Raw genomic sequence first — 72,089 nt, 5'->3', positions numbered from 1 at the left:
TTGATGATGGTATTCAAACCACAGCTCAAGTCCACCCCTTTGTGCATACAAATAAATCAGTGCGCCAAAGCATTTCAAACTTTTGCCTCCTGCGTTTTCAGTGAATCACCCACACCCACTCTTACATTGGCACTCAAGGATGTGACAAGTTCTTGCCAAGCTCTTCTTCATCAAAGTTTAAATAAAGTCTCTGAAACAAAAACATAAACAGCAACAAAAAACACTTGGTTATGCTAATGAAGTAAGAAAGTGTGTGTTTAAAGTCTTTCTCATTGGCATTTGACAGGAATAATTACGGGAGGAACTCTTGGGAGACATCAGGCAAGGAATTGCTCAGAATGTACTTGCTCCTAGCTAGATAAAGTTGTTTCTTACTAGTTTTCTACTGCTAAAATGCATTCCTCTCAGAAAATTGACCTTTTGTCCTTTCAATACAAGATAGGGTCCCCTATTCGTAAGCTTCAGGGATCAGAAGCATACCTAGAGCTACAGTATCATACAGAACAATAAAAAATGTCTGTAAGCTTCGATCATTCTTTATATAACAAAACTAGATGCATAGTAATTTTCTTCAAATGCTTCAAATGTTGGCTCTTCAGTGAAATTGCATTGTAACCCTCTACTGCCCTGTAACACTAGTAAGTCACCTTGGATAAAGGGATAAATAATAATAATAATAATAATAATAATAATAATAATAATAATAATAATAATGTCTCTTCAGTTCCCTTGATTCCAAAATTAACACTGTTGTCACTCCGGCTTCTCAGGATGCAAGTTTTTGATGCCTTATAACTTTTTGATAACTAGAGATTTTTCTTTGTATGTTTATGAGTATGACCTCATATTGTAGGTTAACAGCTAAATTGGAAGAGTGTGTCATGTATATTTGTCTATGCAAAGGAAATTAGTAAGCAGCTCTAGTCCCACATTTCTATCTGCACCATGAAACCAGTCTGTAATCTAATTTAATATTGTTCCAGTATCAAACTGCAAACTGCAATCGACAATCCAATCTGCTACTGTACAATCCAATCTGCTACTGTACTCAAAAGTCAAACATGACTTTCACATATCATATTTTTCTATAATTTATATTTATAAATCAATTCACCAACCTCCAAAATCTCTGATAGTATACTATAATATTTTCACAGCCCTCATGTTCTGCCTATGAATTCTTTCCACAGTTTGTGATTTCAAACCTTCTTCTTGTGTTCTTTGCATCGACTGCTCGTTGAGTACTTTCCATCAATGAGAGATCGAGTTCTTCCAGCTTGCTAACTTAACTAGAGGTGAAAATTGAAATAGAATTTATGTAATTCTGCTGGTGATGGACAGTCAGACCTAGTGAGAGGTGGAAACGTAGCATTTGTATATCAAAGATAAAACAGTGAGAATGAAATTTTTTCATGTAGTCGAGAATTTGAGAAATATTTTAAGGACTGGTAGACAAGAAATTTGCAACCTGATACAGTCATTATAGTCATCCCCACAGAACCACAAATTGTAGCCAGTTGTATAACTCTGCACTGTCATTGCACGTGTGTGCATGGTTCAGGAAGCTTAATTGGATGTATTTAGCTTTTGTATTTAGCTTTTGTTTAATTGATTCCTTTCAGAATTGTTTGTAGAATACGAAACAACTAAGGCCCAGGCTAGTCTGTTCTTGCAGAACCAGTGGGGGTCGCTGAAGCATGATTAGGTGGACTATCTCCAATCAATCTTTTCCCCAATGCCACAGATTACAAAGGCCCAAGCCGCAACTGTGGATCTCGAACCTTGATCACATGGCTCACCATGGACTCCATGTTGTAGTGCTTTTTTACAAGGTAAGTCATTGGGTACCCCCCCCCCCCCCCCCCAAAAAAAAAAAAAAAAAAAAGCTTTTAATTATATAAATAATTTGATAGTCAGGAAGCCAGATCTTATAAATAAAAAAAAAAAAAATAGACTATTAGTGTTTTCTTCCTAGCACAGCATTATACAGTAGAGATGTAAAACTAAAAATAGAAATGTTACCAATTTTACCTCTGTCCACTAGAGGGACTCACTGCAACTGCAATATTTTTGAAAGCGAAATACTGTACAGCAGGAGTCAACAGCAGGAATGATGGGTGCTGGTTAAGTGCTCAAAGCTAAGAAATCAAACATTATAAAGCTCATAGGAGCAGGAATTATTTAGTCCCTAAAAACGACTTGTAAAAGATTGTTCAAATAATTTATTGGACACTTATTGCAATGTTGGGTATCATAATACGAATACAGTACATTTGAAAATATATACTTTATTACATTTTTTTCACTGCGTGAGGCACAGAACATTCTGGAATCTCACCCAATTTTGCTTGTAAATAGCCTGTAATAGCAACTTATCCTCATGTTTTACACAGGCGCACATGTCTCTCGTTCTTCTGTAATATAACTGAATTTCCTATTTTGTATTTATTTATTTTTTTACCTCACCAAACAATGCATCTTTTTCCTGTTGACAGGAAGCTTACTTCCCTTAACCATGAGAATGATATCTGTGATCCACAGTTCACTATAGCACCATAGAATATTACAATATGCTGTCAAATATTATATTACATTTACATTACAGGGTGATGCTGTAGCAAAGCTATAGAATAAAAAAAAAATGTAATATGAAATTTATCAACTGTATACTTATACTACATCATTTGTATGACAACATAACAGTCTTCCAAATATAAGAGCTAGGGAGACTGTTGTTTCTAAACTCATCCTATCAGATGTTATTAAAATGATTTAGTAAATACTAAATACTTCCTTCAGATCAACCAAGCTTTTGTATACATTACAATAGAATGCAATACAATGCATTACAATTCCTGTAGGTTAAACTCTTCTGAAGGTGTATTACTTCCCACGTCAGTATGGGGACACTATACCCTAAAAAAAATAAGTGCATGCATGTATGAATAAATAGGGTTAAAATAAATGGTCTAAATGCGCCTCCCGGGCAGCTCTGGAAAAACAACTGGTGTAAAATCAACAGGGTCTAAGTCAGTAAGGTGTTAGACTAGATTTAGCATTGGAAGCAACACTGACAGGAATTGGGACAGGGGGTAAGGGTTTATAGCTTTTAATAGCATAGAACAAATATTAAACAGACAGTACATTCTATACTGATTTAAAGCATTCTAAGGTCTCTAAACCCAGTTTGCATATATTTGGAGTCTTCGTTGCCCCTGAATACCTTTCACGATTTTACCCTCACACAACTCCAGAAAGGCATCATGCCATCTACCACAGCTACTCCACCCTCATATCCTCTAATTTAGTATAATGACTGAATTCACAATGCACTTATTTACCCAAAAGTTTAAGAAAATGATGTTTGGAGTATAGTGCATAAGCGGCATAAACCCAGCATGCTGTTAAGCAATCTGGCAGTGTAACCATATTGTGTGCTGTTAACATATTTTGAACAATGATACCCAGCAAAGGATACATTTTGGTCAGGCGGTTGAAATGTAAAAACATACGATGTAAACAACATCTGCATTCATGTTGCCTTGTGGTTGGCCCTTAACAACAGCAGAGCAGTAGTTGTCATCATAACTCTGTGTAGATGTGTTGACAAAACTACATATCACCACCCCGATGGTCTCAATGATTCTTATCAAATGTGTAATTAAGTCAAATTATTGTCTTTGTTTGGGCAATCATTTTATTTTGACTGTGCATATTGTTCCCATAGACATTACAATTTCCTGCAGAGACTGCTGTTCAGCAGTATGAGTTTTAATCATATGCTAGGGCATTGCAATCTCTAGTGTGCATTGCTTTTTTTCTGGTGGAAGCTAAGAAGACAGTATGTCATTGAGGTAAGGTTTAGTGTAGGACTAGGTGGTTATGCTATCTGTGATGTAGGTAGGGTCAAAAGAATTCGACAGTGAGATTTTGGTATGATGACCAACCCTTTCACATACAGCAGTGTTTAAGTTCTGGACATACCCTTTAATAAAAGATAAAGCCCAGTACACTACACTCCAACATTCATTGTTATAAAGACCTGTCAGACTTTTTATCATGTTGACACTGTTTTTAAATTTAGCATTTTGATAAATATGTCAACTCCCTGAACAACAACGTTATTTAATAGATCCTTAGTTGTTTTTGCTCATAAAATAAGCAGTTTGTTTTTTGTTTCACAAAAAGAAAAAACAAGGTGCAATCTTAAAGTGGTAAAAGCTGTATCATTTTAATTTACACAAGTGAATGCATTTTACTGGTCTGAAAACAAATACACTGCAACCAAATCGGAAGCAGTGGATAAAGAGCGACCTTGTCGTGAACATTGCAGCAATGTGTTAGAAAAACATCAACATCCCAAGCCCCTGCCAAATTCAATAGAGAGGGATGTGTAAAGCAGCATTTTCCAAAGGGGAAACGTCAGGCATGGTCAACGATTTTACAAGATGAAATGAAGAGGCACACTGAAGAAATATGATCGTAATAAATAAAACCTGCACTCCTTTTTGAGGCCTAATTATCTAGAATCTTTTTAAAAGTCTTAGTTTTAGCTTTAGTGGTTGCTGTGTCTGTCTGGAGTTGAATCAAAAGGTCTAAGCATTATCCTTTCTTAAATAATCTTCCAAATGGAAAAGGAAAGCTTTAATAAAAAATAACTGCAAGAAGGCTGGCTAGACTATCTTAACTATCTATATACTATATGTACAGCATGTACTGTATTCACATGACCTAAGCACCACGTTACTAATGCATATTTCTGACTCCATCTTGTTTTTGCTGTATGCACACAATGAGATCCAGAGAGTTCATAAAGACATTCAGTTGGCCAAGAAAGAATGCAGCTGACAAAGTTTAACAGTTGGTGGCTATTTTGAATACAACTATCATTAGTTTAGTAAGATTAATTGACTTGTTGCCTCTATTTCTGTCCAGGTGAGAGGTACTGACATTTACTGAAGCCCAAAATATGAAAGCTTTTAAAAGAGGTTTACCACTGTGGGGCCTGCAGGACTATTGTGAAGTGGTACAATACAGTTTACAGTGATACAAGTGAAGTGCTGTCCGGGGTTTGTGCTGGCCTCTGGCAACAGCTCCGGAACGTGTTAGCAGTCTGGTGATTTACAAACACAGACGATTACTAACAGACACAAACATACGAAACACTCATGAATATTCTTAAAGCACGGCTTTATTTCAGCAGGGGGTTATTGCATCTCTCACGGTCCTTCAGGTTCAAGTTCACAAACCAAGTGAAGGAACTGATTAGGAGTCTCCGCCCCCTTACATGCTGACACGCATGGCCCCTTGGTAAACGAATGCAGCTGCCTTTACAATCTGCAGCTGCTACATTGTTTCCCTTCTAGGTCGATATGTTCTTGCAACGGAGTCTCGCCTTTTTCCAGACTGACTGACTTCCCAGGGAAAAAACTGCCAAATCAGCTCGTCCAAAGAACTCTGCCCTTGTTTAGCACCCCCACAGATCTGGAGGGAGATTTACAACCAAGGTTCATTACATTTATATCACACACCCTGATTCTGTTAATCATTTATCATTAATAAGGAGATACTGTATTTCTATGAAATTTCACAAGGATTTACAGCATGCTTGGTATTTATGATTTAAAATGATACAATCTTGTTCAACCATGTTTTTAAAATGTGGGGGGTTCATTTGAGTGTTGAAATTGAACCTGATCAAGTAGTTTCTCATTTCGTAATATTGGGCTTTTGCAGTGATGGTGGCCCATGGCCAAAAGAAACAAATGGGGAGGCAGAAAAAAAAAGTAGAGGGCTAGGAGTCCCCTTGAGCCCCCAGCAGCAGTGGAATCGTATTATTGTATCCTGACTGACACTTTCCATTTTTTCTTAACATTTTTTAACAATTCAAAGCTGTTAAATACGTTTTCTCCTCTAACCAGTAGAGAGTAAAAAACTTCACAATATATTTTAATAAATGTAAGTGTTACAAACTGCCAACATATATTTAAAAATGCACTGTATGCAACAAAGTTCTTAAGGCAGGGGAAAGGAAGACAAAAATCAAGCTCAACCTATTGACTTAATTTGTAAAATGTAATAAATGACCAAGACAATAATTATATACCGTTCTGTACATATGAAACATATCTATTTATTAAAAACTAATTTTAGTTCTGGAGAAAGGTATATTACCCAGTTGTATTTCTTGAAGCAGTACTCTTAATTATCATTTTTTTAAATGTATTAAAATTTAAATGAATCAATCTATAGGTATTCCCTACATCCTCCTTAACCGCACTTTGTTTCTTTCCCTCTCTTCAGTATTAGCATTCGACAGCATCAAAGTGGAAGGGCACACGTCTGGTGATTAGCTCAAATAGATAAAAGGGGAGAAGAGACATGCCACCCTTGCTTATTTTTTATTCATCTTTAATCAACATTCCATGCAAGCCATCTGAAGGAATGGAAGAATATGATTGGTTAACAGACCGCCTAATCATAACTACACAGGAGACAAGAGGGAGTCTGCCTCCTCCGAACCAGGCTTCCCAGACTAGGGGGAACCCACATTTGTAGGGGGTGGAAAAGCCAACGGGAGGAAAATAGAGGGAAATGTTGCATGGGTGGAACGTGCGGGAAATATTTTTCAAATCGGGTGCTTCAGTCAAAAATGCAGGATTTTATGTCCTCTGTAGTTAACTCCTTAGTACTTTCCCCCAAGTGTTTGCATGGTCTTTAAAAAATATTAACCCTGCTTTCTGACAGTGATGGCCTACACGTGCCTTTTACCATAAGTCCCATCTTACACTTGACTATTCCCCTATCCACACACACACACTCCTCCACTGCATTGAATATAGTAGATAGGTAACATTTTGTATGGCTCGTGATTTTCAGAGGAATTCTGTTGCACGTTATGTATTATTATTATTATTATTATTATTATTATTATTATTATTATTATTATGTCTGGTAAGAAAATCTTGAGAATCCTCTGAATCAGAAGACAGATGCTGTAAGTTTTCAATTTTGCTCGATAGAATTTGAAATCCACTTAGGTTTACATCGAAAAATGAAAAGACACAAAACGCATTCTTATCTGACCTCAGAACTGATGTCCTTGTAGACTTTGAAAAAAGCAAGCATCTAACTTTCCTTAGAAGACTATTATTTCAAAGCACCTTCACACCAGCTACAAATGATAAAGTCTACCCTTCCTTATTTTCTTGTTTATATTTCTCTCAGCTGCTTGATTATAAAGATTCTAGGTTTTTCTGTGGTTGTAAAGGTTCTTTTTGTGATGTATACCTTGTACACATTGTGGTGTGACGTAAAAGATCAGCAATTAACACATCCTGTTTTACATCCATGGGGCTTATTAAGGAAAAGTGATTGTCACACCTATAACAATTTAAACAATGGATACTTAATGTTTTGTCTCTTGACAGTCATTGTTACATGATGTCCTGAATGTAAACATGCTGGTTCTTCAGATATAACAGATCCAGCAAATCTTTCCTTTTAAGGATTATTAGGCAGATTTAATTAAAGTGTATAGGGATGAGACTGAATCCAACATAAACATGTCATTGTTTTTTTTGTCCATATCCGTGAAGAGCTTTACCTCCCTTTGTTTTACATATTTTTCTGAACAACTGTTCTCTGTTTTACAAATTCAGCGGGGTACTGTTCAATAATTTTTCTTTCTGAATGTGACTGAAAGTGTATTCTAACACAATATGGCCAATTTGACAATTAGAAAAGCGTAATGAATATCAAATTAATGTCACTCTTATACAAGAGGCGATACAGATTTGGATGAACCTTCTTTGATTAAATACTGATTCAAACCCAAATCTAAGTCCGTCCATCTATCCATCCATTATCAATAACTGCTTAATCCTTTACAGGGTTGCGGTGAGCCGGAGCCTAACCTGGCACACAAAGGGCGCAAGGCAGGACTAACATCAGTCCATCGCAGGGCACCACACACACACACACACACACCGAAGGCAATTTAGAGTGATCAATCAACCTAACCAGCATGTCTTTTGACTGTGGGAGGAAACCAGAGTACCTGGCCAAACCCATGCGAACATGAGGAGAACATTCAAACTCCACACACCCCAAATCTAATTCCTCTTGAGTTAAGACCAAGTCCATTTCCAGCCTGCTCAAAAGGAGTTCAAGTTTAAACCCGTAAGTGTTGCCAAAATATTGACCAGACCTGAACTTTGAGCTGAACCCATTCATCCCTAACATAACTTTTTTTTGGTCTTTTTATTATCATTTTTACCCACCCAAAACACTGTAATTTGAGTGTTTATTGTTATTGCTGGATACATCCCATTTACTCCACATGTTTAGTGCTAAAGACACCCTGCTCTGCTGGTAAAAAGATTTACCCGTGAACTGTAATTATCCTATACATAAACAAGTTATTTTATTTAGACTGGATACCCTACTGTGCTTGTGTATCTTTTCTGTCTCTGTCCCTCCCAGTCAGTTAAGCAAAAAGAAATGAGCTTTTCAGATACAGTGGTAGTATAATTAAACACTATGTAAATTTGAGGTTTCCTGAAAAACAATATTATCAGAATGTCAACATTTCTCATGCTATGCACAAAGGACCATGCAGTCCAGTGGTTACGGCTGAAACATTTGTCTACTTGATTTTAGACAGAGAGGGTGATGTGATACCTTTTACTGGACTAACTAAACAATAATTCATCTCAAGCTTTCAAGACCTCGAAGGTGTCTTCTTCAAGTGAAAGTAGGAAAGAGAGATTGATGTTTACATTCAAAGGTGGCATCAGAACTTTAACAAAAAGAACCAACTTTTAATCACTATAATTGTAATGCAAAAAAAAACAGGAGTGGCTGCATAATAAACAATGACAATAACAAGGCCAAAATAAATAAATACATTATAAAAAATAATAATGTGCGTGTGTATATATATATATATATATATATATATATATATACACACACACACACACACACACACACACACACACACACACACACACACATTCACACACATATACTCAACAGAAATTAACTACTTGAATATAATAAAAGGAAAAAGAAGGTTAAAAGAGTAGCATTAATAATTACGAATTCAACATTATTACCCAACATTTCAAACATTATAGGACATTCAAACCTGTCAGAGCACATGTAAGGTATGCAAATATATTGATAAAGATAAAATTGAAATCACAAATAGCGAATAAAAAGTACTCAATCTTAAAAAATCCCTCATGCAAAACTGTACTATGTACTATTGTACTATTGTATATTTTGCCAAAAACTTATGTAGGTGAATATGTAGGTGAGACAGGTACAACATTATACAAACGCATACAAACACCTCTCAAGCATAAGAAACACAAAAGTAAATGAACCAGTGGTTCAACACTTTACAAAGAACAAGCATAACATGAATGACCTAAAATTCTTAGTTTTAGAAAAAATGAAATTAGACAATGTACAATATAGAAGACTAAAAGAAAATGAATGGATACATAAACTCAATACCATGATGCCTGAAGGTTTAACAGTAGAACTACTGGACATACATACATATCTAGAACTACCACAGCTGTCTTTTTTACGTTATATTTTGTAAAAGTCAAAAAAGCACAGGAGTCTAGCTGCCAAATCAGTAGAGCAAAATGCATTTAAAAAACATGATGCGCCAAAGATACCACTCAGGTAGTTTTACTGTTAAATAGAAAGGAATAGTAAAGTTAAACTTCCACTGCCTCAAAGTGGCAGAAGGGTGAAAACAGGTTCTCAAAACAAACTACAGCAGGGTCCCCTGACTGGCAGGTTCAATCGTGCTGTGAAAGCTTGAGTAACATACTGGACCAAGGAGATACTAGACTGGATCCCAGGATATATAAAGTGACCAAGAAGAAGAGCTCCAGAAAGATGATAAGATGAAATTAGGAAACATGCTGGAGCAAAGTGGATGAGGGCAGCAGCAGACAGGCTTTTGAGGAAGAATCTTGTGCCTTCATCCAGCAGTGGATTGAAAAAAGCTGAAGATGAAGATGAAGATGAAGATGATGATGAGTAGATCATTACATCATCAAACTACAGTATGTGGTGAATGACATCACAATCACCGTAATAGATTTAAATAGAAATAAATGATTGTAGTTGCCATGACATCTAAAGTATAAGTACCTCCACTGTTTGTTTTCAAACATACTTTGCTGATGGTGTGTCTGTGTAGATTCATCCTTGTCTGAAGATGTTATTTGGTTTCTCCTAGGTAGGTCCCATCGGTATAGATTATGTTTTTGGATCTGCAGGTAAACAATCCTTCTATCTCTCGTTTCCCTTGTGCAGTGAGGACAAATTTTGCATCTGTTGGTAATGTAAGGGTTTGGTTCCATTGTGTGCATTGTTTAAGTCAGTTGATAGTTTGCTCCAGATGATAAGCTGGTTCAGGTTAGATGGTTGTCTGTAGGATAGGAGAGGTGTTTTAAAGAAAATATTGTAAAGGTTGAAATCTTCAGCTAAAATTGGGTAAAATTTTTATTTTATTTTATTTATTTATATTTATTTATTTTTACTCTGTTTTCACTATTATTATTCTATATTAGTATTTACTGTTACAATTTTTTACATTTTATATTTATAATGTATTTATTTATTTTGTCTTTGTTATTGTCATTGTTTATTATGCAGCCATTTTTTTTTTCTTGCATTATAATTGTAGTGATTCAAAATGGGTTCTTTTTGTTAAAGTTCTGATGCCACCTTTAAATGTAAACATCAATCTCTCTTTCCTACTTTCACCTGAAGAAGAAACCTTTGAGTTCTTGAAAGCTTGTGATTAATTGTTTAGTTAGTCCAATATAAGGTAGCACATCTCCTTCTTTTTGTCCATCATCTCTGGACTAATATGGCTACCGTTTCATTTATTGATTTATAATTCATGTACCAAAGAATGAACTTTTGTATACAGGCCGGTCACTAAAAATGTCAGCAGTGTTTGTGAAATGTGATACCACAGTGATTGCTTTATTAAACAATGAACCTTGACAAATTAAAAAAAAAATCTTTTCTTTACCCACACAAGTTTTATTCTTGAATTAGTACTAATAATACAAATGATCTTTGTTGTCATTTTACACAAATGTAAGGGTCTTTGCTTACATGCTAAGCTATTTAACTCACAGTACATTTATAGGCATAAACACACACTTACAGTACACTCACAATAGGTTGGTACCCACCATCTGTCTACTGATTAGTCTGAGCTTTGTAGGGGAGTTACCTTCTGTCCTGCTGTCCTTCCTTTGTTCACAGCAGTGTCCTCAGCCTGTGGGTATAATCACCAACTGTGAAGAACAGAATGTCACTGCCAGCCTAGCATGGAGCACATCGGCATGGAGACACACTGTTTGGTTCTGCCAAAGGATCAAAAGCCTTAATTTAATTCTTTAACATTACAGGTAGGTATTTTGAATTCTGTCACACAGGGAAATCTACAATGATCTACTTTACCGCCATTTCTGGTAAAGCTGTTGTCTGTTGAGGATTATTAAGTGTAATCCTGAAACTATAACAGCATCCCAATGGTATTTTCAAACTTTTATTGTAAAATGTATGTAATTACAATATGACTAGAGAATGTTTGATTACACATTACAAGTAATCAGAACTGGGGGCAAGCAGCTGGATCCCCCTCTCACTATCTATCATTTCAATGTCCTCTTTTTTCACTGTACTGTATTTGGTCACAGCAGCAAACATATGAATTCTATTAATAACTTAGAGGAATACAAATGAGAAAACACTGTGAAAAGCTGTTCTGACCTGTTGCTCCCCAGGCACCAGAACTCACTCAGCAGTAGAGTTGGCCCTATTCTATTGTGCCCATGTTCAATGATGACCGGAAGATTCTACTCTTCACAGCTGGTAAGCTCACTGGCTGCACTTGTGCAGCTCCTTAATAGTGAAGACTGAATTTGATTTCTCAGAATACTGTAAGATTTATTTTTATATAGAGTAGGGTTGTTTGCTTACTTAATTTTGAAAAGCAGCTTGAAAGCAAACATTATAATGTGAAACCAAATTAGTCAATAATATCATGTATGAATTTCTATACTAGTGTCATAACATTATTTCTTTCCTACCATCTGGCACAGTTAAATTAAATACAGTACATTGACCCTTAAAGGATTTGTAATTGTAGTTGTTCATTTTGGCCTGAGCTAATGGGCTCTATCTTTTAGCACATCAGCAGCCTGGGTCAAATACTATAATTTATCTATCATGTTTACAGTGAAAAACATTTTTTATTACGGTTTAAAAACAAGGCTGAATAATTCAATATTTATTTTATCGGTGTGCACATAATGAAGAAACTTGTACTCATCAAAGCCTAATTTTAAAAAATTACCTAGATCATTGGCTTAAAAAACTCCAGGACTTTCTAATCTCAGAGACTGCATCATTTTCAAAAAATGAAAGCTTATTGAATAGAACAAATAATCACAGTGCCTGCTGCATTCACTTAACAAACCCCTCAGACAACCTTCAAAACCAATCAGTCATCTCATGTAATTCTCTCCCTGGCAGGGTGCAATTACTTAATTAAAACAGGTCAATACTGTGTTTGTTCCTATGTACATTTGGATGAAATTCACTCCCCCAAAGCAAAATTATTCTGACGGTCATAGTGACCTGATTCTTTCAGACCCATCACTGACCTCTGGATCCATTTTCAACTTCCCCCCTGACAACAGCTGAAGGATAGTGATATGCACACCTTCCGCTTTTTTCCATCATTCTCAGTGGGCCTTCTCACTTTTCAAAGACAAGTGTGTTTTCCAGACAGATCTGATATGGCAGCTTCTGCACTGGCCAGTTAATTATCAGTGTTATGAAGGAACTAAGTCGGGAGATGACGGTATCTAGGAAGGCAGATTAACAGTAGTCATCAGTTATAGTAGCTGTGCTTCCAAACACATTAGCAAAAGGTCAAGCAACAACTCTCAATTAACACACAGTCAGCCTAATTAATTTGTATCAGTCAATGCTGAGGGGGCCTATACGATCACATTATACATTTTGTTGATGGAAAATAAATACAAAGGAAAGGAAAATCAGGTTCCATTTAATACTAAAATTAAATACTTAAAAAGAAATTCTAAAAAGGATCATAGAGTGGTTAAAGACCACCATGATTTTTATTTTTTATTTAGTAGTCACCAATTAGTTTTTTGTTATTTTCTCCCCAATTTAGTAGTGTCCTATTATTTTGTTTAGCTCAGCTCACCTCTACCACCCCTGTGCTGACTCGGGAGGGTGAAGACGAACACACGTTGTCTTTCGAAGCGTGTGCCGTTAGCCGTCTGCTTTTTTACAAACTGCAGACTCACCATGCAGTCACCCAGAGCTACAGTGTCGGAGGACAATGCAGCCCTCCTGGGCAGCTTACAGGCAAGGCTCCAGGTGCCCGGCCAGACCACAGGGGTCGCTGGTGCGCGGTGAGCTGAGGATTCCCTGGCCGAGCTAACACTCACGCTCAGCCAATTGTGTGCCACCCCCTGGGAGCTCCCATCCTCGGACGGCAAAGGAAAAGCCTGGATTTGAACCAGTGACGTCCAGACTATAAGGTGCATCCTGCACTCTAAGCAAGTGCTTTCACTCAATGTGCCACTCATAAGCCCAAGACCACCCTTTATTTCATAGCCCCCAGCAATACAGAAGCATGAGTGAAAGGACTGGTCAGGTTAACATTTTTGACAGCATTCTCAGGTGAACGTTTTTAAAGTTCTGTAAATCCTGTTTTAAAACATTGGCAGTGTTAGCATTTTTTGTAATTACACTGCATTTACATATGTGATCGTGGATTTCCAATATAGTTAGCATGTAACCACAAGTAGAATTTATAGTGTAGTTAGGGACCATACATTTAAACTGCTTTATTACAGTCACTCAAGAGAAGTTTCTATGCAGGTTGTTCTTTCATACCATTGGACAGTATAGTAAATTTATATGTAATAAGTGAAAATCACTACTATTAACCTTTTATGGGATTTCACAGTCACTGTGTTAGGAGGTAGTTCTACACTATTAACACTCTGTCTGAGTGACAAGATTGGTTTCCTGTAATATCAGCGTCCACTGGATCCAAACTCACGTCTTGGAGTATTCCATAGTAGCCTATGTGACGGAACAGTTTATGGCAATAACATCATTGCTTTCTCTTCATGTTATATCTCTCTTAGATATTTTTATTTGCATTATATGGTCTCAGAACAAAGATTATTAAAACAAAAGAAAGAATATATTTTGGTTAAGAACTGTTTGCCTCAATTATTTCCTGTTTATAATTGCACCATGTTATAGTAGTCTCCCTTACCAGGTGTTACATATATACACAGGGATTCAATACATTGGTCTTTTTAAGAAAGGTTGTCTTTAATGAAGGCTTGGCTGCAAATAAAATGTATTCTTTTGTGAAATGGGCCAGGGGTTCTCAACTCAGTCAGCTCTCTATTCCTTCTACATATGATTCAGTGAAGTGTGTATGTGCACCATTTTTGGTCTTTCTGTCTGAGATTTATAGGACATCGAATCAGATTCAGCGTTCGTCCCCGAGTATTTAGAATGTAATTGTTATGGAATTACGTTAGGCAGATGCTACATACAACACAGCTCAGAAATTAGAAACAGCAGTCTGAAGATAGCTATGTTCTTCAAAGTGTTGACCATCTGTATCTGAGCTTATTCTGGTACTATACTAAGAGACTACATCATCTCTAGGTCACAGGCAGAAAAAAAACTGACAGCTGCTGATGAGAGCCCTCTTGATCTGCCATTGCCCACTTGAATGATACTCAATTTTCAAATACACACACACACACACAAGCACACACTCACATACACACACACACTGTCCAGTGAAACCATACTATACAACAGGCAAGTATGTTCATGACAGAGATCGTAACAGAATGACAGCATTTAACATTTTATTAGGGGGTGTGATAAGAAGATCCAAAGCTGGTTCTTACTCAGCCCATGAAACTTAATTTCTTGGAGGAGAGTGCTGAGGAGTTTCATTTCTCCTGTGTGTCTCCCAGTAGTAGAGAGTAGTGGTTAACACCTGTTCTTGCCTTTCAGCAAGGGATTTGGAACTAGTTTGACAGTGTTAAATTTAACCAAGATTAACACAACTAGAAGTCACTCCTTTTGCACAATATGGCTTCTCAAATAGACAGCAGAAGTGTTCTAGGAATCACTGGGTCTGTGAATAAGCAGCAAGTCAAAACCAGCCTGTTATAATTAGGGCTTATTGATTCCTAAATTATGTCCACACAAAGAACACTGTGTTCAAGCCATAATCCATATTCTCACATGGCAATAACATGATAATTATGGGAAAGACTGAAACAGACTAATGTCTTGTGCTTGTGGTTTCTTTTTTGGATGGTATTTGCCTAAAGGCAATATAAAGTTAAGAAGACACATTTTCAGTATCTAAAAATCATTTCAAGCGGATTTAAAACATCAACACCTTGAAATAAAAAAATACTTACAGAAGTTATCTGCTGAATATGATATATACAAGTTCATACATGAAGCAATCATGCTTATGACATAGCCCACAAGTGACTCGTCAAAACACGTATTGTCATTTAGCGAAATTTTCTTTCCTTACATGTTTATTTAAACCAGTTTCCTTCCATGAGTGACAAATGCGCCTTAAAGAGCAAGTAGCAGGGTTCCGAAAAATATAGTGCTACACATCCTCAAGTGTTGCTACAACTGTTTAAATAACATATCTGTAATGTTTCTTTTCATTGATAACATTCTAACAACATTTTACACTTATAACTTTAAAGTCTGTTTCAAAGCTCTTTTCAAAATGTCCACTCTAGTGTATTTGAGTTTAAGACCTGTCCTATAAATCACTGCAAGCAAAGTGATAAAAAAAAACAAGGAAAGAGGTGATCTCAAGAAATCTGGACGTAGATGAGTATTCTGCATACTGAATATTTTTTAACTGAATATTATCTGCCATATCCTGTATAATGCCATATTCTGGTATATGCCATTACTCTACAAAATGGTAAGAATAGAGTGAGCAAACTCACTGGATAATAATAAACACCTTTCATAGTGGACCACCATCACAAAGCTATTTATAGAGGTAGGCTGTGAATGGTGCATTATATGCAAAGGCACTAGTGATTTGCTCAGGGTCACACAGTGAGTCAGTCAGTGGCAGAGATGAGATTTGAACCGGTGACCATCAGTGGCAGAGGTGTGATTTAATCACTGGACCACACTGCCTCCTAAAAAGCTTCCTAAAAAGAAGTTTTCCACCTGTGCATATATATATATATATATATATATATTATATATAATATATATATATATATATTATATATATTATATATATATATATATATATTATCATATGTAGGATGAGGGGTGCAATTTTATAAGTATAATAACAGACTCCAAGATGATCTATGGTCCAAAATCTTCAGACCTGTGCTGTTTAATGTCACTTGCACATGGGTGCACACTGAAGTGTGTGCTTTGTGATGCGTTTGCACAGCCCCATTGGATTGATTGTTGGATCAATTGTCTAATTATTTAATTGTTTGATAGAAAAGTGTGGAATGTGGCCAGGTAGGAATTGAATGATTGAAGTCAATCACCCCGGGCCATACCGGAACTCTCTTAAACGACCATTGTTTATTGTTCTAAAAAGATATATAAAACATTCTATTTATTTATTTAGTATTTATTTTATTGCACGTTCTCCATGTTACGTCTGGGGTTTGTTTTTACTAAATTAGGTAAAATAATATTTGTCATTTTCACATGGTTACATTTCCCCATGGCATATCTATTGGCTTTTTATAGCATTTCTCTGAACTTCAACAAATTGGTAATTACTATCAATGAAATAGTTATTCATGAAACACACACACAAAAAAAAAAAGCTGCGATTTGTATTTCCACAATTAGAAGAAAAAAAAGAAAGTGGTATTCCACAGCTCTATATGCCTTACTTCCTGTGTTTGATACCCATTAATTGTTTAAATACCTGCACCTAACAAGTGAATTCATCTTTAGGCTTCTTATCTATTTATAATATCAAAGAATAAGGTTTAAAACAACACTGGCATACTCAAGGGCACATGTCAGTAGAGACTGCTCTACCGAAATACCCAGTTCAACCAGGGTGACTGTTATGATTAAACACTAGCATATGGGATATTACATCATTGATATTTGCCCTTCAGTGATGTCATAACAACCCACCACATGTCTCAATATTAATTAACTTAAAAAAAAAGAAAACATTATGGTCGACAACAAAACACACTGTGAAAATAAAAACAACACAGTAACTATTTAAATTGCTTGATATGCAGTATGTAATTACACAGATCATGGGAAATATATGCCTGTTTGGTCAAGGCAACACATTTGAATGTATGTCAGAAGAAATATGTGCTCTGGATTCTGATTTCAGCAACGGTCTTCATTTTCCATTTCATTATGAGCAACATTAGTTGAGAGTACACAGTTCCTCCATGAGGCTAGGCCTTGCCGCATCCCCACTGTTGAGTAACTCTTCCAGTCATGCTCTCCTCCACGGGGCTAGGCCTTGCCACATCCTCGCTGTTGAGTAGACCTCGCTGGCTGTGTAGGCAGACCCACCTTGGTGAGTCGGGCCTTGTAAACAAACAATGTGCTCTCCCCTATCTATTCTACCGCGGTTTTCTCTGTCCGCTCTGACTCTCCCACCGTGGCTTTGGCTACGCACTGACCAGGTGTGTGACCGTGTGGTTAGGGTAGGCACAATTGCATAGCTGCCCCACGGGGCTTAGGTACTGTGGCACATGCCCCTTAGTACTTCGATATCTCGGTGCGCAAGGTTCTCATTGCATAAGGCACACGGTGCCTAGCACTACAGCATCAGTGCACAGACACAGGACCACACGGTACACGGTGCACATAGTGCTCTCGGTACTTGGTGCACACAGTGCTTGGTGCCCACTGCTACAGCACTAGTGCATGAACGCACAGGGCTGCACGGTACTCGGTACGTATGGTACTCGGTACGCACTGTGCACACAGTGCTTGGTGTCCACTGCTACAGAGCTAGTTCAAGAGTGCACAGTGATGTATGGTACTCAGTTTGCATGGTGCACAATGATCGGCCAATTTCAACAGCTTCAGTGCACAAGCGCACACTGCTGCATGGTACAGGGTGCACAAAGTGCTTACGGTATCGCATGGTGCTCGGTACACACAGTGCACACGGTGTTAGGTGCTGACCGCTACGCTAGTGCACAGGCATACAGCGCTGCACGGTATGCGGTGCACACAGGTGCCAAGTGGTGGCAACAGACATCTCCAGCTTGGGTTGGTGGGCCCCGTTTGAGCCCATACACTCCAGAAAGTATCTGTCTATGAAGACAGCCTTCCTCGTGGCTATCACCTCCGCTAAGCTGGTCAGTGAGCTGCAGGCTCTCTCTGTGCACAGCTCCTGCATATGTATTTGGGAGGATGGCAGCAGGGTGTCGCTGCGCACCAACCCTGCTTTCCTTCTCAAGGTGATCACTGCCTTCCACATTAATCAGTCTGTGCAATTGGAGTCCTTCCATCCACCCCCATTTGCTTCAACGGAGGATGAAAGATTGAATTTCCTCTGCCCAGTGCAGGCACTGAGATGCTACGTGGATAGGACAAGAGCCCTGCATTAGTCTGACCAGCTCTTTGTCTGTCATGGGACACAGACCCTAGGACAGCCTCTCTCAAAGCAACGTCTGTCACATTGGATTGTTGACACAGTCTCGACTGCCTGCTGTTTTGCTGGCTTGTTCCCACCTGGGAGGGTATCCACACAAACCACTAGAGGGTGGGATACATCTTGGGCCCTATTCAGAGGGGCCTCGATGTCTGATATTTGTACTGCGGTTAGTTGGGCTACGCTGCATACTTTCTCCAGGTTCTACCATCTCAATGTGGTAGATACTCCCCTGCCTCCATTAGACACAAGGGTCCTTGAGGGTGTAAGCTCACACAGCTAACCATTGGGTTATCCAATGATGATGCATCCCTCATATGCTGCTGGTCCTTCACCCTCGCGACGGCATCGGTATATATTATCCCATACATAATGTCATTGGTGGTCATCTTCAAATTGAAAGGGAATGTTAGGTTACATACCATAACCCTGGTTCCCTGATAGAGAAGATGACCACCAACCATGAGGTCGCATTGTTGACCCTTACGGGTTTGACGGAAAAAGAGAAATGGCTTCCGCAGAACAACGATTTTAATTCCTCGGTGGGCAGGACCGAGTGCATCTTCCCAGGAAGGGGCCTATAGGCAGCTCTGGTATAGGGAGCTCAGCAATTACTTACCCAATGGGCAAGCATATCCCATACATAATATCGTTGGTGGTCATGTTCTCTTTCAGAGAACCAGGGTTACGGTAAGTAACCTAACGTTAATTGTCATTAAAATCGTGTGTAATATATATATATATAAATATATATAATATATATATATATATATATATATATATATATATATATATATATATATATATATATATATATATTATATATATATATATTTTTGGCTGATTTACTTTTGCTGTGCCAAAACTCTGAAAACATGTAAAGAAAGTGCTGGGTGGTCTGCAAGAAATTTTTCCGAAAGAAGAGGACCAGGAGGTTTTTACCTTCCTTTGGTGATTTATTTCTCTTACTGTATGACAGGTACTGACTTTCTTTTCTACATTTCATGTAAGAGTTTTGGGAACAAACAAGTTATGTATGAAACAGGGTACGATTTTTTGGGCTTACTTGGCTGATTTACTTTTGCTGTGCCAATACACTGAAAACACGTAAACTATCCATGCTGTATAGACAGTCATCATCACTGGCAGTTCTCGTGCTTCGCTGTAACTTGGGGAGAGGAACTACCGTCCCTCTCGACTGTTCGTCTCAATAAACAAAGTGCATTGCACAGCAGAACAAATGAACAGCTAACTATCAGAAAAGCAAATGGGTGGCTGAATTAATGTGAGCTAGTAACTGCGGTTTAGCCATTGTTTCCAAATAGGGAACTGAGCTTTAAATGAGACCCACTTTGTCTGTTTATATGTACCTTTCAGTCCATCATTAGACATGAAAACAGTTGGTGATACTGTACTTGAGATTGGGGTGATGGAATCTTCAGAAACCTTTCTGCTGGGAGACACTGATTGAGGGGTGGTTGAATTTCTGTGAAAATACAAAATGAAACAAAATGAAACAAAATGAACAGCGCTGTTTCTGCAAAACTAGGTTTCTTTCTCCACTAAAAAAGGAAGTATTTTCTCCTTTTTTGCTTTCATTCCTGAGTATGTATGGAGCTGTTTTTTGTTAAGAAAAACAGGTTTCTGTTTACTTGTGTTCAACATGACCTTGTATGCTGAGATAGGCATCCACATGTAACTAAATATAACAGTTAAAACTGGCTGCCTCAAATATGTCCCCCTACAATGATGTGTTTTGAGATGTAATTGCTGTCATAAATTAGAGAACTATAATCTTGTTAGCCTGTGCAGTAAATAGGATTATGCCGTTAAGTGACAGTGAAACCGCTGCTATGATTAAAGGTTTGCTTGATGTTGATTCAAGAATTGAAAATACAGGTACGTGCTGTGGGTTATTCCCTCAGCTATGGTGGCTGCTAAAATATTCACGGAAGAAGCCAAGAACGTCTAATGTAAGTCTTTAACAATGCAGTTGGTGGCTTGGTTTTGCTGTATTGAGGTGCTTGTTTTTTTGATCATGTTGGGAGGTTATTTCAAACTTTTACAAACAAATATTTTCAAGAGTCCTGTTTCTTAAATATCAGACTAATTTAAGAATAAAAGATAAAAATGAAAATATGTTGTTTGCTGCAATAGACTCTAACTATCACAGAGTGAATCACATTAAGTAAGTAATGTCAATCATTTTCCATCACACATGCAACATGCAACATTCCTAATTCCTTTTACTGGGGTAAAAATAGAATAACTTGACCAAGAAATATGTTTGGTTAGTGTGTTGTTTTTTTTTTATATATATATACATGCTCTTCATAAAGGCTTTATATATTTCCATGCTCTTTTCTTCTAAATTGTTGACTCATCATTCTGCAAATGTTCTTGTCAAGTAAGTTATTAATATACCGGGGAAGTCAGAGGCCATCAATCTACTGGTGTCTCAGCTGTGAGCACATATCCATGGGGTGGAAGGTCTGACCTGTTGTATCAACCAAGACGCCAGCATGGTGTCAGAAACACCATCTTTCATGTGAAAAGTAAAACTGGAGATGTTTCTGTGTTATATACAGTACATGAAAGTTCCGGTAGGTCTTTCTTTCCTCACCCCAGGATGAATGGGGTAGGCTTTGGAAGCACCCCCAATCCCATAGCACCTTTCATGTCAACTCTTTTCACCACTCGGATGATACCATTTTCCACAATGAAACTGTATCCTTTCTTACACAATTTTACTAAATTGTTATATGGTCCCATTCCAACTTTAACCCAGTAAGGCAACCCTCTCAGTATCTTGAGCACTGTAAAACATTTTATTTTGTTTTATTAGGATATAAATCCCATTACAACTAGACTGACTGTCTGAAGTTATGGGTGTGTCATTTACCAGTTGGGTAATCAGTAAGATACCAATAAATGTGTTTTCTAATTCCTGCAACTACAAAATAAAATAGGGATAAATTGGAATTGACATATAAGCATGTTGAATGAGCAAATGTGGATGAGATGGCAGTAATGGAGCTTTCAACCTCAACTGACCTCCAGGGGTCAGAATCCATAACACAAGCTCTTTGCATTCGCTTGGATCATTCAAGATATCCTGCTAAAAAGGATTTCTTAACTGATGTACTTCATGATGATAATACCTCTATAACATCAGCAGCTATGACACCGCATAAAACACACTTCCCAGGAACATATGCTGTTATTTATGAGTGAGAACTTGAACTGAATTCTGAAGGTCTGTTTCATCTATATCATCCCGTATAAAAAGCAAAACCTGAAATGTATGGGCCTCTTTTGCATGAAAGTCTGTGACAAAATGAATTTCATAATGTGGAAGACAATGTTTTATGAAGCCATTCAGAAAATATATTTGGAATTCCCTCTCACACATTTCTCAATAACTTGGAACCTTGCTTTATTGGTACATTTATAACTTTGTATTCATAAAGTTGTGTAGGCAGTGAGAGTTACATAAAGTTACAAGTCAGTGCAAACCAGAATACTGTGTTTTTTGGCAGACATCCAATTATTTGTACAAATCTGGGGGTGTGCTCATACATTTCCGTAACCAATCGCTGAATGGTTTTTTGAGTCTTGCTTACAGGCTCAAGCAGCTCTGTTTTTGAAAAGAACTCCTAATATCTTGCTGTCCTTGGTTAGGAGAGTGTTAATATGGGAATTTAAAAAGGAATAAAGAGTACTTGTCATCAGACCATAAAATGCTGATTAATTAATTTTTTTTTTTTTTTAAATCATTTCATGGAGGGAGTTAGTTTTAGTCACGTAAACATAAATACAGTTTTAATAATTATACTGTAATGAGCAATTTCAACTTTAGCACAAGCGTTGACACAACCCCTGGTTCAGGATTGATGGCTGCCATTGCCCAGATATCATTATTTTTTTTTAGCAGTAGGTTCAATATAAAACCTGATATTACAGATGCATACAGTTATGTATACAATATCCACCCAATGACCTGTCAATGGGGCTGTGTAATTCCACAGTGGTATATAAAGGCACAATGTAATCTGCCTTGCTTTGTATGCTGCCTTGGTTCTAATTCTTATTGGAAAGGATCAAATGTTCCTATACTGTATATATACAATATTAACTTCAAAATATATTATAATGTCTGACATATGGACATTTAAAGTGATTGAACAACATGAAAGGCTTTGATGCATTACATCCCAATGTCATTATTGTATTTGTGTAAAAGAAATTGATACTGAAGTGAATTATTGTATAATACCTATGCAATGGTGAAAGAAATATCTGAGAGGTACGTGTTAAGAAGAGTCAAATTAGGACAAATATCTTTTTGTCCAGTTCCTATTGACCAAGGTTTGAGGTGTTATCTGTTGTCTATAGTCTCTCCTCATTATTTTTCAGTAATCAAATTATTAGAATTCAGTAGATATACATTTTTTTTAAAGAAATAACAAAACAGTCTCAAATGCCAGCTTATTATTGCGAGCTGTCTCTTGAAAAAATATCAAAGTAAACATTCTTTCTGCATAATGACAGTCTGCGCTTCAAACTTTATAAACATAATCAGGAGTGATCACATGACTGGCTAAAGTGGGTGAATGTTTAATTGCTGATTGAAGGTGGCTTTTACAGTTCAGTTTAAACTTTGTAGATTTTCATTCATCTATAACTTGAAATACTAAGTCTCCTCAAATAACATTGTTAACATAGTTTTATATGTACTTCCCCTTACTTTTTTTGATGTTTGCAAGACTCCTCAGTGGTCCTGTTTGCAATTATTAAAATACTGTTTGTGTGTGTCTGTGTTTAAGGTGCTTTAACCTTTGTTCAGAAGCTGCTCTTCAGTGTTATTCGCCAGCCATAGACAATGTAACAGGTTAGACCAGCCTAAGAGTTAGTAAAAACCAACACCATCTAGTGATCAACTACTTTTGATACATTTTCTTTTTGTACTGCTGATAATACAGAGTAGGTGTTCACTAGATGACACTGAGGCTCTCTAACATAAAACTGACTTATTTAGCCTACAGTGTATAGTCACCACTCACATATTCGACCCTATAAAATTTTTTATAAAACGGTTAAAAAAATGTGGCGCATATCTGATTATTTCACTTTGACCCGTTCCAACCCTTGTCCATTTTTCAGGGAACATAAAAAATATACAAGATCAAAAATATATATCTGAAAGGACTGTGTTTTAAAATAAGTAGGCTTCCACTTAGATGTACTATAGTTGGTACAGGACTATATTTTCCACAGAAGTATTTTAATTCAGGACGATATAATTCTAAAAATGTCACTTGCCAAAAGAGACGACATGTGGACTGTAATATAGTACATACTTTAAAATCCATTACGTATTGTCGCATTATGTAAAATTCCCTGTTAAGACCCAACAGCAAAATTAAATCAAAATGTTACCCATGCACAGAACAGCGTACAACTTAAAGGTAATGCAATTTAGCAAAATACATTTTTAAAAACCCGACAGTACCAAGAATTCAGTCCAACCCAAAGTCAGTATTCAAAATTGCAGAATAGTGCTCGATAAGGCCCTAAGGTCACAGTTCACTTGCAAATGAAAATGCACAAATGCAACTAAAGATCACAGATTACAAATAAATAAATACATCACAGTATCTAAAACTGTTTAATAACTAACTGTTACATTACCATAGCTTGTCTCTTCACTTTGTTTTGGTTGTATTTTTATGCGGTGAAACTGGAGGAAGCACTGTATAACTGAACATTAAAAACTGGGATTTGGAATGCAGAGATGAAAAAAAAGAAAATGTGGGGTGTGACGGATATTCAAATAAATTGTAACATTGAAGAGATGGGCTGTGTATCAAAAATCGCGTGTATATAAATAAAACTCAACTTACGTGTATCTGTGAGACAATGTGGTTAACAGTGTGTAGGTGCAGGAATGCAGCAGTGATCAATAAACAGACAGACAATGGTAATCCAGGTGCAATGATATTTATTTTTATAATCCAAAGTCTGGTGGCAAAACGGCAATAAACAATAACAATGAGAAACAGGCAATACAGCGGTGTGTATTGCATTGTTTTAATCCACGGGTTGGTCCCAAAATAATAGTCCTGATCTTATACACCCACACATAACACAAAATGCAAACACAAGTCCACAGTGAGTGCTAAAGTGCTCGTGGTGCAAATAAAGTTATTTGTGAAACAAAGTGCAGTGCAGTCCGGGTTTGTGCTGGCCTCTGGCGACAGCTCCGGATCAGGTTAGCATTCTAAATAACAATAAACAGTATATTTAATAACGACAAACCAAACAAAAAGCTCACGATAATAACACATGTCTTTCCTTCCGGTTCAGCTTAACCATAACAAGGAACAAATCACTTCATTACACCCCCTTTTGTACTTTCAATCATGACCCATTGGTTAACTACTGTAACCGGTCCTCCAATCTGTGGCTACCACATTGTTTCCCTTCCGGGTTGATGATTTAGTGTATTGTAGCTCTGCCCCCTTTCTAGATGACCAACTTCCTTCTAACCCTGGGAATTAACTGTCTGGCCATCCAGTCCAGGGTACTCTGTTCCCTTTAGACAGCGCTCAGAGGTAGGGAGAGAGATTTATTACCAAGAATCGTTGTGTCTCTGTCACAATCTGGGTAATAGATATCTGAGTGCTGACTGTATTGCATATAGTGAAATCAGTTTCTTAACTAAGGACACATTTCAGTAAACTAGCCAGTATTCTATATTCAGAAAAAGCACAATAAAGTACAGCAATGTCTGTAATTGTCATATTTTTAACAGTTTACTATGATTTGAAAGGAAATATAAATATTTTGTTTTGTTCATTAGATTAAATAACCCAATACGATTTCAATGTAACTGGTTCAATTTTCAAATTGTTCCTGTTATTAACTAAAATTATGAAGTTATGTAATGTCATCAGAAAACTGCTGAAAGATTTAATTCTCCACAATGTGAAAAGAAACTTCCATCTATTAATGTGACTCATGTGCATGCTTATGCCAACTGACAGTGTCAATATGTTGTGATGATGTGAAAGTGCATGATAGTCCATCAACTGGCTTTTAAGTGGCAGCAGTTCCCTTAAATGGACTGTGTCATGTTGTTGAATTTAGTTTCTTTACTAGAAATCACCATCACTTATCATCATCATCATCACATAGAGCAAGTGCCTTTTTCAACATTAGGCACTAATTCTTACTAACACAGACCATTATGGTTAGTGCACTGCAATTATTTTTAAAGTAAAATACATGTTTTACTTTTACAAAATTACACGTAGGCTTAGCCTCCATAGCCTCTTATGTCAAGCTGCCACTGATTATACATACTGTATATGTATATACAGTGCCTATAGGAAGTATTCACACCCCTTGAACGTTTTCAGTTTGTTGTGTAACAACCTGAAATCTTGATGTATTTAAATGGGATTTTTTTTCCTTTGATTTACACAACCTACTCAACACTTTGAAGAGGTGTGACAGAGAGCGAATGAATCCAAATCAACAATCGACCAGTGAGGGCACTGTGCAACAGGAGCTGCGGGCTTCCTACTGAATGGTTGGGCAGTTCATCCTGGGGACAGTCGGGAGCCGGCCATTCAGGAAGAGGGCGGCGTTACGGTACCTGGAGTCATCGCCCTAGTACGGTGAGCGAAGTTTCAGTCATGAATTGGAGGAGACGTGATTGAACTAGCTATCGGAGGGGGCGGGGCTTAGGGTACTTTAGGGGGACGTGACGCTGTAATCGTCTCCTTTGTTGTGGTTAATGGGAGGAGACAAGGACAGAATCTTGAATGAAGTGTGGGTTCATTGAGAAGTGTTGTGTTTGTTTTGCCAGACGGCTGATACGAAGCTGGAGCTGCAGCGAGAAGCCCAGATCTAAACGCGCACGAGCACCAGAAATCAGAGCCCTGCACCTGCACCAGAGCACCTAGTTTGGAGACTGTGGTTATTATTTCGGGACTGCAACACCTTTGTTTTGTAGCTGGTAATACCCATTGCTGGGTAGAACCAGCTTTATTATTTTGAGTCCAGTTTTTGCTGGCGATACCCATTGCTGGGTAGAGCCAGCTTTATTATTTGAAACCCGATTTAAAGGGCATTAAAAGAAACCTGACCGGTAAACTTTGTGTTTGTCCTTTGTTGGAGCACCTCAAATCAACTATACACCGGAGCACTACAAACCACTTTGCCACAAGAGGTAAGAGAATTTTTATTATGAAACAACAGTTAATGAAAAAAAACAAAAAAAAAAACAACTGAAATGTCTTGGTTAGATAAATATTCACCCCCCTGAGTCGATACTTGGTAGAACCACCTTTGGCAGCAATTACAGCTGTGAGTCTTTTGGGGTAAGTCTCTACCAGGTTTGCACATCTGGATCATGCAATATTCACTCATTCTTCTTGGCAAAATTGTTCAAGCTCTGTCAAGTTGGATGGGGAACGTTGGTGGACTGAAATCTTCCAAGTCTTGCCACAGATTCTCAACTGGATTTAAGTCTGGGCTTTGACTGGGCCACTCTAGTACATTCACTTTCTTGTTTTTAAGCCACTCCAGTGTCGCTTTACTGTGTGCTTGGTGTCATTGTCCTGCTGAAAGGTGAATCTCCGTCCCAGTCTTAGGTCTTTTGCAGACTGAAGCAGTTTTTCCTCAAGGATTTGCCTGTATTTAGTTCCATCCATTTTGCCCTCTACCCTGACAAGCTTCACAGGCCATGCCGATGAAAAGCATCCCCATAGCATGATCCTGCCGCCACCATGCTTCACAGTAGGGAGGGTGTTACCTGGGTTATGTGCTGTGTTGGGTTTGTGCCAGACGCAATGCTTTGCATTTAGGCCAAATAGTTCAATTTTTGTTTCATCGGACCATAGAATCTTTTGCCACATCTTTTCAGAGTCTCCCACATGCCTTTTTGCAAATTCCAAGTGGGATTTTATATGGGCTTTTTTCAGAAATGTCTTCCTTCTTGCCATTCTTCCATGCAGGCCAGATTTGTGGAGTACCTCAGCTATTGTTGACACATGGACAGTTTCTCCCATCTCAGCCATGGAACACTGTAGGTCTTTCAGAGTTGTCAATGGCCTCTTGGTGGCTTCTCTGACCAATGGCCTTCTTACCCTGCTGCTCAGTTATTTCTTGCCTTTAAAATGCAAGAAATAAGGACATTTTAACCTAAACCCTAGATTCAACATTCCCATAGTGAGAGCAGTTCTGGCTCCTCAGAGGAGGCAAGTCTCTGCTACAAACTCCTATCTGCTATAACCACACACAATAGAGTACTAGCGATGGCAGATGATGTAATCTTATCCTTGGTTTTAATTGGAGGAGAAACTCAAATTCTCCCACCCCCTGCTAAAACACTGCTATACTGAGGATGCACGATTATGTTTGAAGAGGACGAAGATTTTGACCATAAAAAAAAAAGAAATCCATCATAATGCTAAGAAAATTTTAAAAACATCTGTGACAGCAGAAAAAAATAAACTGCATCACTGCTCGATAGTGTGGAAAATCCTGTTTTGTCCCAACCAAAGTTAAATGAGAAGCCAGCTTTGTTGACATGGGTGGATTAGGGGAGTTGTAGTTTTCCTCTCCAATTCTGCGGATTAGAAACCTTGTGTACTACCAGATAAACTACTGTTCTAAGAAGAAACTGCACTCCTGTATGACCACTGCATTGTGACACAGGTAATGTCAGTAAATTGAGATACATTTTCAAAGTTTCATATTATGATATCACTTCATTTCTCTGGGAACAAATATCTAGTCATTTTTTCTGTTAGTGTTTGCATATTCATATTATTTTAGCCCTTCCCCAGCAGTATTTGTTTATTTTCCCCAGTGCAGACAAAACTCATTCACTATCTGTATGGTTTATAATTATTTTGTCGTCATTTAATTAGGTTTAGCAAATTAAGTCGATAGGATGTGATTGACATGGCCTTGAAATCTAAATGCTGTATTCATGTTGTATACAGTCATTTTTAAATATACGCTGGAAGTGTGTAATAGTTAAGTTTATTAGAATAAACTATGATGGGCTACTGTTTTCTTTTCTCTGTTGGTTAGTGGAGACATGCGTTTAACAGCCGAATTGGGGTAAAACCTGTTTATACTGCACTTGCAGATCTCTTGATCAACCCCTCCTGGACTTGCCTGACCTAAGCACCATGTTACCTGATCCTTAGCTGATGCACTATCCTTGCACTATTGCACTACTAATATGTCATTGTAGATATAACTTGTTGTAATCCTAACTTGTTGCATCCTAGTTCATATTGCATTTTAGTAGTATTACTTTCACCTACTGTACACTATACTGTATATAAATATTAATCTTGCATTGTAACCCTGTACAGTACTACCCTGTAACACCTGTAAGTCACCCTGGATAAAGGGGTCTTCAAAATAAATCAAACAAACCTTGTTGACTACCAATAATAATAATAATAATAATAATATGAAAAATGTTGTCAATTGGAATACAATAAGATTGTACTGCAGCTGGATGCTCAAGGGGATCTCTGCCTTTTTTCTGACTCCCCATGTTTTTTTGCCACTGGCCGCCACTGCTGTACATAGCAAAGGTAATAGCACGAAACAGGTTAGATGTAGAGCCTTGACCTGCAGGGCAGAGTGAAGGACAGACAGTCTGACTGAATACCTGTGAAGACGTCACCTTGAAAATCTGCAAAAAGTACCAATGAAGTGGTGGCAAACTCATTCGGGCTACCTGAGCAAATATATTTAAAAAAAAAAAAAAAAAAAAAAAAAAACAAACAAACAAACAAACAAAAAAACAAAAAAACAAAAAAAACTAAAAGTAGAAACAAGTCTTGTGTTAATAGTGCAGGTTATCACAAGGCATTCACATTTCAAAAGTTGAGGTTTAATAGTACTATCATTGAGAGCTGTAGTGCCACCCCAAAAAACGTGTCTGAAGGCTAGGGGGGTGCCAAACCTATACATCATTGTTACAGGCAGTGTTTCATACTTTTACCGAATTCACTCACCTATAAGAATCTTAATCCACCTAGTGGATAATTTATACATTACACCGAACAATTCTCATTTACTTGACTGACCCCTTCTAATCAAACAGTCGCAGTGTCACAACTCCCCTCTCCCCAATATATTTCTTGTAACATTAATCAGTCAATTAATGTACATTGTATGTGTATTCCTATAAAATTATCTTAGACATAAGAAAAACGAAAACTTTTCAGATTCTTCAACTGACTCAATTCTAACAGAAGTTTATTATTATTATTATTATTATTATTATTATTATTATTATTATTATTATTATTATTATTATTTCCGGTAACACATAAATAACTAGAGTGTACACAAATTCCAGAACATCTTACCAGTAAGGTAGTACAGCATTTCTAACAAGTTCAACTCCAGTGATTGAATTAACTTCTGAAATACTAACAGGCTGACTACACCATTGCAACAATATCCTACGGTACGATCAAGCCGGCTATAATAAAAAAAAAAAAAAAAAAAACATAATAATAATACTGTATTTCAGTGTTATTATTTTGTATGAATTACACACTGCTGTGATAACGCTGTAACACTGATCCCAGCATCCCTCCCACCAAAAAACCGACGCTGCTGTAGCGATAATGCAGCGGCTGCGCATTACTGGTGCAAAAGGTCAGAAGGAGGTTTGGATTGCGTTTAGCAGACTGTGAGTTCAGTTAAATAGAAGACGGAGCACGGAGAGGCGCAGAAGGAGAGAGCAAGCTCATTCGGTAAATCAACAACAAAACCAGACCAAGTATCCCGGGCGAATGGACTCAATGGAGAAATATACAGTACAAAGAGCAGTTTGTCACTAAACCATCTGCCCAGGACTCCATTCTGTTCATGCCGGTTTAAATAGCAGCTACCCTACACGGGTCTAGCTTCACTCTCTTCTGGTTTTGCAAATTTGTTGCTTTGGGAGAGGCAAAGGTGGGGATATATGATGAAGTTCAAGCCTAACCAGACAAGGACTTACGATGGGGAGGGTTATAAGAAGCGAGCGGCATGTTTGTGTTTCAAGAACGAACGGGAGGATGAGGTAAGAATGGATTGACAAGACACACCATCAGCAGACTGGGGAAGATACTAAATGTATCGCACTAGATTCGAACTCCACGTAGCATATTTTTGAACATCTTTTAGACTGGACAGCCACAGACTGTTCAGTTAGGTGTACAGCTATGTCAATATTTTTTTTTAAAACAATAATAATAATATACATTTGATCATGTTTGCAGCTTATCAAGACACACAGTGGATTTATACGCTACTGTACTGGTGTGTGTTACCTTGTGTTCTCTGTGTCCATTTTCTAGCGCAGCAGTTATTGGCAACGTGATAAAACCACAGTAGGCTACATTTACATACGGTAGCCCTTTTTCATAAAGGATTGTAAAATCTGTGTCATACTATTGTTAGGATTTAAAATATAGTGTACGCAATATCAGCTGATTTGTGTTTCCTTCCGTGTAAATGGTGTGTGATATCCAATTTGGGCTAGATTTGAGTCAAATGATTGTGTATTTATACAAAGAAATGATGTGGCAAAAGTGGTTTACAAATCATTATTACCCCCACTGCATTGTAATACTGCATTCCGTCTGAATTTACATAGGTTACCCGACTATTTCGATGTTATAATGTTAACAAATTACGCAGATGTCTCTGTAGATAGGGCAGTATTACTGAAATATATCATATAGAGGCCATTTTGTGAGATGTGTCATGGTTTTTATTATTACTGTTATTATTAATTAGTAATGTTCTGTACAGCTTGTAAGGTACGGCTGTTTTTTTTTTTTTTTAACGATTGCACTGTTGCTGAATAAAGTTATCTTGCCGCCGCCGCCTATACTGTTAATGAAATGATGAAAGTGATTTGCCTGATGAAGATCTTTTCATCTGAGGTTTCAGTGATCCATTTACAGGTGCATTTACACATTCAACAGCACAATACGAGACACTCGCCAGCGTTAATAGTGTTACACTGAGTATGCTATAGTGCTTCATTGCGACATTTAGTTGCAGATCTAAACAAATCCATCATGAAGTTCACATTAAATTCCTCACTGTCTGGTAAAAAGAAATTTAGAATACACCCCCAGTGTCTGATGGGTAAGACATAATCTAACTTGCTTAACAAAAGTTGTAACAGTGTTGTATGACAATTCAGAAAGTTAGTGGCAGGACTTTCAGAATGATTTGTGTGTGTGTGTGTGTGTGTGTGTGTGTGTGTGGGGGGGGGGGGGGTTATCTCACGTTTTGGGATTAATGTAAAATATACACTATGAGCCTAATATTCTCTTAAAATTCCAATTACTTGTCAATCCTGTCCAAAAATAAACAAAACAAAAATAAATTTGCCAGGACACAGAAACATAATTGTAATTAATTTTTATTTATGTAGATAAGTTTCAGAAAACAAAATATTGCTATATTAAAATATTTCTATAAATAGAAATATTTTATTATTTATTTATATAAAATATTTCTCCAACAGTTTGTATATCAAATTGATTATTTGTATTGGAAATTAAAGTTTTGTAAAATAGGGTTAGTCATTCTGTGTGCTGGTTTCATTGTGCTATATTATATTATACATGTTTTTTGAAAGGTGCTGTAGATGTAAAACAGCCCTATAGGTGCTTGCTGTAGTTTAGTCCAAGTAAATCTAATGTAGTCATGTGAGGGTGGGCAGAAGCACAGTCAGCTTCATCTTAAGAATTGACAGAAGTGTATTATCATCAGAGTGGCATGGGTCAGCCCCTTTTAATAACAAACTATATTGTCCCCGGACTCCTACTGTTGAGCAATGTATAAAACATTCTGTGCTTTGCCTCATTCTATTAGACATTGTGTGGCATAGTTCAAATAACCTACTTTCAGGAGTCTTTTGAACTGTATTCCAAATAATTTGAAATTGATTTGGGTGTTTTAAAATACCATCAATGTCAATCACAATCTAAGCCACCCGACTGTAAAGGTGCTCAAACTTTAGTGTGAGTGAATGCTGAACATGATAAGCTCACACCAGAGAGATAGCATTCATTTGCTGATTTAATTTGAATATCGAGTGTTAAATAGCCTACACTGGCTATGTGTGATTAGACAGAACCCCAATGGCTCCAAAGGAAACAATAGCTCTGATTTGCGTAAGCACAATGTTAAAGACTCATCCCCCAACCCCCCCACCACCACCACCCCCACCACCATCCCTCCATTGGTGGTGCTATCTCCTGTTTACACTGTTTAATCCAGCAGTAGAAAGGGGATAATAATGCCTTTTGGAAACCAGCCAGCATATGTAAGGGTTTTAATGAAGTTGTAAATGCAAGACTGGTCAGTGCCCTTTTTGTAACGCATGTATATTGTTTTCTTTTTTTTTTATTATTTGCTGTTGCAGTGCAAATTATGGAATAAAGTCAATACTGTAGTTCACTACTATGGACTGGACTGGACAGCGACTGTTATGGGTCCCTCCAGAGTACGGGAATACCAGTATTTCTTTAAGTCTTTAAGAATGACCAAGCTGCTTGATTTAGGTGTTGATACAGAGAACTGAGGTAGATGAGGGCTGACCTTATCAGTGATCACCCTTTAGCCTGTATTCTATAAAGGTTCACCGATGACATGCTGCATTGGGACTATTTCTGTGGATACATAAGCATTTTAACTCAGAGGCATCTGTCATCCCATTATGCAATATTTACATCATGGCACATTGGGACTAGGCGTGCGTGCTTCAGAGAGTCCTTGGAAAGGGAGTTGTTGTTTATACTTTGTTTACAGAAAGTAAGCTTTCCACCAGTCAAAGTCACTATGAGCACAGGGAAAAACTAGGATTTTGAAAGTGTTTAAGACTTTTTCAACATTATTAGGAAAGGCAGAGGCATAATGTGACAAGAAAATGCTAAATAGGTGGATCACGGCTCATTTTCAACTATGCATTACTAGGGATGGGACTTTCAAACGTTTAAATGTATAAACTCTAAAGAAGCGATGAAACTTTTAATAATATGCTAGACGTATAACCGGTCATGTGACAAATGTCACCAAACGCTTTTTTTTTTTTTTATGCATTAAAAAATGTATCATCAGTATTCTGTCACATATGAGACTGCTCTAGTGCCACAGTAAGGGTGGATATTATAAAAAGGAAGGGGTTTGGCAGTTGCCTCCAAGTAGCTTTTCTAATTGGTGCAACAGAAAGATTGACACTGGGGCGGGTTTTATTATTTAAAGGTTGTTTGGGTCACCCTGCCTTAGTCTGTGTGCAGTCACTGTAAAGAAAACTGGAGCGACAGACTGTCACCAACTCTTTTTTTGTCAGTCAGGGTGATGCTTTTATGTGTTACTGGTTTGATAATCCTCGGAGTAGTGGTTTTATAAAGTGCTGAACTTGATAAACGGTTCTCTTTTTCTTCTTTGTGCTGTACGGTGACCTGGCACATAAAACAGTGTCCTACAATCATTTGCAGTTTTAAAAGTACTGCATTTAAAATGAGAGTTAAACTAAGGATGCAATAGCCAGTTTTACAGGAGAGGATGCTAATGTTTATCAAATCATTAAAAATATAGTCAAGTTTCCAGCTAACCTTTCGCCCTTTGGAGTAAGTGGTGATGTCTGTAAAACCCTGGGACGTACTCTACATGCAGTCTAGATGCACTGCTCATAGACACCCATAATCTAGAATCTATCTAGGATCCCTTTGGCTATGGATTTCAACACATTGGGTGTCCAAATATAATCTAATGTCTGTAAACAAGACACATCAATTAGGCCTACAGTGCACAAGCCCTGGAGTGTGTGATGAATACAATTATAAAAGTTACTGTATTATAACGGGGCTTTATATATATATATATGCACACACACACACTTTTGGATAAAAATGGCATTTTTGTTCTTTGACATTTTTCATTCTTAGTCCCCAAGTAAATATTTTGGACAGTTTTCAAAACAGTTTTTGCTGTATTTTTACAACACATGATGTTGATAATAATAATAATGATATGATAAATGCGTATATCTGCTTCGGGTACAGTGATACAAGGTTATATTTGCGTGGGCCATGTTGTTAACAAGCCTGATGTTGTCGTCCAGGCTTTACTGTGAAACTGACTGTAAAGGAGGATGTGCGCGTGTACTGGACTAGAGAATAATGACACAGGAGTTTAATTATGAAAACGCAAGTGTAAACAAACAAGTAAAAAAGATTAGCCTGTCGTCAGACATGTCATGTTAGTACAAAATGCATTAATTTACTGCGTATTGGTATTGCGACTGGTCTGGGAAGGGGGATACGCGGGTGCGTTAAGAGAAATCCAGCGGGACGTTTTTTATTTCACAGGGGGCACTGGCGCAATGGTGCAGCCTGGCGCGAACACTGAATTGTAGATGCGTTATGAACATGTTCAGTGCTGTCGTGTAAATTTGAATTACTGTTCTAAAATCTGAATACTAATAAGTGAGTTTCCATGTCAACCCCATCAGAGTAGCCTGGTGCCTGACCCTGTGTTCTTGGGTTGTGAGTTTGCATGTTATTATCCCCATTTGGTTTAAAATTTAAGTTCTAATGACCTTGCTGCCTGCTGCTCAGTGACAAGCTTGTCCTTGAGGAATGGGGTAGTGAGGTAGTTTTAGCCTCTAATAGTGGAATTGGCTGTGAGGGAATGGGAGACTTTACCGCATATAGGTCATTTCTCCAGGCACTTTCCATAGAAGAATACAATCTCTTGTTTCACAATACATTATTTAAAGGTGTGGTGCCCTATAAGGTTTGAAAGATAAGTGTATGTTTTGAAAGGTTGTTACACCCACGGTGAAAATATGGAAAATATGGTCTGTTGGTATTTTCTGTAAAATGTTGTTATCATTTAATATAATTTAGCATGCTTTACCAGGTCTTAAAAGGTAGCCATAGAATTGCATTTTTGTGTCAAGATGACCTCTCCAGGCTGTATTTATGGTATCACCTATTTAGAGCAAGAACTTGTTCTTGTTCTGTACTACAATTATGAGGGCTTTTGACAACCAGAAAATCAACCTATAGTAAGTAGTCCACAGAGGGAACTGGTTGTGACCGTTTGAATTAAGAAAAAGGCATTTTCTGCTAACCCTACTTACAGGAACTTTTTTACTTTTTTATCTTTTTTTTTTTTTTTTTTTTCTGGCCACTGGCCATTTTACATATGAAAATCCCAAATGACTGTATTCCCTCTGCACTAATAAGCACTTGAAAGTATTTTTCCACATCTAATTTGTCTGAAGGAATGAAATGCAAGGAAGTATACTACTCTTGTTGCTCACCTGGGCAGAGAAGTGTTCAAATCAAGGTGTGAGGCAGTCTGTTTGCAGTACAGGTGAATCCCTGGTCAGATCTGTGATGCACTGTAGTCCCTTAAACAAGTTGACATATGAAAAACTATTTTATTTTGACTGTTTAAGAAAAACTAATTCTGTCAGTTTCCACAGTAACTGGGTGCTAAGTAAATATCCCATAATAAGTAGTATGAGCCAGAATATGTGTTTATATTGTATGGATTCTGGCCACTAAGTCACACACAGCATACACTAAAGTTCTTGGGATGTAATGTTGTATATACTTTTGTGATATCCACTACAAATAAGAATTTGATATAGAATGGCCTTGTTTTTATTTCTGCAGTTACCAGAAATTATTGTGAAACTGTTTGGCAATCAATGTGTTGTAGTGATGTAGGCTCTCAAATCCAGAATGACTATATTTCAGTTTTCACTCATAACTCTTTTGGGAGAGAATGTGTAAAACATTAGGCCACTAGTTTAACACAGCTGCAAACCAGTAATGATACTTTTCTTCTGATCCAAATGTGCTGCTGTACACCAAATCTGTGACCAGAGAACTCAAATGGGAGCAGCTAAAATGCTTCAGTCTTTTAGCCTTGAAAAGGGATGGTGTTACAAAAAAGGGGAACTTCGAAAGGTGATTTCCATTAGTGAGATGTATATGTTAGCGTCCTAATTGTCCAAACCTTAATATACAAAGAATTCAGTTTGGTTAGCATTTTTCACAAGTTGGGGGACAGACTATTGTGTAATCTAGGTTCTTAAACTTAATAACAGTGCAGTATGTGTACTTGCTTTGTACTTATATTTATGTTAAACCCAGACAACCATTAATGTGTTTGTCTGTGTGGCAGAGCAGAGCTCTGCCCTTTATAAATTGGCAGTTATGGGGTTAAGTTCCCCTACCTGCCTGGGTTTATTGTGTTCAGGTGGCAGGGGTTAATTAGAGTAATTAATGATCAATCAGCACCCAGCCACCTGACATAAAAGGAGGCCTCGGATTCCCATTAGGGAGAGGAGGGAGCTGAAGAAGTAAGCTGGTATTTGTATTTGTATTTGTATTTGCTGTTTTATTTTCTCATCCAGTGAAGGCATTGCCCAGCCTGGAAACCTTTATTTTTGCTTTGTGTTTCGTTATTTGTGTTTAAATATCTTTGTTTTTGCCCTTGTGCACTTTTATTTTGTGTTTATTTAAAATTTAAAATATTTTTATCTTTTTAAACTGCAGTCTGTCTCTGGGCCTTTATCCACTCACCAGCCTTGTCACAGGCCTAAACTAATAGACTCCTAATGCCATAGGTCTGGCTTATTGAGGTAACTATAAAGTTTTTTTTTTTTTTTCAGGTTCTTTCATTTAAGTACATGAAGTGAAATCTCAAACTATTCTGTATCGGGTCTTTTTCCTCCCTAATGGTTTTATCTCTCAAATCATTTTATTTTTGAATGTCTGCTTTTGTTTTTATTATTTTATAGCCCTGATATTTTTTTTTTTTTTTAAATATCCATGCCACTGCTTCACTCCTACAGCCCATAGTAAATCCTATTTTAGCATTAAATTAAAGGGTACGTAAGGACCTTTTTATTTTATTGTATTACATGTTCCCATGTTTTGCTACAACTGTTTAACCCTATGCCACCGACGGGGAATGACCATATTTGGACGTGAATATGACAACTTTGCGTTAGTGCTTGTAGTTTGGTAACCATAAATCACAAATTGGAACCCAATATATCACTAGAAAGACTTTAAGTATACCTTTCCAATAATATAATGTTTGCTGGTGGGATGTGTTCTATTTTTTCACATAAGCCATGCCTATAAAAAAAATAAACAATTGTATAATTAATAATGAATATTTATATACAAATGTACTATTTTTTTTCTAAATGATATACAAAATAAATGATGTAGGAGCTGAACAATTTTACAAGGATTTTAAATCTGGAATCAGAATTGAAATTGCTTGTATAGTTGCAGAGCTATACAGGGTTTTGTAATGTGTGTTTTTTTTTTTTTTTTTTTTTTTACCAAAAAAAGCTGAAATGGTGAATGCAGGTCAGCTGTGAAATGAAACTGGAAACATAATATCTTGTTTGTGATAAATGAAAATAATTTCTGTGTATAGAGGTAGATTATTTATATATATATATAATATCACACCAGATGTTGAGTGTCTATTTATTCAAAAAAGAAAAAAAAAAACTTGCAAATACAGTATGCTACTGTATTGGTAAAAAGATACAACAAAATACAAACATACTACCAATAAAAATAGCTAAATTATAATAAGTAATAACTACATCTAAATTGTCTTTTTTTTTTTTTTTACATTTTGACCACTTTAAGTTTTTAAATTGCGTTCCTTGCCTCGATATGGCTTCACATGTACCTGCATGGAACTCTCGGAACTACATTTCCAATCATCCTCCTGCTCACTGGTAAATCCTTTGCAGTACATATGTGAAAATACTGATCAAAAATATGCTATGGAACACCTAATTTAAATGTCAAGCGTGTTTCATTCTATGTTCATTTTTAGCACTAGCAACTCCAGACCATAAAAATTAGGGCTACCAATTAATTGCAGTTAACTTCTGCGATTAACACATTAATTTGTTTAACGCACTTTAATCTCACTCCTGTCTTGTTCCTCTAAGCATACTGTAATTAATTTCTTGCTGCACCATTTTAATACATGCCATCTTTGAATCAGTGCAGTCATCATTTAAATATAAAATTAGTCACAGAACCGCATTATGTAACAAGCAGTCACGGAAGGACTTGTTAATGGGAAGTTTTTTTTAATAACTTTGATGGTTCATTGGATAAAAAGAGGGTTACTTGTATCTACTGTCAAAGTGAGTTCCAGTGTCACTGAAGTGCATCTAGTCTGCTGTACCACCTGCGTGCTAAACATGCTTTCACTTCTCAAAATACACTCTAGTAGTTTTCTGCTACAGACATCAACAATAGAAGATGAAACTCGTCCGTTTTGACAGAGCAAGGGCGCTGGTGCTGGGGGTTCAGCAGCACCCACTGGCTTTGCGTGGCTTCCATCATAATCGGGGGTTAATTTTGTTCAACGGCTTTCAGCACCCCCCGCTGTAAAAATTATTCTAGTGCCATAATAACCACATTTCTTTTTAAACAATATGATTTACACTTATGGAGAATATAACTGTTACTCAGTGGATGTTTTATGTAGGCAATTTCAAGTTAATAAAAGAGAATTTTTAAAATTATTTAAACAGCAATGAAAAACATGTTTTGAGTAAAGGAAACTGAATTCTAAATACAGTAAAGTGAATAATAACTGAATCCATTATGATTTAGCAGTTGTTTTAAACAATTTAATAATTCTGGATTGTAAATAAATATAGAACTATAAAGAGAATCTAGAAATATGAAAACATGATTTTATGCTGGGTTGATTTTTTGATAATAATAATAATAGCATCAGTAATAAAACAAACTTAAATGAGATTGATGCAGTAATTTTATCTTTTAAATATGTGATTGAAACCAAGATTAACTGAGTAATGCACATATGCTTACTGTATACAATCTTTATGTTCAGTTTTGAGTACAACAGGGATTAGTAGCATTTGAATACAGTCTTTTAATTTTTACTTTTTACAAAGTACATCATCAAATACAGTTGTTTTACCAGGCCGAAAATTTGAAAATGTTGGAACGTCTAGAGATTCTACCTGTTGTCGTGCACACAAGCTGATCCATTTGTTAGATTTAATGGTATCATGTACCATCATTTGACAAGAAGCACGGTCACACAGAGGTTGTTGATCTCTGCATAGTGTAGAAGATTGCATTTTTCTGTGGCTTTACAGATAACAGTAACATGGTCTACTATAATTACTTAATTGTTTTATTATAAACTAGTTCTCTTTTATAAAAACAATTTCAATTTGCAGATACAACTGTGTAGGTTTTTTACAATATAGAGTGTTTACCACATAGTGCATATGTATTTTATTGTGCACAGAATGCTGTAGACTGTCTTGTCGAGTAAGTTGTTTTAATTTTTTCAGGCTGTCTCTATCGGGGCATGTGCCGCTTATGTTATTAAAACAACTAGGTGTATTTTGGAGACCAAGAAAGCTTTTCATTAGACTCTAAGTCACGTGCTAAGCAGATTACATATACTGTGTGTCTTTATAGATAAGGGTATGTAAGTGTTGAGTGTAGTATTTTTGAAAACACATTTACTGCTGTAATTGATGCAAAGCTCATGGTAGTGTAAATATACATTATTTTGTATTTACTATTTACTGTAGGACAGGTACTAACACCCAATGACAAAGAAGAAAGGTTGCATTGTGTGAATGTCACCCTCTACCTGATCAAGAATCTGATGCATAGATATCTCTGGTTATCATCTTTGATACAAGTTTTCATGCAGTCTGCAAAACTGTATGTTCGCTTTGCAACTAAATTCCCACAGGTTGAAGTATCGGAAGAGTGTATCCAGGGCATGATTTATTATTTTAGTAATCCCCATAAAGTACATTGTAAACTATTGCATTAAACCAAACATTTTTCATACCTTAAAAGGGTTTTACCCAGAAGCCCGATTGCCAATATGATTGTTAAATACAATGTGTTGCTAGGATTAAATTGTGCCGCTAAGGATGGAAGGTGTGTTGTGATCAGCGTGTGGTGCTGCAGTTCTCAGTTATTTTAATTCTCAGTCACACAGAAAACCAGTTGTAATCTGTCATGTCTGTACTTTAAAAAATAAATAGTCACATGGAAATATTTCAGGCATACAAAACCAAACTAGGTCTATAAGTAGATCTTGTCGCATTGATCAGAAACAAAAGGTGTTTTGAAGGCCCTGTTTGCATTGTTTGGAACTGACATGGGCATACAGTACGCCAGTGCTATACGTGAGACCAAATACCTTTAACTGTACAGAGAAGGATACATTTACACTGGATATGACGGCGCATTTAAACTTTGTTTGATTGTGTAATGGATAGGGAGTATTCATGTACTGAAGAATCTTACCCTTGACCACCCACAATATATGTAATAATCCAACCTATATGTTTTGCACTTATTGAGTGATCCCATAGGGGAGCTTGATGCAATACTGCTTTGTTTGAAAAAATGTTCGTCAGAGGCCTATGAACTAATTTTTATCTAACAGTACTACTAAACTGGCATTTTCACCAAACTATAATGCAAGCATCAAGTCTTCAGTAATGTTGCACAACGTGATGGCAGGTTCACCAAACAGACCCGCTTGGGTTCTTTTCCCTTCTAAAATCACAGACAACACACAAGATTGAAAGAAAAATAGCGCTGACGCGCAACTTTAATAACAAAAATAAGCAAAAAACAAAACAAACACTTAGCTCCTTCGGAGCACTGACTAAACATTTGTTGCAGGTTCCTGACTAGCTCGCAGGACGGATACGCCGTTTACCTGCCAAAAAAAACCACACAAATAACGCAAGTTTCACACGATACTTTCAAGACGACTGCTCACACACACAGTTGGGCTCCTCACTCAGCAGCCCAGAACAGACTGGCTGCCTCTCTTAAATACCCTGCACCTGGCTCCAATTTACAATTAGCACCAGGTGCAGGGGATTATCTAAACAATAAAACAATTACAAACCCTTAGCCCATTCACCCAAAAGTGCATTTTCACATGGATTTTTAAGCAGGGAGGATTTAACCCCCTCCCTGCTATCTCACACACAGTTATCTTTAAGCCTGCATTGACTTTTTAGGGATGTTGCTTTTCCAAAAGAGAAGGGCAGTCATTGAAAGGGGGAAAGATTAGGTTTCTGTGTGATCCCCAATACATGATGTAATACAGTCTGGCAGTTTAATAGCAGTTTAATGGTCCAATAGCAAATCAAGTCTTCTGGAACCTTTCCTTTTCTTGGGTGTTTGCATTCCTGATTTTGTAATTGCAATAACCCTAAATGCACTGTACATATGTATATCATGGGAACCGTTTATTTGATTTTGATGCTACTGTAGCAATTGTAATGAGAGATGGTATTCTGTAGATGTTGACAAACTGCTTTTTTTGTTCCTGACACATGTAATGTGCTTTTTGGCTAGGGATATACAGTCAGCACTTCACATATACAACCCTTTTAAATGTTAAGTCTCGGTTAAAAGAGTGTGACGGATATTTGTTTCTTTAATTGTGTCCTGCTTAAATCCTTGTCCTTTTTTCAGGGAACTCAAAAATAGACACACTGTCAAAACTACATAGCTAAAAGGACTGTTTTAAAATAAGTAGGCTACCATTTTGATGTACTGTAGTTTGTTGTGATGGTACAGTACTATATTTTAACAGAAGTATTTTAATTCAGAACGATAGGATTGTGAAAATGTTGCTTACCCAAACAAACAACTGTGGACACGTGGACTGTAACACAGTATGTTCATTGATTCCGGTTCACTGTACTGCACTGCTTTTGCAAGACATATTGTAGCAGTATATAAAATTCCCCATTATGATCCAACAGTAAAATGAAACAAAAATGGTACCCATGCGCAGAATTGTGTAAAAAAAAAAAAAAAAAAAAAAAAAAAAAAAAAGTTGATGCAATTTAGCAAAAGATTCAGAAAAAAAATCAACACAGTATCCAGAATTGAAATGGTATCCAAAACTAGTATTCAAAATTGCAGAACTAGTGCTCGATAAAAGGCTAGCCTATCGCAGAGCACTTGTAAATGAAAACGCACGAAAGTAACTAAAGAACACAGATATTAAAAAAAAATCACAGTATCTCCTCTAGTATAAACTGTTTTACATGACTGGAGCTGAAATTGCAGTTATCGTTCTTTTTTTGTCGACTGCATTTTTGTCCCAGTGAAATTCGCTTGGGTACTGTAGGTACTCCCACTACGGATGGACTGAATTACGCTTGTGAAAATGCGGGCTGTGACAGATAATTAAATCAATTGTAACACTGAAGAGATGGGCTATGTATAAGGGAACTTGTGATGGAGTCGGATTTCTTAATTCCAAGACGGTAAAACAGGACTGACGTGTATCTGGGTAACGTATATCTAAGTGCTGTATTCCTGATGCCATGCATTTTAAGGAAAAGTTCTTTAGCTCAGCACTACAAACAAAGCAAAGTTTATTTTCTACTACAAAGCTGAGATTGTCCTGGTTTTACATGCCCATGATTGGCTCCAGATGGTCAGTTGATTTGTTCCAGAAGGTCGGTACCTTACCTCAGTCCACCTTTACTATGCCCAGACCAGTGCCTAGAGGCATGCTTCCAGCAATCTATTATAGAAATGCACCCTTGGGGAATTCTGAAATGATAAATGCTTAGTTATGTGTCAGGGATGAAGAAAAGTTCAATTTGTATTTGAAAGAAGCTTTACGACAGATGCTAATGGTTTTCACTGCAGTTTTTTTTAAGGAATTCCTGGTTGTCATTATATAGTATGTGTTCATAAGGCTTGGATTTTTATTAAAACTTTTTAATACTTTCAAATCTGTTTTGTGAAAAGTAATATAAATAGGACTCTATTATTGCCCAGCAAGGCAAATTGTATTCTACATGTAGGCTGACTGTTAATGTCTGTTTGTTCAACCATGACCCTACCCCAGCAGTCAAACCACCACTCGCATACCTCCTGCAGTTAAGGCTTCTGTTTCAACGTGCATAATAACATAGTGCTGGTACAAATATCTGAATATTTGAATACATTTTTTTTTTACATGTATTCGGTTACAAAAGTCAGATGTTCGTATTTGCTACAAATGACCAAAAATACCTTGCACTCATTTACACCACCAGAATTTCCACCTCAATTAAAAATAATAAATAAATAAATAAATAAAATGTTGAAAAAGAGCTCCATGTGATATGTGGGATTTTATATATATAAATCCATTACTCCGTCACCCGCTCAACACAAGGAAACAACACGGTGGTTGAGGAGAAACCTTTAGTTTTATAACTTATTATTTCTAATTTGTCATTAACTCCTTAATAATACTACGTACTCAGAGTGATCTTTAGTTTTTTTACTTGTATTGCTATAACATGGCTCTCTCTACTCTAGCTAGTAAGAACAAAAAAATGGTGAAAATTGTAGATTCAGCAATTAGTGGAGCAATAAATACTTATTTATTTTACCAACTGTACCGAACGCAAAGCCAATGTGCTTATTGTGCACTGAATGTGTGTCAGTAGTTAAGGAATACAAGATGAAAAGGCATTTTGAAACCAAACAAGGAGCTTTTGGAAATACGTATCCAGAGAGCACAGTAGAGAAGCTCAAAAGTAAAAGCGCTGATCACTGATCATTTTAAAATGTTTGTAATGATACTCTGTTAAATTCTCACACTGTCCTATTATTAAAGTACTATTCATATGGTAAAATGTGTAAGTCTTGTTCAATATATGAACATTAAGTTATGTAATAGATATTATTGCTGAAAAATGTGCAATAGTAAAATACAAAAGTAAAATACACTGCCCCGCCTAACTTTTTTTCCCAATCAGGCACGCTTAAATTAAGAAAGAAAAAAAAAAAAAAAAAAAAAAACTAGTTAACTCGGGACGAGATTCTAAAGGGAACTCTGTCTGTCCAGGGTATAAAAGAAACACATGCCAGCAAGTACAGCATAAACCAAACTGCGTTGTTGGAGATGAAACTACGGATGGGAGAGAGAAGTGTCCTGAACATTGTATTTAATTTGTAATTTTATGAAAATTGTATATTTTTGTAATAATGCCCTTCATTTTCGACAGTCTCAAGGTTTTAATGCAAATATTTATTACAAACAACTATATTAGCATTTTACAAGGTCTGGCCTAATTTACAGGTGGGATTTTTCAAATCCCAGCTCAGCCACTGACTCATTGTGTGACAAGCAAGTCACTTAACCTCCTTGTGCTCCGTCTTTTGGGTGAGACATTGTTGTGACTCTGCAGCTGATGCTTGGTTCACACACCCTAGTCTCGTATCTTGTAAAGCTCTTTATGAAGGTGGACCGCTATGAAAGGCGCTATATAAAGATTGTTGTTGCTCATGGAGTAAATGGAAGTGCATGACCGGTGGCATTGTATTGTATTTTAAAATAGGTCTTTTTTAGTTACCTTCAGTTGGAGGCCCCAAAATAGTGTCCCAGGTCCAGGTGGTCCTGTGTGGATGTGAAGGTCTGTGTGCCTCCATTATTTTGGTTGACACAAAAGATAATCACAAATGCACTCAAGAATGATCTCCTGCAATAAGAGGATGGCTGTCACTCATGAGTGACTTGCTGATGGAAAATATATGAAAGAAGAGAAAGACCACCAACTGTAGGCTAAAGAGAGACCCAAGAAACCAGAGTAAAGAGCCTGTGCGATGGGACTGGACTGGGAAAGTACACTGAAAGAGTTTTTATAAGTACTGTGTAGATGTCACTGCTGACTAACCTGACCAATTCTTTTTTTAATGATGGGCAACCAATAATAGAGCCGGAACTAGACCATGTACTGAATGTAAATAATATACAATTCTTTAATGAGAGCTATTGAGACTGAGAGATATGGTTGACAGTAATATAGCATACAACTGAAGTCAACATGGACCTGCATTTGATAGTGTTTAAAACAGTGTCTCGTAATCCAGATAAATGGTTTCAAAAATGCTCTATAGCGTTCATTAGAAAAACCAATCACCAGAAATTGTACGTAAGGTCACATTAACCTATATTTTTATTATTGAACTTGTGCTTAATAATGGCCTTGCATGTTTCATCAAATATAGGCAAGCAAGCTCCAAACCACTCCACCCCCAGCAGAATAGTGTAATAGTGGGTATTCCAAAGAGCAAACTACTCACAAAAATGGCTACAAAAGATTTAGAAGTGAGTAGTTTTGAGATTTACGATTATACTGTATTTACAGTATAATCGTAAATCTCCAAAAACTACTCACTTCTAAATCTTTTGTAGTCATTTTTGTATTACTTTAGTATAAAAACATGTTAATTTGGATTCATATGTTTTTTTTTTCTGACTTTTTATGTGAACGAAAAGACACACATTTGCCTGTTTTCCCCATTGGAAATAGTGATATTTTGAAATATCACTGTCCTGGTCACAAAAGCAAAGTTTGTGGGGAATATTAGCCATTTTCTATACTTTTGAGGCATAAGCAATTAGGAAATAACACTTACTACCCAGGAACAAAATTGTGTTACATAGTGTAATCATGCAGAATGTATTTTAATTGCTGTAAAATCTTGCTTATTGCAGTCAAGATAAACTGTGATTTAATGGATATAAGTTATGGTTCTGAAGCAATACCCAGGGCAGATGTTGAATGTGTTAAGGCTGTTGGGAGACTTCCTGGACTACACAAGCTAGATATCGGGGCAACTAACAGAGCATTTTTAAAAAGCCAGATCCACAGACTAGGTGATACATTGAAAATAATGGATAAAGTACAGCAAGAAATAAGGTTAGTTGGATTGAGTCAGCAGGCACCACGTCCTCTGGAAAAACATCAGCTGAGGTGGCTATTTGCAATTTTTAAATTGCATGTTCGTGTTCTCAACAAGTTAGTGTTACAAAATGGTTATATTTCAGCTTTTGTAGGTTATCTGCTCTGGGAATGATTTTAAGTCCTCCTCAGTCTATTGGTTTGGAGAAACACAAAGGAAACTATAGATTTTTAGGATGGCAAGGATCAGGGACAGCAGATGTACAGGGGAGTTGACAATTTCCTGAATATCGGCAATTGCCATAAAAAGCCTGGGATTCAGTGTTTCTCACGTAATTCTGTAGGACAGCAGGTGTTAAAACACAGCTTGACACAAAGTACAATTAAAAAAAAATAATAATAAATAAATAAATCAATAACTTTATTTTTCGACTTTCACAACAGTATTGACTGTTTACTTTCTTTACAGCCTTGTCATGTGCTTTTTACATAAGATCTGTATCCACATCAGGCTTGCAGTCCTACGTATTTAATACTTATTGAAGTATTGTTGTCAGTAACATAAAAGAATGGTAGTCACGCTGTTGGATTAAGTATTGAGCAATCGAGCAGGTTTTCCAGCTAAATATTTTGTTTAAGTGAACCGTACCATGCAGATTCTTAAATGATATAACTTACTGAGCTGTAACTTTATCGCATTGCTGTCTTAAAGGGGCTCAATACAATCAATACATTTCAGTATAGTAGTCATTTCCCAAGATGGGAATTGCACTTATATGCTAATAAAAAATGATTCCTTGCCTCCAAAAGGTAATTTCCTCCGTGCCATACCCCTCGACTACTGCTTTTGCTAAGGAAACCTGTTTCAGACCTGGTTTGGATGCAGGCCATGCTATGCAGGTAAATGTTGGAATGCTATTGTTGAAACAGAGTGAAACATGGCATATGCCGTATACTTGTGAAAAATGCACTGGTAAGCATGGGGAGGGGGGCACTTGTATAAATCCTGTTTTTGGAAGACGTGCCTTGTGCCTGCAGTGACATGATGGCATGGGATGTAAACAAACAGGGGTTGTAGTTGTCTTTTGTAAAAACCGATTGCATTGCAAAACAAATGCAAGCATTATAGTTACAATCCTTAACAAGTTGTTTAGTGAAGAAGCAAGGACTGTGAATTGTTATTTATTAGCTGAATTGTAATGCACAGACCTCCCATGGCTTTTGGTTTCCTGTACATCTAATTCTGCAGCATTTTCCTGTCAATTATGTCAGTACTCTCTGCATTATTTCCTCATTCCTGTACAACAATTATAGTAGAGAATGCAAACACAGGTGGGTTTGGGACTACCTCAAGTCATCTTTGAACAATGTTAATAAGATGAAGTGCTTAGTCCCTGTTGAGAACACCTGCCTGAACTGCCATCTATCATGAGGGCACCATCCAGTTTATTTCATCAGCCAGCAACATTAGTGTTATTTCTAGTTATTAACACATTTTATTCAGGGATTTCACAAAGTCACCTGTATTGGAACTCTGGAAAGCTGCTTGCATTTTGTTCACCACATAATTATTTGTGATGGTTGATGTAAAAACAGTGGTAATTATTTTACCACTTTTTTTTATTTTATTTTTTAACATTAATGAAGAAACTACTCAAATATAACGGTATAGGATGTTTTAGATGCCCCTTTGTTATTATTAAGACAGAACACCATATTTTCAAATATCTTGGTGTTAAGAGTAAAAGCCCTTTTTTATTTTAAGATACATGTCTGTGAAGCCACCCAGTGGTTCATGTGAAGCAGCCTCTCGGGCATCTTGTTTCAGTTTTATAACTGGCAAAAGTGAATGTGATTTATTGATTTGATTATGTAGCACGAAAGCTGTGCTGCTAGAAAACTCTTGGTAGTTCTTGTTTGTTTGTTTGTTTGTTTTTTGTCTTAAATTGGGGGGCAGGGAGGGGGGCAGTGAGGTGTTATTAGAGGTGTTCTACCAGAAGTGAGCAGAATGAATCAAGCCTGTGATGATAATGTTAAAATGACTTTGTGTGCAAATAAAACATTCTACTGTATATAGAATGACAAACAGGAGGTTTAAATAAACTATATTTTCACTATATTAAAAAAGAGAGGGTCAATTGCAGCATACCAAATCTAGTCCACTTGATACATCCAATATTGTGAGTCTGATATTTGCTTGGCCTAACGCACCATTAATAAACATATTAAAATAACCACACAAATGTATATTGAAGAATATTGAAAGTACACAACTAAACCGCCTTTGTCAAACAGGCTATACATCATAAACGTGTGTGTAGAGCACAGTGGGATTGTCCTGCAGTAACATTGTTTTACAGCATATGCATTGTGTAGAACAGTTGATCCACTTATTATACATTTTAAATGACAGATTATGTTGGTTGAAGTCCTAAAAAATATATCATTTAATAAATTAACTTTATAAATTTGTTATTTTCACTACATCACACAGAAAATGATTCTTCAAATCCTGGTTTATATTTTCCTTATACTGGTCTATGGGTTGGTTCCCATGATGAAGTCTGACTTGGTCTGCTTGATCAGATCAACTAAACTAATTAGCTGGAGCTTCTGATTAGTACACTGCATTTGGGATACATTTTTTCAGTGCATTGGCATTTTCTAGTCCTGAACTTAGTCTGTTTGCAGTGGACTAAACCACTAGTGTGCTGCAATTTCATTCAGCTCTCTTTTTTTTATTTAATTTTTCAACATCTGTTTTGTGTACATTTTAATTTTCTAATATGGAAACCAACAACAGCCTAGACCAATTTCATTAATATCAAAATGTATTTAAACTTAAAAGAATACATAATATACAAGAAGCTTATAAATATTAAAATAGGGTTTACTCATGAGTGTAATGATGGAGAGAAATTGTAATTAAAATAATAATCTAAGAAACTAAAAACTTTAGTTTTTTTTAAAGTCTCTGTAGTTTTACACAGATGCTAGTGAATATCCTGTCACTGCCTGAACAGCAATTGTCTTTTCTTTACTTTATTCTATTCATTTTTAACTAAGATTAATTTAAAACACTGCTGCAAGTATAGCCTAAAGTGTAACCATTGATTCTTGAATAGATCAGTGTGATGCTCCATTGATAGAAACACTACATTCATTCCTGTGCTCTGTTCCGGCAGCGAGGCACATTCTGCCCTGTTTATAGTTCCCTCTAGATGAACCCGCCACACACTGACACAGACCCAGTTCAAAATGAAACAAATCCTTTTTTTTTTTTTTTTTTTTTTTTTAAACTGAGATGAACATTTACAATGTATGAATGGACCAAGCCAGTCTCTGTGCATGGCAGTCAGCCAGGAGAAGGTAAAGAGCATATTAGGGGAGTGAACATAACGTTCAGTACAGAAAGTAGAACTGGGCTGTGCCAGGGAAGGGGGCTGAAATGGGCTTTGGAATTTGGTGCTGTGCTGCTGAAGTTGCAGATAATTGTTTGGTGTTTTGGTCATGATATCCTCTACCAATATGCAGGATAAAAGGGCGCATGATAGGAACAGAGCAATAGTGCAGTCCATTGAAGATGCTATCAGCAGTTTCTTTCACTTTATGTAGTGGAAGAGGGCTGGGATTGACAATCTACTGACAATCCAGTTACCCTTACTCATACATGTTTGCTCGGACATTATTATTATTTTTTTTTTAAATTGTTGCCAATGTTTTTTTTTGTTTGTTTTACCGTGGTTTTCTCCCCAATTTGGAATTCCCAATTGTTGTTTGTGTGCCAGTTCACCTCTGCAACCCCCTGGCGACTCTGGAAACGGAGGCTGGAACACCAGTCCTCTGAAACATGCACCTGTCAATCCGTCATTTTTTGTACTGTGGATCCACAGCAAGGCACGAAGACCTATAGTGCCAGAGGACAACACAGATCTGATGGCTCCACTTCAGAACCACAGTCGCCATATCGGCCATAGTGGTCACTGGTGCGCAGTGAACAGCGGATTCCCATGCTGACCTAAGCTCTCCCTACCTGGGCGGTGCTTGGCCAATTGTGTGCCGCCCCCTAAGAACCCCCGGTTACAGTTGGCAGTGACAAAGCCTGTATTCGAACCTGAGATCTCCAGGCTGTAGGGTGCATCCTGCACTCCACGTGGAGTGCCTTTTACTGGATGCGCCACTCAGGAGCCCCAGACATTTCTGTAGTAATTTGGCCTTTGCCACGAGCTTGTGTCTCCTCCATGTTGCAGATGTTTTTCTAAATCCTTCCCTATTCATGGCTTAACAAAATCATTGAGTCTAAAGCCATAGAGCAGCTGTGTGTTGAGCCATCTGAATTCCTGACATTTGCAAAGTCATGCATAACAGTTGTTGTTGGAGGCATTTTACACTTCATACATGCATATTTGTTGGTTCTTCTGTTGACAAACTACCATCAAATCTAAGCTTTTGTTTTTTATGCAGAAAGGTGCTGATTTAAGGCTTTCACAAAGCCTCTGTATGATTTAATGAAACACAGCAGTCTTGCTATTCAGCAGTTCTGCAATTGACTTTCACATGACTGCATGCCTGGATACAGTATTCTAATCAGCAACGCCAAAAGCTGCAGTCCTAGATGACTGTGCCATTACACTGCATTCTTGCTATCTTTCACATTGCACAGGGAGACCCCTTAAAGGCAAGGGCGTTTACCACCATTCCATTTTCTGAAATGTTTTCTACTGTAAGGTGAATTACCAGGGAGGCCTCTAAGTGAGGCAATAATAAATTCATTTTAAAAGTTTTTGCAGCAACAGAGAGGAAACGCATTTAAACTTGTCCTGGCAAGATCATGTGGTTTGGCATAATACAGTAGGCTACAGAAACTAGCAAATAAGCACCAGTTTAACATTTGAACCAAACTGTTGTTTTTAATGTAATTTGACATAGCTAAACTTAAAACCCTATAGAACAGCAGAGGAACACTTGTAACAAGAGCTTACATGAAACAAGGGCAGTTTGTCAAAGTACAGTACACGAAACCCTAATACATTTGCATCATAACACACTAGTTTTTAAGAAAAAATAATATTGTAATTAAAGTAGGAAAATTTATTTTTGGGTTAAGTTGTGGTGGCTCTTCTACCTGTGGTACAATTAGACTGCATCTTGCAGAGCCCACATATTTCCTTTTACACTGGAGCTATGGCATGGGTTAGCAGTCAGATATTTTAGAACTGAACATCACCCTGTCATAATTATTGACAGCAGTGACTGATAAACTGTATACTGTATTCCCAATTTCATTGTTAAAATATCTACACGATACCAGGGATGAGCTCAATAGCTTCTTACAGACGCTATAGATAAACGGAAGCCTTTTACACTTAAATATGTAAGGAAACCACATCGTGAATTTTAACCATTTATTGTCAATAATGGAAAATGCAAGAGCTGTGGTAGTTATTGGTGTGGTGGTGTTTTTCATTGTTTTGGGTCTTTCACTTGACTGTTCCTGTCTTCAATCCTTGAGAAACTCTTTCAGTGTTAAAGCTTGACAGTGACATCATCATTATTTTGCAATGCAATAGTTCACCTATATGGTTCCCTCACAGTTAGACTATGTTGATGGTAAATAGGGTTGATGGTATAGGGCCTTTCACCAATTCACTGCTCTTGAATTTATTAATTTTATTTATTTGTTTATATATTTGTGTATGGTAAGTCAAATGTATTTTTTGCTGAAATGTTCTCTAAGCATTCCACTGTGTAGTTTTTATTGAATAATAACTACCTCCCTATTCACCCCTGACACAAGGCTGTTCTATAACAGCAGTCTAGCTTTAGTAACCCTGTCACGTTTTGGGCATCTCCTGCTACTCGTCTTGCTATCGGTACCACATCTCTGACTCTTATCTTGCCTATTCTGCTTTCATGTTCATTGACATTTTAATTTAAGACATAATATTGTTGGCTTTGTGCTGCATGGTATACAATATTAAATTGACATACAGACTCTAGGGTTGTATCCATAATAACAGTCTTTTATAAATAATAATGACTGTATTGTGCAGAAGTGTCCCGCCGTTAACGACAGGCCATTTTTCACGGCCATGCTCAGAATGACACACAGTAGATGAAGTAGGTGTGGGGCTCTGGAGCTTTACACTGTTAAGCAGTTTCTTAATTTAAATAGAAATGTCTTAAGTAACAAGACAGTACCTTGGCTAGACGGCCTCTTGTGGAAGTATTGGGCAGTGAGTTCTATTCGATGTGTTCATTGCTCATCAGATCTGGGATGAGCGCGAGTTGAGACTTGGTTAATTGCAATCTTTATTTTTATTTATTTTTTCTCCATAGTGTATTGATAATAATATAATACCAGAAGTATACATTTATTTTGCATTCCTCACCTGCTGGAAAACTCTGTACCCCAAATTCTTAGTACGTTAATGTATGTATTGTTTACCCTCTTTGAAGAATATGTTGTGGCGGTCCTCCCTGTTTCTAGTTCCTGTAGTTTCCAATTCTCCTGTTGCGCCACTGCCATTAACTTCTCCCATTCCATTGTAACCCCAGGACAATGTTGTCAGGACACTTCTAATCAGAAAGCAGCACAATATTTAGTCAGACATTGCACGTAGAAACATACAATATGTGCCAGGGTCATTGTGGAGACAAGTGGGCAGTTTGAGAAAGCTTGAGTTATTTTGTTCACATTTCCCTCTTAATATCCTTTTACATTCTAGGCCAAACACATTTCTAGCTGCCATTTACAGAGAGTAATAACAATTCCCATTTCCTTGGGCTGCTGATGCATCTAATGCATTGGTCTGTTAGGAGGCTATTTGAAGCTGTTCTAGCTGACCTGTGAAATTGTACACATGGTATGGGTTTGATGGTAATTGCAATATCTTCTGCACCCCTTGCAAGCTAAACAGGGTGTGGTATTAATAGTTTCAGATTTGTTATGAAATAGGTCAGACTTGCTTATGGAAAATTCTTAAGTGTTGCTGCTGGCTCAGATGCTTGCTATGTTGATTCCCAGGGGATGAAAAAGGACATTTAAGATGCATGTCGAGAGAAAAGACAAAACTAGAGAATAATGAGCATAGGATAATGAAGAATGTATTTTGTGTAGGAAACCAGGCTGCATTTTTACCACATTGAATTAACTTGTGCAAGTAAAAGTATATTCTGCTTCCAAGCACTATATTCACAAGACACACAAAATATGGGAATATACAAGTAAAACATCCCTTTCACTGAAACACAAATTTGTTTTTATTCCATTCCATCCTTTGGCCTGCGTGTGGGTACTAACTGCAGTGTTTTCCTGCAGGTTTTGCTGGTTAGCAGTAGTCGGCACCCAGACCAGTGGATTGTGCCAGGTGGGGGCATGGAGCCCGAGGAGGAGCCTGGTGGTGCTGCAGTCAGGGAAGTTTATGAAGAGGTAAGAAGCCCCTTATCGATCTACAGTACAATCTACAATTGGCTGATGAGAGAACCTTTTTTAAGGGCATTTCTGGTTTGGTGTCCTTTTAATCTTGTTCACTGGTCCAGTTTTGTTTATTCCTGAGTAAAGATGACAGAGACGCAAATTCGCTGACTGTCTGTTGCAGCGATTTACCTCTTATTGATGAAACTGTGCCATGTGCCAACTATTTTATTGCCTGATCCTTACATTCACAAACAGTAAAAAAACAAAACAAAAAACAATGTAAGGCAGCAGTGTCTTTTTTTTTTTTTTTTTTTTGTTGCTAAATTATATACAATTTTGCTAATTCTATGGGGCAAAACTTCTGGCCATCACTGTACAGTATAAACTCAAATCCTGAATTCCTTTCAGATTGGAATCCATACTTCCAGAACTATCAGCCATGACTTTCTACTGATCTATATCTATGTACAAAGAACCCCAAATTGTAATGCATTGAAATACATACAAAGTTTTAAAAAAAAGAACATTTTGGATTCCTTGCTGAAATTGCAAACATACCAACTGTTTTTGTTTTTTGTTTGTCATAAGCAATGCTAATATTTAAAAGTTTGGTGTTCCTGCGAGTGTAACAATTATGCCCGTACGTGTACAGTAGTCTGGCTTTTTAAAAATCGAATTCACAGAAAACCTAACGTTTTGCTATGGGAGATGAAGGGATTTTTGACAAGATGTGAATTAAAGAATCCGCTGACCGTTCTGAAACACGGCCTGCTGTACTAGCAGGGTCAAAGAGTCCTAGAGATTTAAATTACACCGGACTGGATTGGATGTGTCTACACTGACTAAAAAAATAGAAGAACCCTTACACCCTGTCAGTCTCTCCTTGTCACCCACTGAAATTACGGTACAACCCGCACCTGTTCGGTAGTTCAGGAATGTGGCTCCAAAGGCATGGGCTTTCCTTGGACTGTCCTATGTGAAGCATGCAGGATGATGAAATCGGAAATCTAATCTCTCGTGGCTATAGAGGCTGTCTTACATGTGTATGTGTATGTGTTTGTCTGTTATGCAGTAAGATACGGGAGGAATACTGTGTGGAGAATTTGAAATGGTTGTAATTTACTTCAAGTACTAGTAGGTGTACAACAATATTAAAAGGCATTAAGTTAATGTTAGCAACTGCCTTTATTTAGGTTTCATTCCCACACTGTGTTTACTTGGCAGAATTTGCCTGTAGTGGGATAATTTCTTAAAATACAAACATTTAATATGCTGTGCTTCAGTAAACCGGTTAGGTCTTGAGATGAGGGAAGTTACCTGCCTGCAGTATCTGTAGACTTGTTTAGTAGCATCCCTTAAGCTGTAATTAGGGTCTAATTTTTATTTTTCAACTTGATTAGTTGGGTAGCGCATCATTTTTTAAATTGTAATAGAAATGTGCTGAAATATTAGTCTTTGAGGGGAAAAAAATAACTTTTTAGTTTTATTCTGAAGACTCTGTAGAAGCAGTATATGGACTTTCTGTAGCTGCACACTGTAATGCCCTCAACATTCATCTGGAATCCCAAAATTGCACTGGACTTGGGTAATAATACTCCATCCTTCAAATCTACTGCACAGTCTGACAATAAGAGCACAGCACTGCATGAGTCTGCCTGTTGAAGATCTCGTAAGCCTTGAACTCCATAGAACAAATTGTGTTTCTGCTGGCAACAAAAACTTCAAGTGCAGTATGCAGTGCATCTTGGTATGACACGCCAGTAATGACCAGACAACCCCTTTGACATTGTCTTTTACTGTCAATATGTTTGGAAGAGGGGAGCACGACCTATGCATTTCAAATATTAGAATACAAACATCTTTCATCCTTCCTTTCATACAGCTGGTGCTCTCTCCAGACAGCCTTTGTGAGGACAGGGTGCAAAGAATATCTACACACAGCCAGTTTACTACAGTCATTTGTTCATCCATTAATATAAAGGCAAATCATGTGATCCCTTGAAAAAAAAGGTGGTTTCCAGAGGATAAGCCTGATATATAAAAACTAATTGAACTGTCTGTCAGCCTTGTCTATGACAGACAGTGAGACAGCATTCCTCCAGGAGACGGCTAATGCATTCCTGGAGAATTTGTCTGACAGCTGCTGGCGGAAGTGCTAATTGTTCAAAGAGGCTCTCCTCTACCTGCAAAGATACAGGGTGCAGAATATGTGTCGGGGGTAATGTTTCACTTGATGATTTCTAGGTTAAGTGTTCTGCTTCTTTCTTTCTTTCGTGTCTGGAGCCACAGAGACTGGATATGGTACAGTATATGATTAGCATTTATGTTTGTTGCTGTTAAGCACACACGCTTTCCTGCAGTACTTCAATTCGTCCATATATACTAATTTCTTAGTTAGCGGAATTGGGAATTTGAATTAATCTGTAATACCATAGTGTGTATTTTGGCCATGTGTAAATGTACAGTGATTACTTTATACAGATGCATACATGTAAACATAGCAGAGTGCAGAGTTGGACATATGTGTATTACAAGGTTGATGACATACTGTACTAACCCATAAAGGTTATACAGGCGCTTGAACCCGAAGATTGTGTTGCATTTTTGCAATGAAGTGTACAGGCCTATTGCTGTTTTTATAACATATTTGGCAAGTCAGATTTGTCTGTAAATATTTAATTGATAACAACATGGTGCAAATTAAACAGCACTATTAAAAAACAGGGTGGTAGCCTAAGCATACCTAACTTATGGTGCTATTGGGCTATTTACAATTTTTCTTGCATTTGTACTGATGATTGGAAAACTACTTGATTTGTTTGGTATAAATACCTGAACCTGTTATCTCAATCTTTTGTAATTCAAAGACAGTTACTATACTGTACATTCATGGTTCCACTTTAAAATAATGATTATTTAAATATTTGGTATTTGCCCACAAAATATGGTTACATAAATATGATGTATATAGGCACTTTTGACTACAACAGCAGTGTAATTCAAGCGTTGACATTTAACAAGCATCACTCCCAGCCATATAACTAGTCTAAACCAATTATTTAGCACTTATTCACAGTTTGATCATCTTAACTGGTGATAAATGTCCCATTTTAAATAGCCCCACCCTGATATTCTATACCAGTAGCCCTCCCAATTTTATAGCCTATATTAATTGTACTGTACCCATTATCTGCTGTAAATGTATGCCAGGATTATAATTTACTACCCAATCTAGATATATATTTTATCATAATGTGTTATAGTTTTGTCATAATGTGTCAGTCATGTGTCATAATGTGTCATAGTCCCATCAGTAAGATTTGTCTCCCCAAGTAACAATAATAATACTTTGTTCCTACAGTGGAGCAAATATAAAACTTTTGTAAGAAATATTTTTTGATTTGAGTGTTTGAGGTACTGTGAGGCAAGGGAAGGTGAAAGGAAAGGTGTGCATTCACAACTGTAATAATTGCACCTGAGGTAAGTCTGCTGCTTACCAGGGTCATTTGTGAAAAGAATAAAGTAGTAGTAATTTGTTCAAAACAAATTTTGTTTAGAATGTAAGAATGTACACATTCTATGAACCTATTTGATATGTTTGAATCAGAAAACCCATCACAGCTTTCAGTAAAGAAAATGCCCATTGACATAACAGAACAGTAAGTGCAAATGCTTGTGAATTCAAGCTCAGTGCTGCATGTGTACTGTTTGTCTGTGAAAATAAATATTGAATGTGAAAACAATAAACCTTTACTGATGGTTTAAACTTTTAAGCAAGTGATAAACAAATGACAACTCACAAGCCATAAAGCAGCGCAGAGTTTGCACTGCACTGTGATGCATCACTAGGCCCAACCCTTTCTTTTTAATATGAGAATTGGGAAGGAATCCACTGACCACACTATAGTTTTAAAAAGTGCTTGTACAGATTCATTAGTAAATCTTAAAGTTAAATAAAGCTAGATTGGAGGAATATACTAACAAAAACATACTGGCATACAAGCCATGTTTAATTTTGTTTTACCCTGTTAACAGAAAAGCCTGAGATTTCTTGCTACTAATTTTATTTGATTAAAAACTGGGCTGCTGGAGATTTTTATCACTCCATAAAGCTTTGAGCAGTTGGCTTCAGGCTCTCTAAGAGTTATTTTGAAGATGTGGTCTAGTAAAGTACTGTTCAGTAGTACTATGTATTGACTGTTCATTGTTGTGGGGCAAGCAGGCTTGTAACCATTTTGAAGGGAAAACTTTTTTTTTTCTATGGTATTAATGTATTTTAAATTAGCAGGGTAGGGATTTTATCTCCACCGTAAATATAATACTTTTGAAATACAAACACTGCATCTAGGCCAAAGGTAAAATATTTTGAAGCAATAAATAACTCAACGTTGCTATCATTGGTAGGTGGACATAGACTAGACACGCTGTAGAGAATTATAGGTGTTCATAGGACAGAGTATACAACATACCCCACTCTCTTCCAGTATCAGCATCTCTACCACACCTGTGTAGCAGTCTGCTTTGTGGCTTCCACATCTGCCAAATTGCTCATCAATATATTACTCTGTGTCTGGAGTATCCTTCCAGTAGCTATTTTGGGACAAATTTATAAAAAGAATGTTCTGGAATATTTACAACCATATTGACATTCAGCAACATACTGGGCCACAGCTTCATGTTGCATTTAATGAGAAAACCCCAGATTCGTTACTGCAAAGAAAGGTATTGGTGCACAATGTAGATCAGCTTCATTGAAAACTGTTGACTGGATTTTTATAAACTTTGAATGGGAGGGATTCAGAAATGTGATCTTCACATTGATACAACTGTTTAGCTGGTAACTACAGCAGTGCATCCTCTCCACTGAGCTGAGTTTTTTTGTTTAATGCTGTATCCTGTTACTGGTAAAGGAAGCCAGCCATGCAAGGGTTGCAAATCTTTATCCATATCAAAGCCGCTGGGGACCGAGACGAGGCTAGGAGGCTAAACGCGGAGTTTCAAAGGGCAGCAAGGAAGGACAAAGAAGCATACTGGGATCAGCGATGCAAGCAAATGGAGGAGGACTGTCAAAGGTCACACCAGAAATCTCTTTGCGCAGGTCAAGAAAATTATAACTCCTTTCACTGCCCGCAAAGGAGCAATCAAAGACCAGAACGGGAAGGTCCTGACTGGCCAGCAATGCATCAGAAGCAGATGGCGAGAATACATGGAAGAGTTGTATGCAAGCACTCGCGACCCTGAGCCACCCCACGACGACCCAGTGGAAATGGAGCCAGCTATCCTGGACGAGGAATTTGTATGGGCACTGAAGCAGTTACCAAACAACAAGGCACCTGGTACTGACTGCATCCCAGCAGAAATGTTGAGGCCTGTTCCACCAGTGGCTATCAAAGCGATTTGCCAGAAGATCTGGGAAACCAGTAGGTGGCCAAAGGATTGGAAGAGATCAGTATTCATCCCACTGCCTAAGAAAGGCGACGCAAGGGACTGTTGCAACTACCGTACAATAGCCCTGATTCCTCATGCGAGCAAAGTCCTTCTGAAGATCATACAGCAGCATCTGTGCCCAATCATTGAAGCAGAACTACCTGACTCGCAAGCTGGGTTCAAACGAGGTCATGATACCCGTGACCATATCACAAATCTGCGGTGGATTATGGAGAAATGTCATGAACATCAGAAAAACATCTACATTTGCTTAATCTACTACATCAACATGATAAGTTATGGAAGGCCCTGCAAGTACTGGGTGTGCCAGCACACTTGATCCAGCTGATAAGATCCTTTTATAAAGACCAAGAAGCAACTGTTCGAACAAACATGGAGACACAGAGTGGTTCAAAATCGAGAAAGGTGTGCGACAAGGCTGTATTCCATCCCCTTTTCTTTTCAGTCTTTACGCAGAAATGATCATGAGGAGATTAGAGGAATGAGGAAAAGAATCTGAAATCGATGTGAAGATTGGAGGCAGAAATATTAACAATCTCCGCTATGCTGATGATACAACATTACTGGCGGAAACGGAAGATGGCCTGAAATACCTCATTAAGAATAAAAAAGGAAAGCGAAAAAATGGGTCTTCACCTCAACATCAAAAAGACGAAGATCATGATAACAGCTGGAAATGGAGCAGTCAAAATAACCATCAATAGTGAAGAGATTGAATGCGTCAAGGATTTCTTCTTCCTGGGATCCATGATCGACCGAACTGGAGACTCCAGCCCTGAAATCAGGCGACGAATTGCGTTAGGCCATAGTACGATGCTGAGCATGCAACAAATCTGGAAGAGCAAAGACATCAGCCTCACAACCAAATGCAAAATGGTCCATGCTATTGTGTTCCCCATATCAATGTATCGGTGTGAAAGCTGGACCCTGAAAAAAGCTGACCGAAAGAGGATTGATGCTCTCGAGCTATGGTGCTGGAGAAGACTGTTACGGATACCATACACAGCAAGGGTCACCAATAAAGAGGTTCTGGAGCACATCAAGCCAGAAATTTTGCTTGAGGGACTTATTTTGGTCACGTGATGCGATTAGATTCATTGGAGAAAGCAATGATGCTTGGAATGGTCAGTGGAACAAGAAGACGAGGCTGCCAAAGAACGCGATGGCTCGACGCCATCAAAACGGACACTGGCTTAGGCATAAAACAGCTGAAAGGGAAAGTCCAAGACTGGAAAGCATGGCGAGAGATGGTCTATAGAATTGCCAAGAGTCGGATCCGACTGACCGGATAACATCATCATCATCATCATCATCATCCATATCATATCTTGTAATGAGCTCCACTAGTAGGTTAGCTCCACCATTACGACTGCTCTGGCTGTCTCAAAAACTTGCTCTGTTAAAATACTGTTACATACTTGAGCTGGCTCTTCCCTTTTCATAACTGAATTACATATCTCAAATAATTTAAAGCTACTGTTGCATTATGGAAGGGTTTTGCACCCTTTAAACATTTTAGTTATCAGTACCTCTGTTGAAGGTATGCTATATTGTACAATAATATTAATAATATATAAAAGTTTCGACTGCATCTGATGTGACTTGCATGTATTATGCTAGTCTCTCATGGTTAAACTGTATATGTTTGGGTTGTAAAGTTGGCCTTTTTTCGCTGGTCAGAACTACATTAAGTCTTTTAATCAATTTTAATTCATAATTCACCTGAATTCACCAGTCCTCAAAGGAACTTTGTGCTTGTGGCTGTTTAAGGTGGGGGCTATGTATCATGTAGTTGTATTGGGAAAACAATCAGGCTGGTAAGAGCAGGTGACACCAGCATGTCTTCTGTTTGTTCTTTGCTGTTGTTATGCTTCATTAATCAGATTTTGTTTATACAGGGGTAGTATTCCAGCTTTAACTTCAGCCAATAGAAATAATTTAAGTTTGAAATGTCTTCAGTTCTATAATAAAGGATAAAAGCTTCACTTAAGTCAAAACCAACTTGCTTCAGGACTTGCACTCTTTAAACATGCATGCTTTGTTTCTTTTTATTAAATAACATTTTGAGCTAATGCATTATAGTAAGTATTTATCACAAGGTTGGTCATAAGCTCTTGTAAAATGAAAAGTTGTGTGATGGCACTACCTTTTTGAAGGTGTGTTATATAAAGGTATGCCACAATATCTGGTTCAGCATGGCAATTGCCTTATTTACACTGCTTAGTACAGCTGCTGCAGGACTGAGGAAGGGGTGGCAACACAGGTTCTTAAATAATATCTGTGTAAAATGCACAAGCATAAATTTTTGCGAAAGTACTTGCTAGCTATCCTTGTGTGTTACATCTATATTGTAACATGGTATAAATAATCAAAAACTGAGACACAGCATCTATTCATGTGATCCCTAATTCAAATTCCTCTATCTGATAAAAAATGTTGAAAGTCTGATAAAGATTTTTCCTACCACCCGCTCATGTATTTGTGTAGTTCCATAAGCTTCTGTACAGCTCATTTCACATAATCAAATGTAATATATAAAACATGAAATGCGTGGATCAGTTTCTTATAAGGATAACATTTGTTAAATGTGTTTAATTAGCTGCAAAGTGAATGTGGTATCAACTCTTGCAACTTTGTATGCTACCCAATGCAGATAAGTGTCTTTGTCACCATAGAGGCTAGCAAAGTTCTTCACACTATTACACCTCCCAAGCACTGACTGTGATTGCTGTATGAAATATATTTATGTATTTATTTATTTTACCTCGATTCATTTGATTCTGGCCAGGACTGAGTCCTAGGGATGCCAACAAACCTTCCTCTGGTCAGAGTGAGCGAGCAACTGAACTGGAATTTGAACTCTGACTCTATTGGTCTCAGTCATTTGCCTTGAAAACTACTTTTCTAATAGCTTGTTGTGGATCAAAGAGCTTGGAGCATGCTATTGAATGGAAAGGTGTTTGTTTTTTCTTTTTTTTTTTATTAAAATTCATAATAAGTGCTCTGTTTCTTATCCTCTCAGAATGCACTGATGGACCTCAAAAGATGCCACCGTAGTTCTGATGGGATTTTAATGTTAAAGTACAAGTACAAATGCAAATAAATAGCTGTGGTGACTCAATTCAAACTGACTTTTTTTTTTGCAGGCTGGCGTAAAAGGCAAGTTAGGAAGGCTGCTGGGAGTTTTTGAAGTGAGTATCTTGTCTAACATTTCAAACCTGTCACATGGCTCTACTGTACATGCAACTGTACAAGAATCTATCTAAAGTAAAGCCTTTGAGTGCAAGTCCTTAAATTTTTTTTTATCATACTTTTTAAGCAGAACCAAGACAGGAAGCATAGAACATACGTATACATTCTCACAGTAACAGAGACCCTAGAAGACTGGGAGGATTCTGTTAATATAGGTAAGTCCAATCATTTTCTACATTACCGCCTCTGGGTTGGTATACAGTAGGTACAGGTCTTTTCAAGACTTAAAGCCTCTCAAACCAGTTAGTGTGTCTGGGACTAAGAACCAGGGGCACACTTTTGGGTTCTCTTTTACTCCTGCAGTCAAAATGCCTTCTTTGTCTGGCATGAGCGCACTGGTCCTGTGACTGTAGTGCAAGCACCAGAGTCAGGATATTAATTTGTAACCCTTCAAATGAACAGATTTAATGTTCTGGTGTGTCAAGCCGCCAGGCTACACTCCCAAAGATATACAACTTCAATCGATGCCCCATTGTGACTGACTCATTCCTGCTTGAATCAAAACTAGACACTGATTCAAAAGATTTTGGAAACGGCATGGCAAATATACCACCTTCCACTCCTTTCAAAAGGGCTTGGCTCCTTTCTTGGTAACACAATGAGATTTTAGATTTAACATTAAAGAGTTATTGTTTGGTATTTAAAAATGCAAGATTTCATTTGATCTAATTGAAAACTCTAGATTTATTACAGCTTGAAAGGCACCTTTATACTGTCCCAGTAGCTTGAAATATATTGTCTCTCTCAATTCTAAGAGGACTGATTAAATCTTTCAAATGTGTACAATAGAGACGACTGGCATCTGCCCAAGAAAGTGCCACCCCCCACAACACACATAGATACACACACAAACACACAAAGACACAGGGTCCCATGTCTCCTGCTACCAGCTGGATGAAAAGCGGCCCTCAAAGATGCTTATTTGGCAACCTTTGTGGGTCACGCAGTGATTAAAACCCGTGCTGTTGCCAGTCCTTAGGCATTAAACAATTTCAGCCGTACTTCGTGTAAAAATATGAAAATGTATATAGTGCAACAGGAATCTCGCCTAGCATTATTTACATAGATATTTTTATTTATTTATGTGTTTATTAATAAATAGTGGAATTATTATTTGACACTTCAGAGTGGTCTATCACATAGAAAAATATTTTTAGTAAATATATTTGTTGCCATAATGACTATTGCCCTCTAAAAGCACCCTCTTCAGCTAAGCAAACTCCAAACATCCAAGGGACAGCTAGTTAGAGTGGAGCTGCTGAAGCAGGTTCAAACAGGAGTGCCTCAGCTTACATTCTACAAAACAAGTCTTACGCATTTCTCAGCAACATCGCCTTTTGAAAAAATAGATACTAGATGTGAACTTAAAACAGTTACTAGAGTTTGATAAACATTTCTGGAAAACATTCAACATGGTTTATTCAGTTGATCTATACATAGGCAGCTCTAAAGGAGCTATTTGAATAATTTAATTAGGATCCTCTATTTTTACAGATGGATCTATCCAAAAAAACTTAATACGTGAGGTTGTACTGTAAATAACCAAAGTGTTCCTAGAATGCAAATAGTGCACCCTAATTGTAGTATAAAAAAAATGTATTGGAGGGTGAGTTAATTCTGTGGTTTGGTTTAGGGTGTGGAGAGTTGACCATGCCAGATTAAACCATGCACACATCATGCCCCTGGACTAAACCCTTGATTACTTGTAATGACCGCTAACATAAACTACTGTCGTATTATTGGGTTTATATTTGAGAAGCAGATAAACTATTTGATCTTTTTGCTTTTTTTCAATTAAAGATGCACAGATTCAGATGTATTGAACTTTAACGACTGCTGTGTTGGTGCCATTGGTGACCTGTGTTTTTACAAAAGAAATGAAACAAAAGTAATGATCAGGTTTCAATAGACAATGGCTCTAAAACAAATATTAAACCACTCCTTGGTAACATTTGTTGATTGTACAAAGAGCCTGATAGGCTGCTTCTACTCATTATAGTTTCTAAGGAAGTGATCTTTATATAGCATCAGTGTGCGTACACATTGAGCTGGAATTCCATAACTGAGAAGAGCGTCTCAATGTTCAGAGTCCGATAGCAGTAAACCAGGTGGTGTCATTTGAAACAGGGAATGTTGTATATAAAAATTAAAAAAACACTTCTTTTGGAACATTTCTAAAAGTGTGTATCTAACAGGGAACCATGTATTTTTTTTATTTTAATTTTAATTTTATTTTTTTTATAAACAATTAGTATTTCTTAACTTCCAAAGTGTGCACAAAACAGATCAGCAGTAATGCTGGCTTCAGAAATCTAGAATCTCAATCACTAACTTCACAAAATGATCTTCCAAGTTCAGTTTCAATCTCTACTTCATGAGATCTAATATAATATATGTGATATTCTGTTGGTATGTAGAACTTTTCTGATACTCCTCCAGAAAATATTTTGGAGGCTGCTCTTTGACCAGTATCTACAGTAATTGTTATTTCTGTTGCCACGTGACTCACTAAGCATTTGAAACTCCTCTCCAGTGTTCGCACTGTTCGCACTCACCATTAAAATAGACGTTTGTTCTTTACACTATATGTACAGAAAACACAAGAAAAGGACCTTGTCCTAGATTTTCCACTCAATAGTAGACCCCAAAGTCAGCTGAATCTAGGTTTATAACTGACAAACTAATTTTGACTGGCTAATCTGACTAGCTGAAAAAATACAACTTCAACTTGGCAGAGGATTTTCCACTGACTTTTTCAGCTTAGATGTGAAAGTGAAACATAAACAGTGCAACACATAGGAACATGTTATGAATTATTTTATTATCCTTATTTTTAATTGTGTCTGCATACTTACAATTAAGGTGCAAATCATTGATCAAAGGTTTTGGCTAGCCTGATCTCACACTGTGACATCTGTTGCATTACACACAAATTATTATATTGCACACAAAAACATTTATTATATTTGTTTTCATCAGTATGCTGAAAGAGAATCTCCTATACATTTAAAGTGCACACCAAAACAACCTGAATTGGATACACTTTGAAAAAAATCACACAGGGTCTGTCTTCCAAAGTGGAAACTTAAATGTGATGTATTATCTGAAATGGTTGTTAAATATTTTAAAATCTATCTGGAAATTGCAAGCACCAGCATGTCAGCTGATATTGTTTGTTATCTATACGTCTTCAGCCTTGTAACAGGATTGTGTCAATCATGGCCCAAGCTGTTACCGGCAGGAATGAGACTGAGGTAAGGAATTAACCAAATTCTTTCCAACCTGTTTAAAAACAAGTGTGCTGTAATTCAAACCTGTCACTATTTGTAGATGCTACCAAATGAGGCCTGGTAATTCTGTACAGTGTGTCAACATTCCCCTGGCACCTGACTAACTGCAGCCCTTTTGCAATATCAGAATGTGGCTAAGTCCCTTAACTTGGGACATTTGTGACCACAGATGTGCCACCATTGAGTCCTTCAGTAAGGATGTGGCAGGCCTAGCAACTGAGTTACACTCTCTTTTTTAATAGAGCTGTCTTGACACATTTATAAATATCACTGGCTTTAATATCCTCTGTAAATGGGGACTGTTTCTGGCGAGAGTTTGTCAGTCCTTTAAATAACCTGGTTTAAGTAGTATTGCAGCTGGAAAGTGATGTTGAATATTATAGAAAAGCATTGCTTTATTTTTTAGGATTTTTCACTCAGGTCTCTGACTAGTTAACTCTTGCATTGCTGTACAGTTTCCCTGAAAAACCATGTTTCCCATAGATATTTGAAGTGGTGGTGTTTTTTCTAATGTGTCCTATACTGACAAAAGGCATAAGTTAATAAAATGGCTGTAGACAGTCTAGAAAACGAAAACCTGTCTGTCTGCATTAAGATTTATATTTTAATCTAACCCGTTGTGGCCCTCGACTATAACGGCTTGTTGAGGGATATGTAACTATGCAGAGCTTGTTACTAATGATCTGACTTTTGCTTCTAGGGAGAAAGAGAGAATGGTTTAAAATAGAAGATGCCATTAAAGTTCTACAGTGTCACAAACCGGTCCATGCAGAATACTTGGAAAAACTGAAATTGGGCTGCTCTCCCACCAACGGCAACTCTGTGGTTCCCACCCTTCCTGACGACAACTCCACTCTGTACATGACCTCATCACAGACTCCTGGAAAGCCTTCCACTGTGAGATAAAAGGACAGTCACAGCCTATCCCACACTGGAGGGGGGACACTGCACTCACAGGAGAGTAGGGACATCTGACCCAGGATTCTCATGTAAAATGTATCCATAAACAAATACATTTGCATGAAATCTTGCAGTGTAAACACTAGTGTTTTTTTTTTTTTTTTTTTTTTTTTTTTTTTTTTTTTTTTTAATATAATTTTTGAAATAGTATTTCAACAAACCAAAGCCATACCTGAAATTGTGTTAACAATGTTTTGTTAAGGATGCCTTAATTGGCCTTTTTTTAACTGATTATTTTTTTCTTTTTTTAAACAGTCCTATACAGTACATGAAATGGTCTTTGATTCAAAACTTGTTTTAATTATACTTGAAATTAACAAATGCTGTATTTGTGAACTTGGAGATTTGCAGACACTGCTGTGGTCTGCTGAAATAAGAGACACTGGCTTTTTGGTAAGAAAACGAAACAGGTCCCTAAAAAAAAGTTTCAGAGATGTTGCTAAATTCAACAGATTTATCGTCCTATTGACAAATATGTATATATTGTTACATTGTGTCTGCTAAAGAAGTTATCCCTGTCGGACTAGCATTGGAAACTTTAACCTTATTTAATGCTGGATGATGCATGGAACCAGTAATATATGGGTGTATTCTAATAATCTAAACAGTGGCAGATCTTGATACCTTTACCCTAAAATGTACAAACTTTTTCGAGGACCTCCTTTCACTGTATTTTTTGTTTGTAGTAATTTTAATAAAGCATCAGCTTGATAAACTCTTCTGTATTTAGATCTGCTGCTGTTTACATCAATAAAATAGACCCTAACCTCATTCACCAATTGGTCAAGTCTGAGCATCCCAAAGCTACCTCAATATTTTAACAAATTACAGATGTCCATTTAAATGTCTGACCCAAATAATAATAACAAAACAGCACAGCTGTGAGGAACCCATAACAACACATTAGACAGACTGTAAAAGTACCAGAACAAACAAACAAACACAAACAAATACAAATATAGTTAATATATTACACTGTATTAGGTCTTGGACCTTCAGTTTCATTGACTCCCTGATTTCGTTTTCTCATGTTAGAGCCACTGGAACAAAGTATATTACAGCCAAATATTTCCTAAATTAAATTAAACAAATCCTGCCAAATCGCATTTACAATATTACACAAATAAGGTTTGTAAATATTTCCAGAAAATAGGACTGGAATGGTCTTGTGTGGTTTGTATCTTAATACATAAAAGGAAGTTAGTAATTTTTAGGGTTTTTTTTCTATGCTTTATTTTCTATTAATGTATACTTAACATTTTACAAAAAGTGCTGCTGTAAATAAAACAAACAAACTTGTCTTTTGAGTAATTACTTTCACCGAAACCCTAAATGTGCCACATTGAGCTCCATGGACAATGCTTCAGAAATATTGTGCTATTTACCTTCTAGAAATTTACTTTACAGTTCTATTTTTTGTTTTTGTTTTAAATACTCTTTCTCAGAAGCCCATTCTGTACATCAGGCCATGGCCAATGTTATTACATTTGTAAAAAAAGTTAGTTTTTTTTTTTTTTTTGGTGGGGAGTGGGTTGTTGCTGCTGGAAGATAGGAATGGGATACATGTACAAGTGTTTTCTGTTAACAAACAAGGCCAAATGTATGTTTTTGGATATATTTTATTCTTTTTTGGGATGTGCAGTAGTGCTCCAGCAGTACAACATCAAGTACACTTGTGGACTTTATTAACCACTGACTTAAACGACGTCATAGACCACGACCACCACTAATCTCTGAATAATCTCTGTGAAACCACCGAAATAACACCTACATTACCAATTGATCCAGATTGTTGAACAATTTATTTTTTCTTTTATGTATATCATAAATGTTTTATACCGTCCTTGAATTAAAGGACTGTGGAATTGTGTGATATTACAACAGTAAACTATCTCTGGTCTACATCAAATACCAAATTGAAGTCCATTTAAGAGTGAGTTGTTTAATGCATGACCTGTTTTTGTTATAAGAGAATATATATATATATAAATTAATTAGTGCCTCGCAAAAGTATTCAGACCCCTGTACAATTCTCTCATATTACTGAATTACAAATGGTACATTGAAATTTCGTTCTGTTTGATATTTTATTTTTAAACACTTAAACTCAATCAATTATTGTAAGGTGACATTGGTTTTATGTTGGGAAATATTTTTAAGAAAAATAAAAAACTGGTATCTTGCTTGCATAAGTATTCAACCCCCACACATTAATATTTGGTAGAGCCACCTTTCACTGCATTAACAGCTTTAAGTCTTTTGGGGTAAGTATGTACCAGCTTTGCACACAATGTCGGAATGATTTTGGCCCATTCTTCATGGCAGATTTGCTCCAGGTTGTTCAGGTTGGTTGGATGACGCTTCTGGACCGCAATTTTCAAATAGTGCTACAGATTCAATGGGATTGAGATCAAGACTTTGATTGGGCCACTGTAGGACATTTGCCTTTTTGTTCTTGAGCCACTCCAATGTTGCTTTGGCCTTGTGCTTGGGATCATTGTCCTGCTGAAAGGTGAATTTCCTCCCAAGCTTCAGTTTTTTAGCGGACTGAAGCAGATTCTCTTGCAGTATTTTCCTGTATTTTGCTCCATTCATTCTTCCTTCAATTGTAACAAGATGCCCAGTCCCTGCTGATGAAAAGCATCCCCACAGCATGATGCTGCCACCACCATACTTCACTGTAGGGATGGTGTGTCTTGAGGCATGGTCAGTGTTAGGTTTGCGCCACACATAGCGCTTTGAGTTTTGGCCAAAAAGCTCTATCTTGGTCTCATCTGACCACAAAACCTTTTCCCACATCACAGCTGGGTCACTCTCATGCTTTCTGGCAAACTCCAGACGCGCTTTCAGATGGTACTTTTTGAGTAACGGCTTCTTTCTTGCCACCCTCCCATACAGGCCAGTGTTATGCAGAGCTCTTGATATGGTTGACTGGTGCACCATTACTCCACTCCCAGCCACTGAACTTTGTAGCTCCTTCAGAGTGATTGTTGGCCTCTCTGTGGCTTCTCTCACAAGGCTCCTTGTTTGAGCGCTGAGTTTTGAAGGACGGCCTTTTCTTGGTAGTGCCTGGGCGGTGTGATGTAGCTTCCACTTCCTGATTATTGATCCAACTGTGCTCACTGGGATGTCCAAACACTTGGATATTATTTTGTACCCTTTCCCTAATCTATCCATTTGTATTACTTTATCTCTAACTTTGTAGAATGCTCTTTGGTCTTAATTTTCCTTCAGATTAACAGCCTTACTAATGATCCTTCCACAGTGGGGGTTTTATCCAGAAAAATGTGACATCAACATTAATGGTTCACAGGAGGCAGCCAATGGTAAGGTAGTTGTGTCCTCATTAGGGCAATTTCTTTCATCACTGCAAACTGAGAGCTTCCACAGCACAGGGGCTGAATACTTATGCAAGCAAGATATTTCAGTTTTCTATTTTTCTAAAAATATTTACCAACATAAAACCAATGTCACCTTACAATAATTGATTCTGAGTTTCAGTGTTTCAAATATCAAACGGAACAAAATTTCAATGTACCATTTGTAATTCAGTAATATGCGAGAATTGGGCAGGGGTCTGAATACTTTTGCAAGGCACTGTGTGTGTGTGATATATATACACACACACACACCCTGAGAAATGTGCAGTACTGTTTACCTCTTAGCTCTAATTTAAAGTATATGCTGTTAATGTAAACTGCTATAATGGCATTGCATGTCCTTTAACTTAAACTTCTGAATCAGGTTTTCACCATAGAGATACAGACTGCTAACTGATTGTAACAAAAGCATAAATGAACATACTTATTGTAGCCTCCGCGTACATGACCATCGGTTATTGGATTGTGGCGACCTCTCCATCGCCCTTAACTCGCACATCTGCCCAGGGGGCAGACATTTTTTGGGGGGTTAGTGAGGCTCACTTCCTGGCCTCACTGGGTTACGCCCTTCGAGATGGGAGGTACAGCATCTGGCCAGAGGGGACCCCCAGCCACACTCTATCCTCTCGCAGCTTATGCGCTTTCCCTATTCTGATTTCTAGAGACTATCCTTCTCAGCTGTCGAAGTGAAGTCTGTCTTGCAGCCCTTCACGCTCTCTATTTGTTACTTTCTAGCTCCAGGACTTGTGTAAGCTCCGTTCCAAGATAAGAGACCCTCTAACTTTTTTCCTTTGAAGGCACTCCTTCGGAGGTCTGTTTGGCCCAGGTGGGTAGCTCCGTTCCCAAGGCCTCTGTCCCCTCAATCCCTTATGGGTAGTTCCATTCCCAAGCCGCCAAATAAGTGGCTCTCCACAGAGTGAGGGATTCTATCTATGTATTTTCGGGTTTTGGGTCACCGGACCAGCCTTTGACTATATGGTTCTCCATCGCCTAGAGCAAGACTCCTGTTCTATCCCTTTATCTCCCATCAAGTATCCTGGCATTCAAGTTACAATGTTTATCTTTCGCAACATAAAAAGCATCATCCTTCTGCAGCACCCTTTAATAAAAACGACAATTTCCTCTGAAAAACATATGACACTTCACAATGGAAAGCAAAAAACACCCACAATACACATTTCCTTTGGTTGTGTCTTAATTTTACATATTTTCTTCTAAGTATTCCTAGAGTACAAAGGAAAATGAGTAACTTAATTAATCCTGACAATATAATATTCAGGTATTGTGTACGGACAGTTGCCTCACACGATTTAAGTTTTTTTTTTTTTTTTTGAAAATACTTGTTATAAGATTCGATTGATGAAAAGTTAACTGCTGCACATAGTTTCCGATTCCCAGCCTCATAATTAATCCCATTAATCTGGCCTAAACAGTAAAACAAAAATGTAAGCTCATCACAAGATTATAAATGCCTGTTGTTAAGCCTAATGATATGTGAAGGTTTGATCAGTTTGCCTTTTCATTTCTCCTTATTCCCTGAAGTAACCTTGGTCATTAATTGAGGAAACACTTTCCCTCTTGACTGGTGCCATAACTGGTGCCTGTACCCCACAGACCTCTATTGTAACTCCACGTATAGCAGTCTCCGAGAGGTTCACAGAATAATGCTCAAATTTAGAAAATGTAGTTTGTAGCAGATTCA

The 72,089-nt window shown here is 37.3% G+C and overlaps 1 protein-coding gene across 3 annotated transcripts; it reads left to right on the top strand.

Moving 5' to 3' along the window:
• Positions 1-30,492: 30,492 nt before the first annotated feature.
• Positions 30,493-69,041, top strand: LOC121319702 (diphosphoinositol polyphosphate phosphohydrolase NUDT4B-like). 3 transcript variants are annotated; one of them, XM_041257393.1, is made up of 5 exons: positions 30,493-30,902; positions 53,959-54,069; positions 62,652-62,696; positions 62,828-62,912; positions 66,748-69,041. In XM_041257393.1, exons 1-5 carry the CDS (start codon positions 30,804-30,806, stop codon positions 66,951-66,953), a joined length of 546 nt encoding a protein of 181 aa, XP_041113327.1. In that variant the 5' UTR covers positions 30,493-30,803; the 3' UTR covers positions 66,954-69,041. The 3 variants fall into 3 exon arrangements, with proteins under 3 accessions (XP_041113327.1, XP_041113326.1, XP_041113328.1); XM_041257392.1 differs by having other exon boundaries at positions 62,825-62,912; XM_041257394.1 differs by having other exon boundaries at positions 30,496-30,591; positions 62,825-62,912.
• Positions 69,042-72,089: the final 3,048 nt, after the last annotated feature.

Source organism: Polyodon spathula, chromosome 8, assembly GCF_017654505.1.
Source record: "Polyodon spathula isolate WHYD16114869_AA chromosome 8, ASM1765450v1, whole genome shotgun sequence".
In the NCBI taxonomy this organism is placed as follows: domain Eukaryota; kingdom Metazoa; phylum Chordata; class Actinopteri; order Acipenseriformes; family Polyodontidae; genus Polyodon; species Polyodon spathula.
The sequence above is the reverse complement of the archived record's forward strand: the minus strand, read 5'-3'. Positions and strand labels throughout refer to the sequence as shown.

Bases quoted from the DNA above. Each gene is read 5' to 3' on its own strand.
- LOC121319702 (XM_041257392.1), top strand. From the start codon at position 30,804: ATGATGAAGTTCAAGCCTAACCAGACAAGGACTTACGATGGGGAGGGT. The intron at 62,697-62,824 runs GTGAGTATCTTG...ATACTTTTTAAG, and splicing joins GGCTGCTGGGAGTTTTTGAA to CAGAACCAAGACAGGAAGCA. The intron at 62,913-66,747 runs GTAAGTCCAATC...TTTTGCTTCTAG, and splicing joins GGAGGATTCTGTTAATATAG to GGAGAAAGAGAGAATGGTTT.